At 54.9% G+C, this 65,438-nt stretch overlaps 17 protein-coding genes and 1 non-coding gene across 18 annotated transcripts in view; 12 read left to right on the forward strand and 6 right to left on the reverse strand.

The window, feature by feature from the left end:
• The first annotated feature begins 2,447 nt into the window (after positions 1-2,447).
• Positions 2,448-3,401, forward strand: LY79DRAFT_194051 (uncharacterized protein). Its single transcript, XM_060551413.1, has one exon. It carries the CDS (start codon positions 2,757-2,759, stop codon positions 3,303-3,305), a length of 549 nt encoding a protein of 182 aa, XP_060414356.1. The 5' UTR covers positions 2,448-2,756; the 3' UTR covers positions 3,306-3,401.
• A 592-nt stretch (positions 3,402-3,993) lies between these two features.
• On the forward strand, positions 3,994-4,942 carry LY79DRAFT_194053 (uncharacterized protein). Its single transcript, XM_060551414.1, has one exon. The coding sequence runs from the start codon at positions 4,181-4,183 to the stop codon at positions 4,661-4,663; it is 483 nt and encodes a 160-aa protein (XP_060414357.1). The 5' UTR covers positions 3,994-4,180; the 3' UTR covers positions 4,664-4,942.
• Positions 4,943-10,672: 5,730 nt separating this feature from the next.
• LY79DRAFT_553454 (P-loop containing nucleoside triphosphate hydrolase protein) lies at positions 10,673-13,228 on the reverse strand. The gene is made up of 4 exons (XM_060557779.1): positions 12,654-13,228; positions 11,672-12,082; positions 11,003-11,621; positions 10,673-10,951 (listed from the first exon to the last, which is right to left on the reverse strand). The coding sequence occupies exons 1-4, from the start codon at positions 12,877-12,879 to the stop codon at positions 10,903-10,905; spliced, it is 1,305 nt and encodes a 434-aa protein (XP_060414358.1). The 5' UTR covers positions 12,880-13,228; the 3' UTR covers positions 10,673-10,902.
• A 304-nt stretch (positions 13,229-13,532) lies between these two features.
• Positions 13,533-14,051, forward strand: LY79DRAFT_515022 (RNAse P Rpr2/Rpp21/SNM1 subunit domain-containing protein; the record flags this gene model as incomplete). Its single annotated transcript, XM_060554675.1, has 1 exon — positions 13,533-14,051. One exon carries the CDS (start codon positions 13,533-13,535, stop codon positions 14,049-14,051), a length of 519 nt encoding a protein of 172 aa, XP_060414359.1.
• Positions 14,052-14,653: 602 nt separating this feature from the next.
• LY79DRAFT_669612 (glutamate decarboxylase) lies at positions 14,654-16,531 on the reverse strand (the record flags this gene model as incomplete). Its single annotated transcript, XM_060563668.1, has 4 exons — positions 14,654-15,503; positions 15,556-16,158; positions 16,215-16,453; positions 16,514-16,531. The coding sequence occupies 4 exons, from the start codon at positions 16,529-16,531 to the stop codon at positions 14,654-14,656; spliced, it is 1,710 nt and encodes a 569-aa protein (XP_060414360.1).
• A 1,153-nt stretch (positions 16,532-17,684) lies between these two features.
• On the reverse strand, positions 17,685-19,128 carry LY79DRAFT_553466 (major facilitator superfamily domain-containing protein). The gene is made up of 2 exons (XM_060557780.1): positions 18,105-19,128; positions 17,685-18,032 (listed from the first exon to the last, which is right to left on the reverse strand). The coding sequence occupies exons 1-2, from the start codon at positions 18,921-18,923 to the stop codon at positions 17,820-17,822; spliced, it is 1,032 nt and encodes a 343-aa protein (XP_060414361.1). The 5' UTR covers positions 18,924-19,128; the 3' UTR covers positions 17,685-17,819.
• A 65-nt stretch (positions 19,129-19,193) lies between these two features.
• LY79DRAFT_590131 (multidrug resistance protein fnx1) lies at positions 19,194-21,342 on the reverse strand (the record flags this gene model as incomplete). Its single annotated transcript, XM_060561110.1, has 2 exons — positions 19,194-19,705; positions 21,330-21,342. The coding sequence occupies 2 exons, from the start codon at positions 21,340-21,342 to the stop codon at positions 19,194-19,196; spliced, it is 525 nt and encodes a 174-aa protein (XP_060414362.1).
• On the forward strand, positions 21,341-24,025 carry LY79DRAFT_515119 (OPT family small oligopeptide transporter; the record flags this gene model as incomplete). The annotated part of the gene is made up of 4 exons (XM_060554684.1): positions 21,341-21,592; positions 21,725-22,018; positions 22,122-23,019; positions 23,073-24,025. The coding sequence occupies 4 exons, from the start codon at positions 21,341-21,343 to the stop codon at positions 24,023-24,025; spliced, it is 2,397 nt and encodes a 798-aa protein (XP_060414363.1).
• A 737-nt stretch (positions 24,026-24,762) lies between these two features.
• On the forward strand, positions 24,763-25,410 carry LY79DRAFT_669615 (uncharacterized protein; the record flags this gene model as incomplete). The annotated part of the gene is made up of 1 exon (XM_060563669.1): positions 24,763-25,410. One exon carries the CDS (start codon positions 24,763-24,765, stop codon positions 25,408-25,410), a length of 648 nt encoding a protein of 215 aa, XP_060414364.1.
• A 3,031-nt stretch (positions 25,411-28,441) lies between these two features.
• LY79DRAFT_669616 (uncharacterized protein) lies at positions 28,442-29,270 on the reverse strand (the record flags this gene model as incomplete). Its single annotated transcript, XM_060563670.1, has 2 exons — positions 28,442-28,914; positions 29,006-29,270. 2 exons carry the CDS (start codon positions 29,268-29,270, stop codon positions 28,442-28,444), a joined length of 738 nt encoding a protein of 245 aa, XP_060414365.1.
• A 713-nt stretch (positions 29,271-29,983) lies between these two features.
• LY79DRAFT_579632 (uncharacterized protein) lies at positions 29,984-31,245 on the forward strand (the record flags this gene model as incomplete). Its single annotated transcript, XM_060560040.1, has 3 exons — positions 29,984-30,019; positions 30,680-30,954; positions 31,107-31,245. 3 exons carry the CDS (start codon positions 29,984-29,986, stop codon positions 31,243-31,245), a joined length of 450 nt encoding a protein of 149 aa, XP_060414366.1.
• A 2,057-nt stretch (positions 31,246-33,302) lies between these two features.
• On the forward strand, positions 33,303-34,775 carry LY79DRAFT_579633 (major facilitator superfamily transporter; the record flags this gene model as incomplete). The annotated part of the gene is made up of 2 exons (XM_060560041.1): positions 33,303-33,401; positions 33,471-34,775. 2 exons carry the CDS (start codon positions 33,303-33,305, stop codon positions 34,773-34,775), a joined length of 1,404 nt encoding a protein of 467 aa, XP_060414367.1.
• An 817-nt stretch (positions 34,776-35,592) lies between these two features.
• LY79DRAFT_t120 lies at positions 35,593-35,674 on the forward strand. The gene has a single exon. It is a non-coding gene; the product is annotated as a tRNA-Arg (tRNA).
• Positions 35,675-38,470: 2,796 nt separating this feature from the next.
• On the forward strand, positions 38,471-39,274 carry LY79DRAFT_659240 (uncharacterized protein; the record flags this gene model as incomplete). The annotated part of the gene is made up of 2 exons (XM_060562741.1): positions 38,471-38,873; positions 39,115-39,274. 2 exons carry the CDS (start codon positions 38,471-38,473, stop codon positions 39,168-39,170), a joined length of 459 nt encoding a protein of 152 aa, XP_060414368.1. The 3' UTR covers positions 39,171-39,274.
• Positions 39,275-41,034: 1,760 nt separating this feature from the next.
• On the forward strand, positions 41,035-41,725 carry LY79DRAFT_590137 (uncharacterized protein; the record flags this gene model as incomplete). The annotated part of the gene is made up of 3 exons (XM_060561111.1): positions 41,035-41,062; positions 41,373-41,494; positions 41,546-41,725. 3 exons carry the CDS (start codon positions 41,035-41,037, stop codon positions 41,723-41,725), a joined length of 330 nt encoding a protein of 109 aa, XP_060414369.1.
• A 5,357-nt stretch (positions 41,726-47,082) lies between these two features.
• Positions 47,083-48,762, forward strand: LY79DRAFT_515154 (uncharacterized protein; the record flags this gene model as incomplete). The annotated part of the gene is made up of 4 exons (XM_060554687.1): positions 47,083-47,296; positions 47,419-47,589; positions 47,654-47,887; positions 48,119-48,762. The coding sequence occupies 4 exons, from the start codon at positions 47,083-47,085 to the stop codon at positions 48,760-48,762; spliced, it is 1,263 nt and encodes a 420-aa protein (XP_060414370.1).
• A 3,248-nt stretch (positions 48,763-52,010) lies between these two features.
• Positions 52,011-53,404, reverse strand: LY79DRAFT_195550 (uncharacterized protein). The gene is made up of 2 exons (XM_060551416.1): positions 52,762-53,404; positions 52,011-52,665 (listed from the first exon to the last, which is right to left on the reverse strand). The coding sequence occupies exons 1-2, from the start codon at positions 53,096-53,098 to the stop codon at positions 52,112-52,114; spliced, it is 891 nt and encodes a 296-aa protein (XP_060414371.1). The 5' UTR covers positions 53,099-53,404; the 3' UTR covers positions 52,011-52,111.
• An 8,249-nt stretch (positions 53,405-61,653) lies between these two features.
• Positions 61,654-65,438, forward strand: part of LY79DRAFT_195602 (uncharacterized protein) — a 4,440-nt gene continuing 655 nt past the window's right edge. The window contains exons 1-4 of the mRNA XM_060551417.1: positions 61,654-62,914; positions 62,981-63,052; positions 63,108-63,326; positions 63,382-65,438. The exon at positions 63,382-65,438 is cut by the window's right edge and continues 655 nt beyond it. Coding sequence (XP_060414372.1) covers positions 61,921-62,914; positions 62,981-63,052; positions 63,108-63,326; positions 63,382-65,438 — 3,342 coding nt within the window. The 5' untranslated portion in view covers positions 61,654-61,920. The remainder of the gene's footprint in view (positions 62,915-62,980; positions 63,053-63,107; positions 63,327-63,381) is intronic.

Raw genomic sequence — 65,438 nt, forward strand, 5'->3', positions numbered from 1 at the left:
CAAGATTGCTATTGCTGCGCGCTTCTTGCTTGACTGCCTAGTCTCGCTCGTGTGGTGGATGCTGTGCTGCGCAGAGTGTCTTGTTACTTACCTAGCAGGCAGTGCCGAGTCCCTCCTCGGATGAGAAAGCTCTTGGCGGCTACAGAGGAGTGTGGCGAAGAGAGTGCAGGGTCAGCTGAGTTGACAGAGACACCAGGCTGGAAGATGAGTCGTAATCGTCGTGTGAGTTGTTGTTGTGGCTTTGCCGAGGCAAATGATTAAAAAAGAATGAGTATAAGGGTAAGAGCCGAAATATGGTTGCAGGGTATCGGGATTTTGCAAGACAAGAAGAAATAAGTAACTCTGGGAGATGGGGGTGCGTGGAAACGCTGGTGGGCAGTACAATGTCGATGAGAAAGGGCGGGTTGACTGAATTCAAGTCGGAGTCCGATCTCAAAATATCCCAGCGTGAAAGGAAGTCGAAAGCCTGCTTTGCCTGGCTGCTGGTGATGGTGGAGCTTGAAAACGGGAGTGTAGCCGCAGGCCAAGCCTTTGTTAGTCGCAAGGAACAAGTGAATGCCGCTGCGATGCAAACAAGGGGCCTAGGGATGGCGTGAGGGTTGAACGTGTGGTCGTCGTGTTTGGTGTTGATGGGTTTGTTGCGATGTTGGCGGGATGAGTAACGTGACCGCCCGAGGGAAGGGGGGTAGGCCGAGATGACTCTTTGAGGCGAGAGGGATCCGATGGAATTATGCCACGGGGAGTGGCTGTTGGATGGCGAGAGAGGCGAGGTGTTGCAACAGAACAAACCCCCAAGGTGACAAAGAAATAAGCGGAGGAGTTGGTCTAGAGTCTCGTCCCAGGTGTTCCCGAGATGAGGCACGTCTAGCAGACTTCGGAGAGTCGCTGTCGTACAAATTTAGACCTTGGAATCGAACATGGCGACGGCGATAGTTCGATAGAGCAAGAGGAAAGGGAAGGGGGGAGGACACAAGTGCACGGCAATGTGGGCGCGTCGATAGTTTTGAATGCCTGGAGGAAAGAAACACTCAGAGCAGCTTGACGGTACAGTAGACAGGTACACCACGTTGAACGGCAGGCGAAAAGGTACACGGACAAAAGTATCTCTGTACATTTGGCATTGTCGATTTGGGAAACTGCTGGGGGGGGCCACCAGCACCCACTCCACCTTTCTTCCACTGGACACTGCAGAGTACACGGCAGTATGTACCTACCGCCTTGCTCGGCTTGGCTGAAGGGAAGTAAAGGATGGGATGGGATGGGATGGGAAACTGAGAGGGGAGGGGGAAGAGGTGTGAGGGAGGGATGCTGGAAAGAGGATGCAGCCGGACACCCCAGTGAGTCTCAGCATCCGTCCACTGTCTTTTCTTCGCCTGCAACTTGATTGGTCTGCACTCTGGTGCATTGTGGATCTCCGTCGTCCTCCTTCCCAGGGTACGGGTGAGGGCGACATCGAAACCCAAAAAATAGTCGCGTCTCCACTTTTCCCTTACTCTCAGACTCTCACACGCACTCTCTTTCAGATTCTCAGTGTCCTCCTGCCTCCTCTCGCGCGCAGAATGACTCCTTCCCATGCTTCTCGTCCCTCTTACGGCTGCTGCTGTCGCCATCACTCAAGCTCATCATGTTCATGCTCATGCCCATCGTGGGTCTGCTGCTGCTCATACACTCCTCTCACACACAATTTGCTCTTTGCCTCTTGTCCCTGCCTACTTATCTCTCTTACATTTATATTAATTATATTTATTGTATGTACATCATACACCAAATACTTCGTACGGATGGATACTTCGTACACATCGTATACACATGCCTCGACCCCACCTCTGCTGCCCACCTTGTGTGCCCGTCCAGTGCTGGGTTTCCTTTATCGTGTGCTAATTGCTCGCTCATTCATCAAATGTGCGTCCTACGGCGTACAGATGCCTCATTCGTACCTGTCCTTCCGGGTTCAGTCAGGTGTCGCTGCTTCCATTCCTGCTGTGCCTAAGAGCCTGAGATCGTGCCCAAAATCTCCGACGTTGTCGTTGTCGTCGTCGTCGTCGTCGTCGTTGTCTCCAACCGAATCATATTTCCATTCCGTTCTATGCACCTGGGATCCGGGGGGGGTGGGAAGTCTGTCTGTCTGCCCAGTCTGATGAGTCTTTTCCCAACTTGCATCATCCTCTGCGTCGAGTTTCCACGCTCGCTCCTGCCCAACTTCCTGTCTTTTTTTGGCCATGGCATCTTCCGTGGCCACTTGGCCGCTCTCGTCAAAATTTCCATTCTTATTGGCCGTTTCCACTCGACGCCATTCCATATGAGGCTAGCTTCGCCAAGCCTAAATGACCTGCTCAACCACTCGTGTGCGCCAGCAGTACACCTTTTTGCCGTGGCCCATCCTCTGTAACTTCAGGCAACCTGCACTGCTGAATGGCTGTTTGCTGCTGCCCAGCCCCAAGCCGGCAAGGCAGGAAGGATGCTGCATCTCGAGGGAAGGAACGGTGCCTAGGGAAAGGAAGTGAGAAAAAAGAAGAGTCATCATCCTCTCCCCACCACCTTCCCTTCTGTACCTTGGTCGGGAAAGGGGTGGGGGGCCACGGAATCGCTCTTTTGATGCCAAACATCTGTTCCATCCTATCCAACCATCGTCTTACTGCACCAGCTATTATAGCGCCACTTGTTAAACCATTCTAGCAACCGCCAGGTATCGACACAGATTCAGCAACTGCTCTAGCCAAACCACACCGTGTTTGTTGTGCGAGGTCGAACATGCCATGGCCAAGCCGGTGAAGGGTATCACGAGCCCGGTTGTCGGCATATATCCATTTCCACCGAGACTCCACGCATCGGCGCTTGAAGGGATGGACGTACGACATATCTGGCAGGAATCGACTGACAACAGCTGTTGCCTCGCTCGTGGTCTCGCCACCTGTTGGTCAAGCTTCGCGCTGGAAATTTTCTGCACAACCTTGTGTTCCATCATGCCACCACACCCTCGGGGTTTTGGCGTCAGGAAATCAACCAACCGCGACGCTCCCGATTACCCTAGCTACCTACCTAGAGGTCTACAAGAGATGGCGACACACGCACCCGCCATGCTATTTCTCCTGCGCCAATCACCCCTGCGGCCGAATCTCGATGCTCTACCGTGCCAATTTTACTTGGACTTGACTTCTTGTAACCTTCTACTACGTAATGGCCCCCTTGGGTGTTATCGCTCCTTGAATGTGAACTTGATACCTAGTTGGTGCTCTGTCACCCTCTCTCTCTCCCCGTCTCCCTCGCGCTATTTTAACGCGTCGGCGGTCATGATATCACCCTAATTTCGCTGTTGGACTGGGTTCGTCACCCGGCGGCACTCTCTGCCGAGGTCCCATAGGGTATCCGCAGTTGCATCGATGGGGTCGCCGGACGGGGCCTGGCAATCTCAGAAACCCGTCTCCTGTGCACACCTAACATCGCGTGGCCTAAAAGCCCCTTTTTTTGCTAGCCTGCATACAAGAAGCTCGAGATGCTTACGGCGATTCTCCTATTGCGCGTCTCGGCGCTTCCTTAAACGACAAACGATTGCTCAGCCTCCTCACCCTCTTTGTCAGCCCTTGTCTGAACGTCTCGGAAACAACAGAAAAGTTGCATCCGGTTTGCTTAGCCACACCGTCGCTGTTGTCCAATTGATTTCTACGCATTGTCACTCGGGGTTTCCACACAGCGGCAAGCCTCACGTCGGTTCCTCGCACCACAGCGAGGGTCCGTCGTCGGATCGGTCCTCGCCTGGGGTGCTTCATCATTACCATCATTACCACATCACCATCATTACGCAGCATACGATATCATGCTTAGTGCATATTGCCATACCAACTGACTGCAAAATAGAAGAAGAAAAAGAAAGAAGAAAACACACTTTGATGTAGCGGAAAGGAGTCGATAAATGGGCCATCTCCGGCCTCAACCAGATGGGTCTTTTGGACGCCCAGAGACATTTTAACATGTTACAGGTGGCAGGTCTGGTACACATGTTAAGATCAGAACGCACTGTAAACCCCCCTACGATGCACATCTTCATCTCGCCGAGACGCACTACATACACAATTAATCCAAGCTCCGCGACAATACATCAAAACATGTACCCTGCATCGCGACAGCGCCGTGGTGAAAGCTCGCGGGAGCACAGGGAGTGCTGTGTTTGCCCCGAAGCACCATGCTGACAGACGATATGGGACTAAGAATCAGTGCCAAACTTCCCTTCAGGCGGCTCCTGTGCTCAGGTGAACGGCTCTCATTCGCCTGGCACATACTCTTAGCCTTGTCGAGTGTGATACACCGGATGCGTGTACTGGTTCATCTCGCCCGCCGGACGGTGCTGGGTGCGTCGGCACTCGCAAGACTGACACTGAACTGGTGGAGACGGGCTCACGGGAAACCGACCGCCAGTTTAGACCCTGGCAAGCAGCCGGATCCCTTTTCGATTCGTACTGAGCCTGGAAAGTTTGGCACCACTTACCAAGCAAATGTCGAGCATTCCCCCATGGCAAAAGAGCACAGGGCAGATTTGGCATGCTTCCAAGAGGCCTGTGTTCCCATCCCGATGAATTCTTCAAAGGGCGGGAGTTTCTGGGGGCTGGGGGCTGGGAATGGGAGGCGAAAGGGGGGAGAAGGACGGCCTGCGTGTGCTTGCTTATAAGAAGCTATGCCGTCATCTCTGGCCACTGCCCCCTTGTGCAGTTCGTGCAGGCGTCACTTGGTCTGGCTGCACGCTGCAGGCTGTCTGCAGCTTCACTGGCGTTGCCATGTCACCCACCTTCAGTCTCCTCCATCGCAATCCTTCCCCGCTCTGCCCCGCGGCACACCATCATTGGACACTATCTTTCGTGCAGCAGGCCAACGAAGTCTACGGAGTAGATTGCCATGCGGTGGCAGGGCAGTGACAATCAAGGCGAGATGGAGAGGAGAGGGGCAGACCAACAATGCCGTTAGCCGTCATTGGTCCCTCCCTCTCACCGTTGTCCATCTGAAGTGACATTCGCCCACGGAGGTTAATCCGAGGACGGACTCGTTCGCATACTCATGCGATTCCCACACGTTACCGGTGTAGCGCCTAGGTATGGTGTACACGTACCGGTACTGTGGTGAACATGGACGTCCCTCTTTCAGCGGGCAAGCCTCGCCCATAGCCTCCGCCCTGTTGCCGCTCGCGGCCAATGAACGCCGCTGTACGGATATGGCCGACCGATTTCCGCGATGACTCAACTTGGCCGGCCAGACCCTCAGCCCGTTTCCAGACAGCAATGCTCCATGGGACGGACACGCGCGGGTTGCGGTGCATACGAAGGCTCTGACGGTCCAAGTCTCAGCCGTGGTCACTCGGTGACACGGCAAGGGACTTGGCGAAAGCGCGGAGAGTCGCAAGAAGCCGCAGCCGTGATCTGCCGCGCGGCTGCTGTTCTGTGCGAGTAGGTACACGACTCGCGCAAACGAGCTACGAAAGAAAGTCGGAACCAGTGACGATGGCTCCAAGGCGCGGTGCTAGATATCGGTCGGATTCGCCTGAGTAGCTATTACACAGCAACTTAAAGAAATTTCTGGTGCTACTACGGCCTGGCTGCGACACACCAAAGGCGTCGCCGAGACAATCTCCGGGTTTCTATTGGGACAATCGGCCGGCCCAGACTCACCAGGGGGGCCTCAAGCGCTCCAAAGAGGCATGCTTCGAGAAGATCGCGGATTTCGAGCTGAACACTGAACTGGTAAACTAATACCTACTGCGTATGTCGCATCGGCCGATGATGCTCTTCACGGGAACTACACTCGGTTTCAGCACCGCCCGAGAGCTCAACCGAGCGAGGTGTGCGATACACGCCACCTCTCGCCTCCTCCGTTTAGTATGACTAAGACGCAGCCACTTGGATGCCCTTCCAATACCTTTTGTGACGCTCCGCGGCAAAGACATGGGCATATGAACAAGAGACGCGAATCGTCCCTGCGATGATATCTCGGCAATGTGGCACCATTGAACATTGGCTGCCAAATCAAACAATGGTCATTTGTCAAGGCTTATGTCAACAACAATCACATAGTGTAGTGTACATGGCATTACAATTCGCTCTTGGACCACAATCCGCGACGTGCTGGACTCCATCTCCGTCATCTTTGTTGACCGAGCGAGCCTAGCGGACAGGCTTCAGCCGCCGTTCCGCTAACCAAACTCATTGGGTGGCGCGAGCGAAACCCCTCACTTTGCCTCTCCCTCACGGATAATCTGCCGAGCAGAGCGGTATTCTCGGCGCTTGGGAGGAGGCAATCCCCCCCCCCCCCCCCCCCGAACGAAGCGAGGGTAGGCAGAAGCTGCCCGTCCGCTTGTTCGCTACAAGGGCTCCGGAAGCCTCGGTGATGGAGTAGCCATCGCTGGGGCTGGCGGCATAAACCAGCTAGCGTTCGTCGGTTCGTCGAGACCATCCTTCAGAAGAGCTTGGCGTCGGCGGCGTGAGCGTTGGACCAGACTCTACAGCTGACCGAGAGCTGGAACGTCGAGACATGACAATGGCGCTGCGTGTGACCTTTCAGCTCTCGAGGCCAGGTGTTGGCCGCTACTTACGACTCGGGCGTCCGTCTTCTAAGAATCCCACCCGGCTTCCATTGTCGTTATGCACCGAGGCTCGTGTTCAAAGGATGGGGTTTCGGAGGCCTTTCCGAACGGACCTCCAACTTTTTCGCAATCGTGCTGTGCCCACTCTGCTAGTTGGGCACGTCGATGAGACATGTCTACGGCAGGACATGGGCCGGCCGGATGGCATACAAATCACACCATCAGCAAAAGGGGTCATTCTCGATGACGGATCCCAAATCTATTCCTGCTGACCGCCTTCGCCCACTTGCCATAGTGCCGCAGGCGCACCAAACCCTGGGAGTCCCCAAGTGCAAATCCTGACCCAGGCAGCAGCATGGATTGGAAGTCATCCACGAATGACCCGCCCAAGGCAAATCACCAAGGGAACAGGGTGAAGTTTCATTGGTCCTCTAGTCCGGCGACGTCCTATAGAAACACTCCCGCAGGTCATCACAACCAGGCTACCGGTCCACTAACCTCCCCTCCCCCCCCCCCCCCCCCCCCATCCTGCCTCTCTCCCATTGTTCTGCTCTTCACGCGCAGGCAACTGAAGTGTAGCCTCGCATGAGCTTACGGCGTGAATCCGTGAATCCCATCTCAGATTAGATCTCGCCGGGGGGAGGAATCCCCCGGCTTACTGAGATACTTGGCCTTGAATCTTGGACGTCACAAACCCCTTGGACTGACCAGGTGGGGTAGGTCGTCCACACACGCTGAAGACGAAAGTCCCAAAAGCTTAACCGAGTGGCTGTTGAGGCCCAGCATCGTGACCCGAACATCAGTGTCAAGGCGTGCAGGTAGCAGCGCGCCTACGCAACGAAAGGTCTTCTGGCGGCCTCGGGCAGACATGCGTGGGCGATAACGAGACCGGTACCGGCGATTGATGCCGAGTCGTCAAGGTCTTTTAGTCACCGGTTCGACCACGATTGTCGGCTACTTTATCTGATCACTATCATCATGATAGGTAAATGACTCTTACCGATGCCATTGCGTCCTTATCACCTGCTGGCAGGCGGGGTTTGTGAAAGTCAAAGGGGCAAGGAAACTTGAACGAGCCGAGGACTACGATAGCCACTCTGAACTCTTTTTTATCTGGCTCTGCCCAAACTCGAGTAAGTGAAAACGGAGGGACAGGTGTCAGTCAGTCAGTGTGTAGCCGGTTCCCACTTTGCGCAATCCACGAACCGACCCACGCGACCCCTTTCCGCGCGTGACAGCGTTGGCCCCAGAGCTCATACAAACAACCCATCTTGAACTTTCCAGGGTCGTCCCGCAATTTAGAGTGTTGTATTGGCACCGGTTGGGGAAAGCACTGCCGCAGCGTCAAAAAAGTAAATCGGTCGCGGTATCGCAAAGGTGGCCGGCCGGCCTAGTAATGGGCTTCGGTCCGTCGGAGCGGGCGCACTAGCAGATCATTCTTATTATGGTTATTATTTTTATTCTATTCGTCAGCCTCCTCTATCGTTATAGCGGTGTGGCTGTGTCGGGCTGCGACGATTTGCATGGCCATCTTGGGGTGCCAACGTTATAGAATGACGAACGCAAATGCGGGTGGCTGACAGACATACCGGGCTTGGAACCGGGCAGACTTGGGAGGCTGAACTCCCGGCATTTCACGGCGACATGCCAAGACGTAAGGCTGCTTGGCCACTGGTATGCACCAACTTGGACGACGAGCTCGACCGGCCAAGAAGGAAGGCTGGGTGGCATGCCGGCAGGCATGAGGTAGGCAGTAGGTAGGCCACGAGGCGGATCCACCTCGGGGCGGGCTATGATGGTTGAGAACCCAGATAGATCAAGTTTGAGCGTGTGTGAATCATCGTGATGACGGAAGAGTGGTGTTTGTCTGCCTGGACTTGGCCATGTTGCCAGCCACAACTTGTATGTACTCAGCTGCCTCCCGCTCCCTATGTCGCACGTCACGCGTGTGAGAAGCTTTCCCACTCATCGGCGTGATTACCGATCATCTGGAGGCGAGGACAGATGGAATCAGCAAGGGGGAGTCGGACGCCAGGCACGTTCAGGCTTCGACGACGGCAACATGAATAATCGGGACGAGTTCCCGGCGGAGTCTCGAGACCAGAAGACATCCTTTTTTCCGTTGGATGGCTCATCGACGTGATGACTCCAAGATTCAAGTTCCTGCCTCGCTCGTGTCAGACTGTCACCGGGACATATGATGACTAGGGTTCTATCGACGGGGGCGAGTCTGAGGCCACCGTTGAAGTGTTCGTAGCGAGGACGGCCAGGATCGTAAGATGACGAGGAAGGCGACGGACGGCATGAGTCAGTGCCCGGGTATCGTTGGACCCCACTGCCTCATTTTAAAAGTGGTTTAATGTAAGCTTTTGGCCTGAGGGAGAAATTGACGGCATCGACACCCATAGTCGATGTAGTCAACATCTCTGTCACTTGATCAGCCCGTCCCTGTACAAGCGTCGTAACAGCGGTCACTGTGAACCCCGAGCAGGCCGGCTACACCAGTCTACAAGACCTCTGCTCGGCGAGACGCTCGACATCGACCATGACATGTTCGCCATGGTTGACGCATCATCTCCGGGGCGCGCGTCAGAGGAGGTCCTCCCGCTGCTTTCCGATGATGGGTTCGGCCTCCGGTCACTGCCTCACAGAGCCGTTTGATAACTGATGGCATCTACACACAACGTAAGTACAGTTCGGGCTCTATTTGTCAGGATGAAACGGGTTCGATGGTCAAGAGACAGGAGACCCTCAACACCGAATGACAGTGCCGGGTTCCAAACCCGGCCGACGATAACTCGGCGTCGAGACCTTAGCACCCTGAACGTGAGACGTAGGTCGTAACGAGCAAAGTCACCGTATGCCATTCCGACTTTCCGTTGAATTAGAAATGTACAACCACGTAGGGGAGCTTGCCACGCCACCATGGATTACTAACACGATTCAAATAGATCCGGCACAGAATGTGAATCTCTTCCCATGTTTTCTTCTGTCCAGTGATGTTCTAGTGCCAGGGGTTCATCAAAGTGCTACCCGGGGAGGGACACCAGCCAAGCTATTTCAAATATGCTTCTGCTTATCACTCATTGACAAGGAGAGGGCGTGGTTGGCAATGTCTTCAGCGCATTTTATTTTGGCTAACAAGAACATAGGAAGGGGGGGGCAGGAGGTGATGTCACACCTCCCATCCAAATTTTGTAAGCTACCGCTGAGCGCCAAGAATCCAGAGGACTTGACGAGGCCGTCCCAGGTCATGCCAATGGTCTCGTTATTGCAGGCCATGGACATCGGGCCGCGTTGAAGGTTGTTAGCTGTCGTACATGCCTGGACTCATGTTGTGGAAGAAGTGGCTGCTGTGTTGAAACATACTGCACCGGCATTGCAGTATCTCGCCTGCCATCTCGATGCTGTTAGACCAGACGGCCGTCCGCGACTGTGGTCATTCCATAACGTGGTTCTCAATATGTCACTCTATTTCAAAACGTCAAAACATGTGGTAGATACCCGAGGTAGGTCAATGTGTCATGAGGGCGCGCCGAGTGGTGGCAGCTCTCAAATTGTTTTCATCCTCGAAAACAGTCCCATATATGTCTCTCGAACTCGTCAAGCTCCAAGCGATGGACAGTAGCAGGAAATAGCATACGGTCAATAACGGCAGGGAACCAGAACACGTTGTACGTTGGCTACGATTCTCATAATGCAGAGACCCTCAACTACCAGCGGTCTATTTACATAGTTGGCATGAGTTTTTGCAAAACGTAATGAGACTCAAAGAGCGTGGCTTAATACAGGCCACATGAACTAGAACAACGATACCGGTGGCCCAGTGCTTACTTGCTAAGGCAGTGTCGTTGACATCAAATGAAAACAAGATCGGCATCCTGATGATAGTGGCGCGTATGACAAGTTGTGGCTAGAAGATGACGTGCATGCTTTGGCAAATAGTTAAGCAGCACTATCATGACGCAGACATTGCCGAAAGACTTGAAGCGCCGATATCTGCTACTGTGCGGCATCAGAATAAAGGGGTCAAGCTGTTTTAAGTTGCAATGTATTAAGAATCATCTTCAACAGGGGCACAACATGCGTGTCAATCGAGCCATTGAGCGTGGTGATTCAGTCTTGATTTCCCTGTATAACTACTCTGTACAGATAGCAGAAGGCCTCATTCGAGGCTGTCAAACTTTTCCTCTTTTGCTTGGAGCAGCTCTTATTTCGCTTTTCTGTGCACATGCTTTCCTTGCACATCACACGTCCAAAATTTTGCAATTCCGAGAACCCAAATCAGTGGAAGGACACCGGTAGCGGACGTTCTGCCGAACCGCGGCATAACCCGCTTAAGAGGCCATGTAGGTGCTGGCGTCGATACCCTCCTTGGGGAACTCACTGTCATGATGTTAGGGATGGTCTGGCACAAAAGTCAAGGGGACTACTTACGGAAGAGCGACCTCAAAGCGCTTCTCAATGGACTTAAGAACCTCCTGGTCCTGGTCAGTGCTCACAAAGGAGATGGCAAGACCCTTGGTACCGAAACGACCGGCACGACCGACTCTGTGCAGGTAGGAGTCGGCGTCGGCGGGCAGGTCGTAGTTGATGGCCAGGTTGATGCGCTCAATATCGATACCTCTACCGAAGACATCGGTGGCAACGCAGATGCGCTTGTTGAACTCCTTGAACTCCTTGTAACGGCGGATACGCTCCTCCTGGCTAACGCCGGAGTGGACGGCGATGGAGGGGAAGTTGCACTCTCTCAGCAACTTATCCAGCTCGGTCGCACGCAGAGTGCTCTTGACGAAAATGATGACCTGGTTGAACTGAAGGTCATCCAGGAGCTCGTTGAGCTTGCGGTTCTTCTCGCGCTCCTCGAGCTTGATGTAATACTGCTGAAGACCGTGCAGGGTGAGCTTGGTGTCCTCGTCGACGTAGTGCTCGGTAGGGTTCTGCATAAACTTTCGGCAAATGGGCTTGATCTCGTCGGACAAGGTGGCCGAGAACATCATGACCTGCTTCTGGGTGGGAGTGGCGCGGAAAATCTCCTGTACGTCGCGGCGCATGTCTGATTTCGGGTTAGGAATTGTTGCTGGTGGGAGTGACGCCGTAACTCACCAATCTGATCGAGCATCTTGTCACACTCGTCGAGGACGAAGATGCGGACGCTGCCAAGGCGAAGGACCTTATCGCGAACCAAGGCGTTAAGTCGGCCGGGGGTGCCCACGATGATGTGAGGGCAGGTCTCCTTGTTCTTGATGGTCTCGACATCCTTCTGGATGGGTGTGCCGCCGTAGAAGACGCCAGTCTTGATGTCGGGCATGTACTTGCTGAAGCGGTTGTACTCGTTACGAATCTGGAAGGCGAGCTCACGAGTGTGGCACATAACCAACACGGAAACCTCGCCTTGGACAGGCTCGACTTGTTGAAGGGTGGTCAGGACGAAGACAGCCGTCTTTCCGAGACCGGACTTGGCCTGGCAGATGATGTCTCCACCGAGGAGAGCCTGGGGAATGCAGGTTTGTTGGACTGTTCGATCGCGCCGATGTTAGATAATTGTTCCAAGAGCAGAAGAACGACGTAGAGGGCGTGCAAAGGGCCCGTCCATCTGCGCAAAGAAGCCATTTTGTCGAATCGAGTCGAGTTCCTCCCTCCACAGCAGACACGCCAATCGATCGATCGAAAGTAACAATCGCCGGGGCAGAGCACGAGTCGCGAACAAGCATGGGCGGCGCTATGCGCCCATTTTTGCAGCTCGCGACCGTGATACAAAAGCAGCCGGACCGCTAGGAGGCCAAGCTCTCGTCGCGCAAGTCCGGCTGAAGTGAGCTCGAGAACACGGCAGTGTTCGCGCAGTCGAGGGGCGCCATCACGCTTTCCCCTCAATAACCGCAATGTAATCCACCTGTTACCGGTGGATTCACGAGCAGTGCCCGTACATAGACTTTGGATGTCCAACTTGAACCCCGCCTTCTCGGCACTTTTTCGATAGCGAGTTCGATGGCTTTTGTGTTTTTGCGTGGCTTGCGAGATGGACGGACGCTTGCTGATGGGGGAGGGGATGATGTATGGGTTAGGGTATTATAAACTCAGGACTGACCCTCCGAAGGATGCTCGAAACCGCAATCGCCAATAGCGCGGAGAAGCTCGGGCTTCAAGAGAAAGTCGCGGAAACCGGTCGAGTGGATGCCGACATAGCTGCCCTTCTTGTCGACGTTGTTGCCAGCGGCGGCGGCGTCAGCCTTCTTTCCGTTGGAGGCGGCGGCCGTCTCGTTGGTCTGGAGCTCCTCGTCGGAGTAGTCGATGAGATCCTCCTCAGCAGACATGTTGTCGATGGTTGGGGGTGTCGTTTCTAAAGTGTCGAAGAGAAACCGGCCGCAAGGCTAATGCGCAACAAAGAATAGATCCCAAGACTGTCGATGCGAAGCTTGAGCGATCAGGATACGTCGACGATCAGCGAGTAAGCTGGCCGCGTATTGAAGAAAAGTCGAAGAACAACAATTCAATCGTGGAGGGAAAAAAGCGAAGTCGTGTTCAAAAAGTACACGACAGGCGGGGATTGAAGGAAGATGGCAGTAGTCGCTTGCAGGGTGGGAAGGCGGGATGGGAGGAGGCGCCGTGATTGATGTGGAAGTGGAAGATCCAAGGATGGCTGGCGTAGAACTGGAGGCGAAGGTAAGGCGGGCAGCGCAAGGTCAAAAGCTTTCGCGTGGAAGGCGGCTGAGTCTCCAGGCAACATCATGTGACCAGGACCCGCTTAGTTGAGTCAGTGTCCTCTGAGACCTGTCCGCACTGTGGGTCACGGATGCCGGCGCTAACCTTAATCTCTGTTCTGGAGAAAATAGTACCTGTTTAGACCGGGGACTGCCTTATCCACCACTGCAGAAGTTTGAAAAAACAAAAACCGTTGGCTCTCGTGTCAATACTGACTTCGATGCCTGTCAGTCGATGAAACGGTTCCAACTATAAGGTGGTCAAAATGGCAAAGCCCAAAAGCGAGAGTCTGTCAAATAGACATGCATACACGCGCGTCTCCTACCTGCATCAGGCCGCGGCGTACCTGGCGACTGTGCAGTCACCCACCTCCGACTCAACCACCAACTCATCGCAGCCCGGCCATGCTCCTCACGCCGTCGATCATGAGAGACGCTTGGAGACAAATGAGACAGTTGCCCGACGTTTCGTCTCCGACATTCGAGCCGTCTCGCTCAAGGCTCAGATCCGCCCGAGCCCCTCGCTCAAGCAGATGATGTGCAAGTACTGCGATTCTCTCCTCGTGGAGGGTAAGACGTGCTCTACGACGGTCGAGAACGCGAGCAAGGGCGGCAAGAAGCCCTGGGCCGACGTCATGGTCGCCAAATGCAAGACCTGCGGCAACGTCAAGCGGTTCCCAGTCAGCGCGCCCAGACAAAAGCGGCGACCGTTTCGTGCACAAAAGGCCGTTGAAGGGCAGGATACAACGCCTGCGGTTTCTGAAATGTCGACTGGAGGCGATTGAAGCGGTTGGGTTACAACCGTAGCTATTGCCACCTATTTCCAGTCGAAATCCCACATAATGGCTAACCCTGTACCATACTTGGGGTACTCAACCGCCAGCGGCAGGCCGGAGCCCCTTGTCGCGAGGTCCAGAGTCGAATCTACCAGTCAGCCTCAGACCAGGTGTATTCTCACCCCCTCCCCCTTTTCGAAAAACGAGAGAGCATGGAAATTAACAATGGGCCTAAAGTTCGGCATACAATACGGGGCTCTGGCTTCGAGCAACAGGTTGACGGCTTGTATCCGAAGCAGGTCATGAAGGCCCTTCGCTACCTAAATAGCTGCTTGACAACCGCGCCAAGATTCGTGATCGATGACTGGAGCAAGCCATACCAGTCAAATCAGCACACATGGAGGAGATACTTCTAAGAGCTTGCACTCTCAAAGATGACGGTAATGAACTGTTACATGAGGGAAGTTACAGGTGGCCCATGCAGGGATACCAACCCTCGCAGCTACATGCCAATAGTTTAACAAGGATCCTGAAATGAAACAAATCATAAATTTTCTCTCTTTTGCTATCATATCCCAGTTTTGTCTCTATCAAAACCACAGGTCTTGCACTTAACACACGGCACGGTGAATACCGTCCTCCATTGACCTGACTTCCTTTCCAATCTCCTTGGCTGCGCCCTCTTTCTTCTTGTTTTTCTCATCATCGCCCTTGGCACGCACCCGCCTGCGGCTGTGGTGCTTCTTCAAAGCTTGCAGATCAATCTCGTCATGCTCGATGAGCGTTTCCGTGACCTCGACGATGTCCGTGATCAGGTGTTCGAGCAAGTCAAAGGTCATGGTCTCGCGAACCACCACGCGGAGAATTTCAATCTTCTCCTCGTTGGGCGGAAGCGGGTAGTTGGGAATAATCCAGCCGCGGGCGCGGAGCATGAGTGAGATGGTCTCCTGCTTGATGTGCCGGTACTTGTTCTTAAACTCGTCCGTCAGACCAAAAGAGACGACGGGAAGACCAGCGACGTAATCGGCGGACGTCTCACTCGGACCAGCATTTTCGCCTCCGACAGTGCTAGCTGCCTGCTTGACGATCGACTTGGCGGCATGGCTGGCAGCCTTGTGGGGGGCAGGGTGGTGAATATCGGACATGACAGTGTACCAGCCCGTAGCTTCGAGGCTTTGAGAAAGGAGGCGAGCGTTGGAAAGACAGTTCTCCATGATTGAGCGATAGCCATCGAAGCCTAGGTGGATGAGGTTGTAGTACTGGACAATGACTTGGGCACCCGGGCGGGAAAAGTTTAGGGTGAAGGACTTTTCGGTGCCGCCGAGGTAGTGCAGCTCGAAGATAAGGTCCTCTGGCAGAAAGGACTGGTCACGCCAAATGATCCAGCCGAGGCCGGCGTAGACGAGGCCATACTTGTGGCCAGATACGTTGATCGACTTGACACGAGGAAGCTCGAAGTTCCTGGAATCGTTAACGGAATGAGCGTGACCAGGCTGGCAGAAAATGAGCTTACCACTTGGACCCGCCAACACCAGCATGCGTGAAAGGGGCAATAAAGCCGCCAGACGCAGCGTCGACATGGATGGGGATATCGATGCCCGTCTCTTCCTGATACTTGTCAAGAATCTGAGAGATCTCTTCGACGGGCTCGTAGTGGCCCGTATAAGTGCTGCCGAGGATTACGAAAACGCCAATAGTGTTCTCGTCAACGTTCTCCCTCACCAGGGCGGGGTCGAGACGGTAGTGACTCTTCTTACTGACGGGCAGGATCCGGGCCTCGACATCGAAGTAGCGAGCGAACTTCTCCAAGGCAACCTGCGCATTGGAGCCCATCAGGATGTTGGGCTTCGACGCGTCCTTGCCCTGCTCCTTGCGCTTGATCTGCCATCTCCGCTTCATGGCGAGCCCGCCGAGGTGAATGGCCTCTGACGAGCCGGTGGTTGCGGAGCCAATGGCCTTTTCGCCGGGTTGGACGCCCCAAAGATGCGAGATGATGCTGATACAGCGCTGATGCATATCCATCATGGCAGGGTACTCGTCTGCGTCGGACAAGTTCTTGGACAGGTTCTCCTGCATGAGCTGGGTGGCGTTAGGCTCCATCCAGGTGCCGACGAAACTTGCAAGGCGGGTGTAAGTAGATGTCAAACAACACGAGGATTCCAAGGTGCTTACCTCGCCAGGTTGAGGTTGGGCTTCCCGTCAAGGTCCAGTTCATCCCTGATCATCTGGAAAACGGTGTCTCCCGGGGCGCCTTGTTCGGGAATCTTGTACTTTGGGATGTTTGTTTGGCTGGTGTAGCGACTATCATAGGGTTGGATGTGTGTCGAGGTGGCTTGGCTGAGGGCGCCAGCGTGCCCAGCAGGTGTGATGTGAGCTGCCTGGAGCCGTTGGACGATGTCCTCTGGGTTGACCTGTCAAGATTGTAAGAATCGGGAGTTTGGTGTGTTGAGTGTTGACAGCGTGGGACTCACATGGCTTGAGAGAGGCATGGTGAATGAAAGTTTGATTTGCAAAGACTACCCAAGCAATTGGCACTGGAGAGCGGCTTTCGAACTGGATCCGTATGACTCGAGAATGGGGCAGGCAGGAACGAGACAATGAGAGGAAATGATATTCAAACCAAGGTTGCCAAGACTGGGGAACCGCCAGGTGAGGCTTATATACTCTAGGTAGCTCATGATGACAACAGTTGACATGTGGCGCGGCAGCTAAAGCCAAGATGAGGAATGAATGACGACATATGAGAGGTAAAGCGGAGTGCGGAGGGTTTCCTTTGGTCAAGTCGTTCAGAAACAGCTCCAACTGTAACCAATGCACTCGCTTTAGCCCCAACACGATGGGCGCCACGGGCCGGAGAGGAATCGCGATCGAGAATGACGATTCTAGGCTTCTAGCGCGTCACACTTTCCCGGGTTTCTGCCAAGGCCATGCCCATTGTGGTGCAGCACTTTTTGGTGGGGGAAGACTCGATGCCGACTTTGCCGGTGGAGCTACTCTCTCTTTCTCTCTCTGCGCTGACAAGACAGAGCAGCTGAATGATGAGCCCGAGGGCGATGACTGTACATGCCCGTGTTTCGATTCCCAGCTATGACTTGTCCGAAGCAGGGCTACATGAGCTCTGGCCAGGTGCCGATGTTCAGACGACGGCTCGGCCTTGCCATACATACCGGTAGGTTGATGGTAAGTGACGGCATTGGGGGAGCCGCGATTCTGTGCACTGGAGTCGGGACATGCAACTATAAGCCGGTGGACTCTTTCCGTTTCCCCTCCACTGACGGGCGGGTCCCGTTCCCGTCTTGGCGTACCTACTGTAAGGTACCTGCCTCCAGGCAATGTAACTTTTTATCTCATCTCTGGCGCTAACGTTCCAGTTCCTTCCGCCTCGAACAATAATACACTACTTCAGCTATAAGATAATAGACATACCGTATCCACTCGTTAGATTCGTACACTGCACTGACCATGGGCTGCTGGATAGGGCCTAGCGGGCTGGCAGAAACAGGGATCTAGAAGTGGCAAATGTAGGGGTTAGTCAGCGTCAGCAGCAAGTTTGGTGGAAAGGGTTAGGGTTAGATGGGTGGGTGTGTGGCTAGGCTGGCTGACCGCCTTTTGAAATAGGCCTAGTAGGTGGTCAGTGCAGTGTACGAATCTAACGAGTGGATACGGTAGTTGCCGTAGACAACAGGAGCTATTTTCAGTCCCATCATTAGATAAAATAAGCTCATGATGTCCTAGCTAGAAGATTTGCATCACGGATGTTGAATATTCTCACATCTCTCACGCCGCGCCCCTGTTCCGCAGCTTGTTCTGCTGCGTATCCTCTCTGCCTGACGACTCAAGCGGAATTTCCTCCCCTCCAACCAAAGGCTGCGGCGGTGAGTCCGCCTCCTTCCGGTCGATGCCCAGGACGGCGGCCTTCCTATCACTGCTTAAATGGTGTTCCGAGACGAAAAGGTTCAGCACCGACGCCAAGCCGGCAAACGCGACGTACTGCATTTTTGGATTCAATATATCAGCGCACGCAAACACAAGCGCGACAACGTCTTTTGTTTGGTGACCCACCATGATCCAAACGGTTCTCAGAGCTCTATAGTAAGCCTCCCGCACGGGCAGTTGCTGCTCTTCCGTAAGGAGACCGATGTCCTCGACGTGCGCCGATGCGTTTCCCCCGTCGAACTGGCTGGCCAACTCATGGCCAATCTCGGCAACCAAGCCAGGATTTTCGGCCTTCATCTGATTTTGGAAGACCACTCCACCGACAACAACAGAGGCAGCCGTCAGTATTGACCTCAGAAAGCCCATGGTGGCCACGACGGCAGCTGTGTCACGCACTGTGGTAGCGGCCTGGGCCGCCAGGACGGGCGCTTCTATGTTCAGACCGACACCAACGCCAGTCAGTATCTGGAACACAAAGAGCTTCGTCAGGCTTGTCTCGAACTCGAGGTTGACAAAGAGCCCCGTTCCAAGCGTCAGTAGCACCTGCGCAGCATACATGAGCACCCGGTATCGGCCCGTCCGCTGTATAAAGACGCCGGCGCAGGCCGCCGACAGCGAGCAAGAGACGATCAGGGGGAGCATGTACAGGCCTGAGGTGAGAGCATTTGCGCCAAGAACAGACTGCGAGTACAAAGGCAAGTAGTACGTGATTCCGATGAAGACGAATGAGTTGAAGGCAAAGACGCTATAGGCGGCTGCCTTGGACCAGGTCGAGAGCAGCCGCAGGGGGAGCACGGGGTTGGCGGCGAACTTCCACTCGTTGACGAGGAAGATGCCGATGGCTACGAGGCCAACGACAAGGAGGCAGATGACGGTGGCAGAGGACCAGGGGTAGGTTACATCTCCGAAGTCGAGGGAGAGAAGGACCATGAGAGAACCTCCCATGCACAAAGCGCTGCCAGTCCAGTCGATGGCCTTCAGGCCAGCCCACACCGATGTATCGGGTGATGGCAGATCAAGGAAAAAGAAAAGCACGATAAAGACTAATCCGCCAATAGGTACTTTTGTTTTCAAGTCAGTCAGGCGGTTCAGAAGGGTTTCGGCTACAAATAATTCTTTTGCTCACGATTAATCCAGAAACACCATCTCCAACTATACCAGGCACAAGACAAGTAAGCAAGGTAAACATCTCAAGTTGACAAGCAAAACGATGACTTACTCTAGTCGCGTGGTAAAAATACCACCCAGAATTGGGCCTATTGCACTGCCAATGGCCCAAATAATAGATGTAATGGCAAGGTACAGGCCGCGATCGCGAAGCGAGAACATGTCGCAGATGATGGTATTCACCATGACGCCCATGCCGGAGGCGCCAACACCCTGGATAGCGCGGCCGGCAATCAGAGCATCCATGTGTGGAGCGAGGGCACACAGGAGGCTGCCGACCAGGAAGATGGTCAGGGCCAGCAGGATGATGGGCTTGCGGCCCCATAGGTCCGCAACGGAGCCCCAGACGGGCGTCACGGCCGTGAAGCCGAGGATGAAGGCGGAGCCCACCCAGATGTACCCGGCGACCGACTGGAGAGAGGCCACGATGTTGGGGACGGCCGTGGTCACGATGGTCATGTCCAGCGCGGACAAGGTCGCCGATAAGCAAAGGGATGTCATGGTGAGGGTGATGGTAGTTCCCGAGAGTTTGGGGACCCCGGTGTCGGCACCGCCGCTGCCTGGTGGGAGGTCGGAAAGCCGTCGATGACTTGGACCCGGACCGGCGGCTTCGGTGGCAGATTGTGGTCTGATCTGGCCTTCCTCTGAACGGCAGCACGTTTCGCCTGCAGATTCCGACCACAGACGCGTTTGTGTCCCGAGCTTGTCGCGACCGTCTTCTGCGGGATAGACCGCCGCAAGCGCCGGGGCCATGATCCGATAGGCCTAGTCGGGGACAGGGTCACAAACGATAGAGCAGAACAAAGAGCGGCCAATGAGGGAGCGATGGTGGTGTTTCGTAGGTATTGTGTGTGCGCGTGCGACTATGGAGGGAATATCAGTGATCCAAAAGCAAGAGGAATAGGAGATTGAAGGTCGATTAGTTAATTATTCGACGTTTCTATCCTGCCCTCTCGAGAACTCAAGCAGAGCTGCCACTGCCGTCAGCTCAGTTCTGGCAGCCACTGATTATGGACATGGTACTCCGTAATTGCTGGGCTTACGTCAGCTGGACAGGGACGGACGGCAGACACGTCGCATTGGACGGAATATGTATGCTCAACGCTACGTGCATTTGACTCGCCAAGGGTCCCTTCGCCTCGTCCTGTTGTTTACAAAACTTGAGCGATCAGTGGCAAGCAACTCCCGGATCGGTGACAGGGCCAGACGTGGCCGCCTTTGATGTGCCGATTCCCACGTTTCTTTGGCAGGGAGTGGGAGGCAGCACATCTCAAAGAGGGAACAGCCGCGAATTGTATTATTGCCAGGAGCCAGATCAAGCATCGAGCCACAGAGGCGTCGGATATGAACCAACAGAGTTAGCTTCAGGTATTCCTCGGCCTCGAGCCGTGCTAGAACCGAGAGGTGTGGGCCAAGTTGCCATTGTCCTCCCTCCTCCCTCAGTCACCGTCCTCCCCGACGAACCATTCTTCTCCTCTTGCCTCCTCCACAGCCCCATCGGATATCGCTACCCCGATTTAGGAAGGTCGACAAACGACCGCTGGGCCGGTCCGGTCGCGTCGCTTCAGTGCTTATGTCGTGATAACACGCTAGAGGAGCTGACATCTCCTGCTCCCCTCGAGTCCCGCCCCGAATGACCCCAAGGGCGAACCCACACAAATGGATACGGAAAGTGAAGGTTGAGAGTCCTCGCCTTACACATTATGTTGTTTGTATGTACCATTGGAAACACACATGCTTGCGGATTCTGTGAATCTTGACTCAACTCGAGTTACACACACTCACCGCTGCAAATCTTCTTGGGCCCCAACGGATAGGTAGGGCACAAAAGCCGTCCAAGGGAAGTGGGATAGGTAGTTCTCTCTATCTCTCTCCTGGTCTGGCGGGCTAAGTCTGCCTTGTCACTTTGTCTCGGTAGCCTGCAGACTGCCGACCAGCACCAGCGTCGCCGCCGCCGCCATATTTTTTCGGTTGGTTTAATCCAAAAAGCCCTTGGCACCCGCTGTACCCCCCCAGTCGACCCCCCCCCCCCCGTTGTGGCCTTGGGGCCTTCTTTTGTTCATTTGCTTATCTCGTCGGTCGGTCGCTCTTCAGCCCAGTCGCAATCGGTGCCCCCAAACTCTCACCTTTCAATCTGCTCGGCTGACAGTAGAGCGAAGGAGAGAAGGGTCACCGAGTCCTCACCAGCCGTCATCATGCCGTCCATTTTTCGCAAGCGCGGCGAGCCCGAGGAGATCACGCCCTACCCCGCGCTCGACGACCATGCTGAAGCCACGGGCATCGAGCCGCTGAAGGCTTTGGCTCAGTTCGAGAAGGCGCACAAGCTCGACCCCAACATGCCAATTGACGAGCTCAACGATGTCGATGCAGCCCTCGCCACAGGTAACGCCGAGAAGGGCCTCGAGATCGAGCAGGCCCTTATGGAGGATAACTCGCCCTATCCAGAGGTACGTCGCGAAGGGCTCATCCAAGCATGCCCAACATGCCATGCAGAGAGGAAGGGCAGAAGGAAACACGCAGATGCCAAGTGAGAAAGAAACCCGTCCAGATCGCTGACACGATGCGACGCCGCAACAAAGGTTCGCGCTGTAGTACGCAATTACGACGTCGATCTGCCGGCAAACACGATTCGCGCCTGGGTCATTGGCATGCTGCTCTGCACCGTCGGCTCCGGTGTCAACATGCTCTTCTCACTGCGCAACCCTAGTGTTACCATCACGACCTACGTCGTCCAGCTCATCTCCTACCCCATGGGCTTGGGTTGGGATCTGATCATGCCGGATAAGGAGCAGAATTTGTTTGGCATCAAGTTCAACCTCAAGCCCGGCCGTTTCAACTACAAGGAGCACGTTATCATCGTTGCCATGTCCAATGTAAGTTCGATCCGGTGGGGTTCTACGAGCTCAGGCCAAGATGTCGAGGCCGCGGCGCCAAGGTGGCCCGGTGGTTCAAAGGCGGAACTAATTTTTTTCTAAGGCCGCGTATGGAGGTGGTGTTTTGTATGCGACGGATGTTCTACTTGCCCAGCAGCTCTTCTACAAGCAGCATTTTGGTTGGGCCTTCCAATTGCTTTTCGGCGTCACCACTCTCTGCACCGGATACGGCCTGGCCGGACTGGCACGACGCTTTCTCGTCTGGCCCTCGGCCATGATTTGGCCCTCGAACCTGGTCAACTGTGCGCTGTTCTATACCCTTCACGACCACTCCGGCTCGGACCCGACCAAGACCAACGGATGGAAGATTGGTCGCTACCGCTGGTTCCTCATCGTCAGCAGCGGTGCCTTCATCTGGTACTGGTTCCCTGGGTGGATCTTCCAGGGCCTCTCGTACTTCACCTGGATCTGCTGGATCGCGCCCAAGAACGAGGTTGTCAACAAGGTCTTTGGCGGCCTCTCGGGTTACGGACTCATGCCCATCTCATTCGACTGGACCGTCATCTCTGGCTATCTTACATCCCCACTCATCCCGCCCTTCCACGCCATCGCCAACGTCATTGCTGGCATCATCATCTTCTTCGTCATTGTCTCTTCCGGCATTCATTTCTCCGGCACGTGGTATTCTGATTATTTCCCCGTGCAGAGCTCCGACTCGTTCGACAACACCGGCGCTGTCTACAACGTCAGTCGCATCCTCGATGCCAATCTGCAGTTTAACGAAACTGCCTACAACGACTATTCGCCGCTCTATCTGCCGACGCAGTTTGCTCTCGCCTATGCTCTGTCTTTTGCCGCCGTCACCGCCGTTGTCGTTCACGTCGTTCTGTACCATGGCACGGAGATCTGGGGTCAGTTCAAGCTTGCCCGTCACCAGGAGGACGATGTGCACATGCGTTTGATGAAGAAGTACCGCGATGCTGAGGATTGGTGGTACCTCGGTAGGCAATCCCTGCAAAAAACGTCCCTTTTCTTGGCTAACATGGGCACATAGCGCTCTTCGTCGTCATGGTCGGTATCTCGTTTGGTGTTGTTGCCGGCTGGCCAACCGGATTCCCAGCCTGGGCCTACGTCGTCTGCATCCTGATTCCAATCGTCTGGCTCATCCCCATTGGCATCATCCAGGCCATTACCAACATTCAACTCGGCCTCAACGTTCTGACCGAGTTCATCATTGGTTACATGGTGCCTGGCCGACCCCTTGCCATGATGATGTTCAAGAACTACGGCTACATCTGCATGTCGCAGGCGCTCTATTTCGCCCAGGATCTCAAACTGGGCCACTACATGAAGGTGCCGCCGCGTACCATGTTCGCATCCCAGCTCGTCGCCTCGCTCTGGTCAGCCGTTGTCCAGATTGCCGTCATGAACTGGGCCCTTGGCCACATCCCCGATGTGTGCCAGCCCGACCAGCCCAACAGCTACACCTGCCCCGGCGGGCGAGTTTTCTTCACGGCGTCGATTATTTGGGGTGCCATTGGCCCGGCTCGCATCTTTTCCGGGCAGGCCCTGTACGCATCCCTACAGTGGTTCTGGCTCGTCGGCGCCGTCACCCCGGTCATCACCTGGTTCCTCGCTCGCAAGTGGCCCAAGAGCATTTGGCGCTATGTCAACACGCCGCTCCTCTACGGCGGTTCCGGCTGGTTGCCCCCTGCCAGCGTCTACATCTACCTGTGCTGGGCCCTTGTCGGCACCGTCTTCAACTTCTTCATCAAGCGTCGCTACACTGGCTGGTGGCTGCAGTACAACTACATTACTTCGGCGGCCCTGGACTGCGGACTCATCGTGGCCACGCTCATCATTTTCTTTACGCTGTACCTCACCTCGGCTAGGCCACCTCAGTGGTGGGGCAACGTTGACGTCTTCCAGACTATGGACTGGGAGGGCACCGCCATCAGGACGCATGTGGCATCCGGCGAGACCATCGGGCCCAGCCGTTGGCCATGAGGCTGGCGGAAATTAGAAGGACCAAGGAGCATTTTAATGATGATCAATTTGATAAGGTTATAGGAGTTGGGTGGCTTCTTCAATATGTACGTACCATGGTTTGACGGCCTATTGGTCGTGGGGAGTCTTTGGGTATTTAGCTCTGACGAGAGGCTTGTCTTCACTGCGGATGATACCTCGACGCGAATCCGACTGCAAATTTAATCGCGAGTAACAATCGACGATCGAAGAGGAGCTTTCGTTTGGGTTCCGTCTCCAGAAACCATGCGAGCCTGTGCAAACTCTTGCTAGATGACTGGCGCTTGCCTCAGTAGCTACTCCCCGGCGCTGCTAGTTCAAGTCACGAAGGTGCCTTCCTCGGAGCAGTGTCATACACGCTCCTGCCCGTATTGACCTTATGTACGTGACTGTATTTATGGGCAGGTCCGCAAAGTACCTTTCACTCAGAGATACAGGATCCTTCGTTGGTCGTCATTGATCTTCGCAACTTCGCAGACCCCAGCCTTGTAGTTCTTTTACTCACTCGTTCCATCATCCCATATCTTTCTGATCCAAAGCCCCAAAACCCCCTATATACATCTCCGTGTGCCGTACGATCCTCTTACAGGCGCTTCTCTTGCGTCAACACCCTGCAATTGAAGAAAGCCTCACACCGCCCTCAAGTGCTACCTGAAAGAGGGGGTGGGAGTAATCGCGACAAGAATAATACTGAGAGAGGCAATACGAAAGACGAGAAGATGTTTGACTCATACATCAGTGTGCCGACGCACATTTACGACGACGAGAAAGACCTAGGCGACATAGACGAACTGGCTGAGGACATACGCCACAGCAAAGAATCCCTGAGGAGGCTGGTATCTCGCCAAGCCTCGCGCGCAACACGGGCATCGCGGGCATCAATCGAGTCTCGAGGGCCCCTCTCGTCCAACGAAGACCTCGACCTACATGTTGACCTCCCCCCGGGAATACTGGCGGACGAATCGGCTGCCTCGTCGCGACCACCTGGGCATCCATCCGGCAAGGCGACTCGGAAGAAGAAACGTAGCTCAACGACCCCCCGGTCTGAACTCAAGGCGGAACGTGATGCCGGAGTTCAACCGGCGAAGCGGAGGCGAGGCTTCCGTGCAGCAGTTCGACGATTCTTCGGCCTGGGCGATAAACCCGAGGCTCTTACCGACGCGCCGTACGGAAAACCTGAGATTCGCGTACCTCGAAAACGCGACCATCGGGACAGGGGAAAGAAACGTGACCATCGGGACAATGGCCTGCGGAAATCCACCAAGAAGAAAGCCGCGCCAGAGCGGAGTACTGATCATGCCGAAACTGAGTCGTCTTCCTCAAAGGAGCCCGCGCTTCCCCCTGGCACCGATTTCCCCCAAAAATGATACTGCTACTTGATGGTGTCATGATTGGCCTTCATAAGGAAATTCGCAGTGGGGTAGGCTTTCTTAATCCCCATCCCTTTATGGCATGTTTGCTGACCGTCTTCAATAGCGATCAATGTGACTGGAGTGGAGGGGGTAAGAGTGAATCGGCCTAGGAATTGAGACGGCTTGATACTCTTACGAAGTACCTATGGGTCCACGTGGCGTGGCAGGGCAAAGCCGGCTTGACTTGTTCGTAAAATCCTGCACTCAAGAGCATTCTAGAGGAGGCGTTGACAGGCGTACAAGGTCCTCAGTCATTTTCAGCAGCTCAGGTTTGAGAAGGGCTGGTCCAGCAACAGCATCGGTTGAATGACCTCTCTTGATACACCTTACTCGAATCCTAATACAGATCCTCATTCCATTCCTACTTATTGCTATGGGACGCTATGCGATTAAAATTCATGCTTGCTCAACTTCCGCCACACTCGCCAAATGATTGTTCGCATCCATGTAGTGCTGAAAACCACGGAAATATGTCGCCAATGAGAAGGTCTCGCATTGCGAGACACGCGCCGCCGACGTTCCCAAAGCCGAGATCACACCCATAGTGAGGCTGCGTCTCCGCCTCCATGACAAAGACTACGGGAGGCCTCGGTCGCCGATTGCAATTTCGATATTCGAAGTGAAAGATGCCGAAGACTCCCTTCCATGACTGATCAAGACACCATCCTAACCGCGGCGGCTCCAGGCCCAGTGGAGACCGGAAGCTTCTGTATAAAGATTTTGCCCCTTTCGAACCATTGCCGGTCATCCTACTGACTCGTTGGGGGCGTCCCTCATCTATCAAGGGAACGAGGACGTCTGACCTGAGCCGCCGAACGTCATCCCAGGAAAGGGGCCCAGGTCAGTCCAGTCCCAGCCAGCTGGCCAGGAGGTTTCACCTCTCACCTCTGCAGTCTCCCAGATCCAATGCCCATAAGGATCTCATTGTTTGGACTGACGCAAAAGTTCCGCAAGACAATGGGGGGGGGGGTATCTGAGTCGTCCCAGTCAAGACTTGCCAGCTCCCTTGCTCAACAAATACCAGCGATGGCATAATAGCACGTGTCTTACTTTTTATTTTCCAAATCTTTCCAAAGCGGGTACGATCGTATGACAACATAGCAGTCGCAAAAATGAACTGTCAAAGCGGGAAGGGGCAAGAAGAAAAAGGACTAAGAAAGGGGGGAAAAGCAACAATGAAAGGAGAGATGCCGTTCTTCGCCTCTGCATCGCTCTCGGCACCCCCTTTGGTCTCCCCTTGGGGTGAGAAAAGTAACACAAAAAAAGGCACTGAGACAGGGTTGAGTCAGTTATGGGCAAATGGAAAAAAAAAAAAAAAAGTCTAGGACAATCTCGCAATCTTTGACTCTTTTCGGGGGCAAGCATAATGATAAGGTCTGAGAGTGCTGTCCTTTTTTCTTCGTATAAAGCCGAGGGCGAAGAAGCACAAGAAGAAAAAAAAAGTTGAGTAAAGGGTAGGCTCCCAAAGCGAAGCTCCTCTGACTCTGCCTTCACACCCACACCCACATACGTATACTTGTTCGCCCGTGTCATTTCGGGGAAGGGGAAAGAAAGCGTGCCATCGTCGGAAGAGAGAGAAGTCTGCGAAGGGAAGAAAAAAAAAACCAAGAAATTCTAACCACTTCAGACCATGTCATTCAGAAGAAGACCCGGCAACAACACAAGACACTTTGACGCGGTTTCTAGTCACGGGCCAGCTTATCTACCGCCGCGACCGCGCTGAAAAAGGGGGAGCCCATCTTGCTGCCCTCGCCCCCCCCCCCCCCCCCCGGGGAGCAATAACAAGAAAGCGAAACAAAACCTACATCGCCATCACCAGACTACTGCGGTTGTTGTACCGACGATCGGAATCGAAAAACCATAAACCCACCCCCAGGAGGAGTCGCCAGACGGCCAACCTGCCACACAACCGTCCCGGCGTCCGCCCCTAACCCGGAGGTCGGGGCACAATGGGCCGAAGCGGCTACGACACGACGGGCCTGGGGGGCTTCGTACGGCGTAACCCGCGCCCTGCCGGCTGCAGTAAGGCCGAGGAAGGGGGCCAGAAGGGCGGGACGAGCGCCGTGGTCGGACAGGAGCGGACGTTGCAGACGCAGAAGTCTCACGCGGCGGCGGCGGGATCGGCCTCAGCTTCGGTCAAGAACAGGGGTGGAGGTGCGGCACCGCCGAAGAAGTGAACGGCGGGAGCCCCGGGCCTGTCTGGGAACTGGTCTGTAAGTGCATTCTCGATCGGTAAGGTATGTTTCGTTGCCTGTGAGGGCCGGAGGGAAAAGCCGGAACACGAGTGCGCAGCAGCCGGGCTGACCGTTCGCAGCGGTAGACGGTACCGGTCGAATGGGCCCCTTCCAAGTGAGGAGAGCGCCCGAGATGTGGCGCCTTGGTGTGGGGGGGTTTTTTTTCTTTCTTTCTTTCTGGGAGAGAACCGAACGAATTGTGTGAGCTGACGATGTGCTGGATAGGCCACTGCGAGCGAATCAACGTTCTGCCGGTCGTAACGAAGAAAGGGTGGGGGGGCTTGGTTCGAGCCTTTAGCTCAGCGATGGTGCCAGTGTCCCTTTGGTCAGCCCGCCTGTTCAGGTACACGATATAACCGATGTGTTGGACAACCCGGGCCGAAGACCTCGCGGCGCCAGTTAGGTCCTTCTGGATCCATATAAGGGATTTGAGGTCGCGGTTTGGCGGGTCTCTACACGGCGAAGAGGAGCACCAGCATGTACACACCCCGCCGAATCGTCACAAGAACGGTCGGCAAGCGGAAATGGGGTCGGAGAAGATGCCATCGGCACAAGCCGTGTTGAGGCACGTGGGTCCTGATCATAATAATCAAATAGAATAAAAAGTCTATACAAAGTCTCTTTACATACAAAATCGCTACGTGTCGACCTCAAAGGTACGGACGCTCGGTCGGAAAACGGGGGTATCGCACTAGGTAAGAGGAAAAAACGCAAAATAAAATATCATGGCATCATCCAGCCCCGGATCGTCCTCAGCTGTACTGGGGCGGGTGCTGCGGGGGCGCGGTGTTGGAAGGCGGCTGCGGCAGGTAGTATTCCGCCGCGGCGCCGGCCTGCCCCGTTGCCGGAGCCGGGGCTGGAGCTGGAGCAGTGGTCGAGCCGGACGCCGCCGAAGGGGCGCTCGGCGGCACAGGTGACTGCGAGCGGTAGGGCGCGTAGCCCATGGGCTCGTACTTGCTTTCCGAGGGGTTGCTGTTGGTGTTGCCTGCTGCGGCGCCGGCGTACCAGGAGTCCCTGTTGCTGCCGTCGTCGGCCCTGCCCTCTTCAATCTTGGCGTAGACGCCCCCGCGGGCACCGGACTCATTCTTTCCGGACTTGCTCTTCCTGTGGGCGGCGAATTTCTTGTAGAGGAAAACGGGTACCCAGAGACCCGTCGAAACGAGGAGGGCATGACCGACGACGTGGCCGAAACGGAATTTCTGGCCTTGCTTTTTGCGTTTGAGCTCTGGGTGGCATGTTAGTTGGTCGTGCTGGGTACCCACCTTGGCAGAACCATCGCGGCAGATGCCAGAGGCTAACAAACAAGGGAAACTCACCCTGAACCAAGTAGTATACGAAAGCAATGAGGAACAGAATGAACCAGACAATCAGGACGATGATGAGTACCCGGGCCCAGACGGGGAGCGTGCCGAGGCCGCCTCCACCACCGCTTCCACCACCGCCGGCGACAATGTGACCGCCCTTGGACTTGTTTTTGCTTGTTTTGGATTTTGATTTTGATTTTGAGGATTTGCCGCTACTGCTGCTACCCCGGCCGCCGCCGCCGCCTTTAGGGACGCGGGATTCGAGGATGAAGTCCATCAATTGTTATGCGCGGGTGTGTAAGGGTTGAAGGAGGCAATGGGTAGTTTAGTGATCAACGGGGTTCTTGAAATGAAACTGCGATGGGTTTAAATCGTTGTTACTCCAGAGCACCAGATGAGAGATATATGAGATGGTGGATCGAGCAGGTCTCCAGGGTCGAGGAGGGGGAAGGCAGGCTGCCAAGTGCTTAAGTATCAAAAGAACGATGGGCCGGTAGGTAAGACGGCGTTCTGCTAGGGTAGTCTCTTGCAGGCCTGACGAGAGACACCCAGAGGGCCCAGTTCGTCGACCTTGACCCGTTGGTTTCTTTTCGTCGGCAGCCAGAGAAAGGCATCAGGGGCGGGAGCAAAACTGCATACTGACTTCACTTGCGCAAATCAGCCCTTCAAAAAAGGTGAGAAATCGCCCCGGATGCAGCTTGGCGACACAAGGCACCACGCCAAGAACGCTGGGGGGACGAGCTCATCAGTTCCTATTCCGGTAGGATGAGGTAGACAAAGTGCTCACCTAGAGAGCACAGAATAGGCTGAAGGATCCTGCGGGCTGATGATGGGGTCAGAGAAATGGTCGAGGACCCTGTAGGGTTGTCTTGGCATACCTCAGCCATCTAAGATGTTATTCGTCCGTTTGCGCCGCAGCAGAGGGGATAGCAATCCTACTCCTAGTCCGAGATATTATGAGATGTCGAAGAAGGGGGGACCGTTGGAGAGATGGGCCACATTGGTTCGGGGGAAGAGTGTCGTGTTGTAAGTTTACCGCCTTCCATATTTCCGTTTTCTCAGACTTGGCGCTGTTGACGTTGTGAAGAAGGAAAAATCGAAGAACATCATGCATAGATGCGGCGCTAATTGCTCCTCAAGGATTGAAGCTGGGGTGATGTTGCAGCTGGCTGGGCAGTGCTTGTTAGTGCATGTTGGTGAGGATGATGGGCCCTGTGATGACCCAGTGGGGCTTCTCTAGGCAGCTTCGGACCTGGTCCCAGCAGACAGGTTCCCCGCTATGCAGGCCTGCTGCCTCCCAGAAGCTTAATTTTTCCTCTGCTTGATTGATTGTCCAAACAGTATCTTTGTTATTCGACAACTACCTATTTCCACTTCCAGGCAGCCATAATCTTCATCCTCGGCACCGGAGTGCTCGACAGAGCGGTGTCCATCGCGATTCGGACTTTGCAACTTCTTCGGGCTTCTGGGCAGGATGTGGCCGGCTGTTTGCTCGCCCCACGAACGCTGACCGACGACGATCCAGGCACTTTGCCATCCACTCAGAGTATCGAAGAGGGAAGGTGAAGGCGATGTGATCATTGCGACCGGCAGTGTTACTGTCAGCCCTCTTCTGCTCGATGCCGTCATCACCCTCATTTCTGGCCCAAGACATGTTCCGTCGAGCTTCCCTTTCGACAGACGTAGCTTGGCAGACATCAAGCTCGCCATCGACTGCACACCCTCCTGGAATCGGTGACAGGAAACAGGCACTGCGACAAGGACCCTGCATTACGTCCGGTGCACACCCGTCCCCGTGCAGCCTGGTTCAACGTCGCGCTCAACATTGAGATGGAACCATGTTACGGCGGTACCAATTTCGACCTCGCATGCTTTACCGGTCAGCGATGCTGCGCGGTTGGAACTGTGGCAGTGCTGCTTCTTGGCGAGGCATTCACCTCCAGCGTTGGTCTTAGACGCCGGTAAGCGTCGGCGTTTCCGATGAAATTGTTCCAGATCCACCGCCTCGACCTGTCTGTCTCCATGCAATGGTATTTTCGTCTGGTTCTTGCCACGTGCGGCGTGTCAACACGATTGAAATTTGCTAACTAAGTTTGGTTGTGGTGCTGGATAGCCCAGAGATGACGGAAACGGTTTCCATCAAACGCAGCATGCCCTCGTCTATCCGTGAGCTCGTCTCAATTGAGGCTCAACGGGTCGATTCGGGATCCTTGTTGAACAAAAGTCACAATGGAGGCAGCGAACAAAAGTAACCCAAGAAGACATGGATGGCCGGCAGACAAATGCAACCACGCTCCCCGCAGGGCCATGCTTGACCTGTTGGCTTTCTGAAATACATCACCTTCGGCTCGTTTGTTTCAAATCGTTGTCATAAAGACACTATGATAGAGGGCGCCGATTCTCATGGGCACATTCAGGCTTGTGACTGACGCAAACATAGAGTTGTGTACGATATTATCCTGGAGTCCAGTACTTGTTCGAGATTATCGAGATATACCGGGAGTACGGGCCTGTCGTGGAGGGTCGAAGCCCTTCATACCGTAGCTGTATACCGAGCCCAATCGACCTCGGAAGAGTTTCACGCTCAGCACGCAGTAGATTGCTGAACTCTTCTGAAAATATGCTGATGATTGATCAAGCTGGCAGCCGGCAAGCTTTCGTAGGCTCGGTGTCAATCTACTGGGCAGGCGCGCGGAAGAAAGCTCATAAACAGCCATCAATGCGTACGCCTTGCTCGGATGAAGCTCCAGTGCGGCATATAGCCTGCATCGGCCAGTAAGCTTACAAGACTTGCAGTCGAGGACGATACTCTTGGGAAGCATATCATTGACAATATTCTCACGAGCACCTCCCCAGGCCTGATGATCAGCACATGATATGAACCCTCAAGCTGGCCAAAACATTCCTCGACACGTTCTCGGACCGTCTCGGGATGATGCCCACGCAGGCGGAGCTGTGTCCCATGTTCACGAGACTGCTTCAATCATGGGTTGGAGCGGTATCGTGGACAGCAGCGGCAATGTTGTTTAATGGCATGGGGATGTTGGGGTATCAAAATTTTCGAGACGTCAGTCAGACTGTGAGATGGCGGCGGATTGCTTCATCTCCATCCTATACAAGGCGTATTCCGGACAACGGGGTTTGTTCTGTTGTCTAAGGCTCGCGTGGCTAATGACATTTAATAATCCAACATCATCCCACCTCGCCTTTGACAATCTTGATGATGCGGCTGACGGACTGCGGGCGTCCCATTTGTGATTCGTCCCGTTGGTGGTGGCAGACCCAAGTTGGGCTGTACTGGCTTTGTTCATAGTCTACTATACGCAGTAGAGTTTTGGCGTCGGTTGGGTAGGACAAAGGTCTTGGCTGGCTGCTCACCTTCTCCGGCGTCCGGACCTGGAAGTGGTCCGAAATGCTGACGGTACATCCCCCCCAATCTGATGTGAGGTGAGACGACACAGCAGCAGCGAGTCAATCGGATGTCACCAAATTGGAATCCCTCATCAGCCAAAAAAAAAAAAAAACGAATGCAAAGTTCGGATGATTTCTAGTGGGCTATTCAAAGAAAATGAGGATCGAAGCACGACTCGGCTTATTCAAGCCTTGTCGTCCAATGGAAAGGCCAAGTATACCTACTATGCAGGTAGACTCCGAAGGCCCGGTCCCGCGTAAGATATTGGAGCGGGCGGGGCGGACGGACGGCGTTGGGCGTCGTCCGTCCGATGTTAGTGTCACCAATACAGTGCTCTGAGTGGCCGGGCATTGGCTTTTAGTGTACCCCAGTGGACTGCCCGTGGTGGGGCCTCCCCTCGGCGCGAGCCCCTGGGCCTGAAACAATCGGACTGGACATCGCATTTCAAGGAACAAGGGGACTTGATTTGGGAAGAGCACGTTTCTGCAAGTGACGGCTATGACAGCGGAGCTTGGACGTTCCACGTAGCCTATTTCGTTTCTTGTTGCACTTGTTCCCTGGCTGAGTATACCTTTACACATTTGCCTCCTTGTTGTCTCTCGGACGATTTCTTTACCCTTTCACTCGCATTTCTTTCTCTCTCTCTCTCTCTCTCTCTCTCTTCCTCATCTACTGCTATCTTGCTTGCGGATGCTGTCGTGGTAGCTGTACTTTTCTTTTCTCCTTCTCCAATATCTCTTATCATCCCACCCCACGTTCATTTTCAAGATCTATTATTATACCACAACTATTATCCCCGCGCCTCACATTTGTGGTTCCCCATCTGGACCTTCCTCGCGGACCGACCTTTCTTCTCTCTCCATAAACCACTCGATACCCCAGCGCAAGTCCGCAACCATGGCAGCAGCAGTGGCGGCGCCGGCCTCGCCGGCAGTCGACCCCTCGACGCGCAAACGCGTCCTCAGAGTCATCGCTATCTCCCTCCTCCTTGACCTGGTATAGTTTGACCTCTCCGCCACCCGCCCAGCGCCTCATGGCTTCAACACTGACAATGCTCTTCGCCAGATATCCTTCACCTTCATCCTCCCCCTGTTCCCGAAGCTCCTCGAGTTCTACCGTGATCGCGAAGTCGGCCCCGCCATTGCCGATGCGACCGGCCCCGCGACCCTCCTGCAGTCCGTCTTCTCGGGCCTGAACCGCTACAAGGCCGCCTTCGCCCGCCCCATTGACTCGCGCTACGACATCGTCCTCCTCGGCGGCGCCCTCGGCTCTCTCTTCAGCTTGCTGCAGGCCGTCGCCTCCCCGCTTATCGGCCACCTCTCGGACCGCCACGGCCGCCGCACTGCCCTGCTGGCCTCCATGTGTGGCAACATTCTCTCCGTGCTCCTGTGGGTAGTTGCCGTCGACTTCCGCACCTTTGTCGCCTCGCGCGTTGTCGGCGGCCTGTCCGAGGGCAACGTTCAACTTGCGACGGCCATGGCGACCGATATCTCGGACGAGCAGAGTAGGGGATCGACCATGGCCCTCATCGGCGCGTGCTTCTCCATCGCCTTCACCTTTGGCCCCGGCCTGGGCGCCTGGCTGAGCACAATCACCACCGTCAAGGAGAACCCCTTCGCCACCGCTGCCGGCTTCAGCCTGTTCCTCATCCTGACCGAGACCATCTACCTGTACTTCTGCCTTCCTGAGACCCTCCCCGCGTTGACCGGCAAGGGCCGCGCCGCCACCGCCGCCTCCAAGGAGGAGGAGAAGAAGAAGCCGACAACAGCTTCGACCCCGCTGCTGCGAACCAACTCCCACTTCCTTCTCAACGCTGTCCACTTCGTCTTCCTGCTCTTCTTCTCCGGCATGGAGTCCTCGCTGTCCTTCATGACCTACGAGCTCTTCGCCTTCGGCTCGGCCAAAAACGGCCGCCTCCTCGGCTTCGTTGGCCTCGTCGCCTCGATCCTGCAGGGCGGCGTCACACGCCGCCTCCCGCCCCTGCTCTCCGTGCGCGTCGGCGTCGTGGCGTGCCTAATGTCCTTCGTCCTCCTGGGCCGCATCACAACCACCTCGGGCCTGTACGCCGCGGCGACGTGCCTGGCCATCACCTCGGCGACCGTTGTCACGGGCCTGAACGCGCTCAGCAGCTTCGAGGCCGCCGAGGGCGAGCGTGGCGGCAAGCTCGGCATCCTCCGCAGCTGGGGCCAGCTCGGTCGTGGACTGGGGCCTATCCTCTTCACCAGCGTCTACTGGTGGGCCGGCCGCGAGGTCGCCTACACCATGGGCGCCACGGGTATGGCTGTCGTGGCCGCCGCGGTGTTCGCCGGCCTGAAGTCGCCGCCCGCCTCGTTAAAGAAGAAGGTTCCCACCGAAAAGAAGGCCGCGTAAAAGAGGTGTGTGACTTGTACAGGGAGAGGGTTTGGTTGTAAAATACAATGTTGGAGAGGCGGTTCCTTGTGTATCGATAACTCCATATACTGTACATGTACTCGGTGGAAGGAACGCATATACTCAGGAGTATGGTGCAGGATGATGTATTACACTCCTAGAGTTTTGCATGGCATTACTGTTTACATTGACTCGAGATGTGCCTTGTGTGACCGCCATCCACCGCCTGTTTCGATATGTTCTCGACCATAACCATTGACCTATACTAGTCTTCCATGGTCCACCCGTAAGTAAGTCTCTTGCATTGTTACGCCTTGGCTAGAAAGAACCAACACAAATGTGTATTTCTATTCACTTGCCCTGAACGTGATAGCAGATTGGTGGAGTGGAACTGGGTCTCTGAGTATAACTCCTGGCGCTCTCATGGCAGAGCATCATCCCATGCATGGACATGCTAGTTTGCAGCTAGGTAGTTTCGGACACCAGAGATTACTCTGCCTTTTCTCAACCACGTCGACAGTGCTTGCCTGGCTTGGCCTGATAAAAGGCGTATATAAACACCCTTTATGTCTTGTTGCGGAGTTTGCCTAGGTCCAGGCTTGCAACGCTTGTTCCTAGCTGGTTGGAGAGCTGGTATATGTAGGAGTGGTGTTAGGGGGGATGATTGTCGGCCAGCGAACCAGATACGCCGCCCGCATCATACTCACCTGCTCCTGCCCACCCAACCTCACATCTTCCATTCCGTCTTAACACAGTCTTGCCGTCCCTCCCGTCCAACAAACAAAGCCAGCAGATCACATGGTCTAACGGTTCAGCAGCCGGCGTGGAGCAATAGTAGCTTATTGGCCTCCTATTCTGGGTTCAGCCAAAGGTTGCGGGTGCAAGTCCCGTCGTCGGTATACTTTTTTTTCTTCTTCTTTCTTCCTTTCCTTTATTTTCTTCTTCTTATTTTCACTCCCTTTCTTTTGTTCCAGCCATCTTGGTTCTAATATTTGTTTGGAGTACAACAAAGCCCTTCAACATGACTGTCTTTAGGGGGCTCTGAGGCGGACTGGTTTCTTGTTGCTCTCGGTCCAACAGGGCAGGAGTAAGGCAGAAGGAGGGATGGGCAAACGGCAACCGAGATGCAGGTACCCGAGCACCTGCCTTGGCTTGGTTTAACAGAAATGCCACAGCAAACTATGCCAGCTTCTGGGTCTCTTCCCTAGTACGGTTGTCCCCACGTCGTCTTTTCCACTGGTCAAATTTGTTTGCCAGAAGGTGACGCCATCACTACCTTCAACAGTGACGACGAGCCTCTTGCTGGCCGTATACTTCACCTGCCATCACAGTTCAAACCCCCGAGGGTGTTTCGCAAGAAGCCAAGTAGTACGTTGACGGTCACAAGACTGGCAAATATTGATGGATCATCTACTAACATCAATGAGTCTAGTTTACGAAGGAATGCTCGGGAGGCGGAAGATATGTCCCGTTTGTAGTACCTTGCACCCGGCACCCGAGCGAAAGCTATCAAAACGACCAGCTACCCGGGGTTCTTGCTTCTTGCTTAGGGCTAGGCATCGTGCCCGTCATTGCCAGCCGCAGATTTCTTTTTCAGTGTGAAAGCCTTCCTCGACCTCACAGCACCACTTCCTTCAAGTGGGCAAGGATGAGGGGTTTGACACTATCCCTCCGGCTCTTGTCTCTGGGAAAAGCTGTGGACAGCCAGTTCGTCCTGTCCTTTGGTTTTGATCTACTCTCGCCGCCCTGTCGCACACGCTTTACAAGTCATGCCGTCTGGCAGAAGCATCTGGGATTGCACCACAAGTTACCGACTGACATCTGCCTATCTGACTCTATACCATCACCGTGAACGTTCGGGTGACACTGAACCTCCGTAATGGAAGCGAAGGTATTGCAGTGACTCCCGTAACACCAGCTCGGTGTACTCGTCCCACCTCATCCCCCCCCGGATCGCGGTCACAGCCATCGCGCTCTGGGTTATGTTGATGCAAATGCTATCGACAGAAGGGCTACCTCCTACTACGAAACTTTCTAATTGAGTGGATCGAGCATAACTCAACCTCGTCCCATGGTTCAACTCCCCTACTTCCCTTAGGGTTTCTGTGTTTTGCATCTTGTGCCCGCAACGAGAGTCGGGGCGGAAGAGAAGGGAGTCTTCTGAGCTGCCATTGGAACTTGGATACCAGACAAAGGGTCGCTGAAGGAGCGGGGATCAAAAGCACGACGACTGCAGTCCCAGAGCTAGAGGAGGCCATTCAACCTGTGTCAGTTCTTCCACAACATGGCATCCTGTAACGTTCAGGTGTCGCCGCAATTTGATACAACCTGCGGCCGTTCCGCCCTTCTCGGAGGAGGCCAGGCACAACCGGCATCCCGTTACCCGACGTCATGGAAATAGCTTCAAGCCAATGAGAGCCGAGCACCAAACTCTATGTTATAAGATAAAGGTACCTAGGCGCGGGCGTTTTGGGTTGTCCGTTGAATATCTCCTGACCAAACTCTCACGGATATTGAATCCTTCGTCGACGATATACGGCGGCAATATCACATAATGGCTTCGCCAAACAGAAAGGCACAAAGCTTGCTGTCAGCCGTACTCCTTTCTGGTATACATGCAACTTGAGACAAGTTTCATGCCCCAAAGAGGGGGCATCGAAAGAGTACACGTCATCCAAAAGCACCAGCGGGAAATCCAGACGGGAAGTTGAGCTACCCACTGGATCAAGGTTGGTCCGAGGCCCCCAAGATCATATTGTATATGGTCATGGATGGGCGGGTCAACCTTCAAGTATGAGCAGACCCGAGGTATGGAGGAATTGGGTGAGGCGAGCTTTCCACAGCACCGCTGCGAAGGCCATGGGAACCTCCGGTCTAGGATGTCCAACTATACGAAGACCATGGAAACCATGTTCAGACCATGCCCGGCCCTGGAAAGCAAACGAACTCGACATGGCCTTCCCTCACAATCACTAGCCACACGTCAAGTTCGCCTCTGTTGCGGTTTCTGGGTGTGCCGTATGCATGAACCAAGCGACTGCCCAACCACAGCACGACGGCGGGCTGAATGACGGGTGTTGCTGGCGTGCGAAATGGTTGGCTTTGGGGCTCTGGACCGGAGCTTGGCCTCCTTGTCAGGTCCCGAGAAGCCCTTGCGCAGTGGCAGAAAGCGTATCATCACGGTGCTCGCAGGTCAAGCAGTCCGGGCCGAAGGCCCCGAGTTTTTCGCGCCGGTTGATGCTGTACTGACCGGCCTATGGAAGCTGGCGTCTCCCCGGCATAATTGTTTAACAGCGTGTGGACTCGACGTAACCGACTGTTCAGGCAATAATCTCGATGAGGAAGTATGTCATCGACCGGGTTCGTCCGAAGTCGAGACACATACACACACACACTCTCTCTCTCCCCCCCTCTCTCACTCACACACACACACACACACACACACACACACAGGGGGAGAGAGTGTGTGTATGAGCTGGCAGCACCCCACCTTTCGACCTCTCTACAGACAGCATTCTCGGCAGGCTTTTGTTTCGGAGTTGAGCCGTTGTGGACAGAAGGGAATTTCTCTCATCAGGCTTGATGTTAATGTGTCAACATACGTGGGAACGCTTTTTTTTTAAAGCAGTGCTGCATTCGTGCCAACTTGGCCGAGCTCGCATGTCTCCACAAGCGCTGGATATGGAAAGGACGCCATGTGCCACCCCTGGTCCGTTCTGAGTGGTCGTCTGAATGTGACGCCAGAGCACCGTGGTGAGAGAACCTGCATATGGGGCGCATGCGTGGTTTACAACCTTGTGAGCTGCTCGTCAGTCGCTGCGGGGGATATGACTTGGGCCAAGCTGACAGACAGCAAGCGCGGACCAGTGACATCCTTGGCAATTGAATCTGCCAACTTGCCGTTCAATAGCCTGTCCTGGGGGTACGAGTTGAAGGGCCTCGAGCACGAGGGCAGACCCTACACATGCTCTGTTCTTGGGTGCGGCGTTGCAGGGCAACCTGGGGTTATCCATCGTGCCCATATCACTCGCAAAGGCCTCACCCACTTGCCCGGTCGGATTTGGAGGCTCTCATTCCGGATTAGTGTGCAGCCGAAAGGTAAGATCGAACCATGTCAATCACTTGTACAAAACCAAGGCCGCGAGAGGCGTCGTCGGTAGCATAGGCCGCGGGTCATTTTCGATATAGGTGCCAGAGGGGGCTCCAAGCCTGACGATTGCGCCCGGTCATCTCGATCAGCGTGTCGTACGAGTCGCGTCCTACCCCCTATGTACAACGCCGCAGCACGGCGGCGCTGCCAGAGTGTAGCCCCAGTGCAATTGGTGACATGCAGCATTAGTGCTTCGTTTGGGTTGTCTCGAGGCGGCCAGTCCAAGAACAGCCAAGCGGCATTAGACCCATTCACACACCATTCCATGTATGCCGCCGCTCAGCACCAGGATCCCCTCCCCAATGGGCCGTTGTAGCGTTGCATCGGGATTCATCCCAGATTCGGTTTGGTGTTTGTCATCCCTCCTGGGCCGTTGCTCTCTGCTTTTGGGCTTCGAGGCTGAGGCGATGCCGTCCAACTACTTTCGATGAAGTCCAGCGGCAGTTAGCGGCGGCGGCGGGGGGGTTTCAGCGACCGGTGTTGGCCGCCTGGAAAGTTGGATTGGGATCTGTTCAACGATTACTGCAAAAAGGTAGGGCGTGATCATTGTGGACAAGTGGCCAAGTGGTAACGGCGTGAACTCGGGCATATACTCGCTACTTACACTACGGCACCCCGCGTGCCACCCATTTGGGTTCCGTCTTTTCGTATTTAGTGTACATTAGGTGTGCGCGCTTCTACATATGACCGGATGTGGAAGCTGAGAAGGAAGGAAGGAGCTGTCGATTACGTGTGAAGAAGCAGGCCGGATTGCGGGAGCCCGGTTGGGTTACCTTTGCCCGTGAAAGCTGCATACGCGCCACCAACGGCGCAGTTTGTTTCGCCCGGCTTTTTCGGGACAATAATCTTTCGAAAAAGCCAGATGATGCTCCCTTCCACAATCCTTCGTCAACTCCCCAAGTAGGCCAGCCTAGCCAGGATCTGGATTGCTGGCGGGCCTGTTTGTAATCGCCCAACTTCTACAAGGTGGGTGGTGCACGCGGCAAAAAAAAAAAAAAAAAAAAAAAAGGCGCCTGTGGCGCCGGCCCTACTATGTAGAAAAGTAGGGTCCCCGCGTGCGAGGAACCGTAGTTGACACAGTAGAAGGACTCCCTGTAAACTCCCTTCCTTCTACTGTACTCCGTAGTGTGTCGGTCAACTTGTCGCAGTGGCGGCACCAGCCAAAATCATCATTACCCCAAGCACTAGCTAGCATCCAACCTGGCGAGCCTATCATCGTTTCCCCGGAAGGACGCATAAGAAACTCGGCAAGTCGGCAAGTCGGCATGAAGACACGGCTGGTAGAGCGACGGGCCGTCATCCATATCCTCGGGTTGGGCTGCTTGCTGTATGAGATGGGAGCAAACTTTTTCTTTTGTGCAAAACAACAAAGTACAGGGTGATGCCACAACGTTCGGTATCATCTACCCTGATGGGCGTGGTGCCGTCGTATTTCACCCTGATTGTCCTCGCTGGCCAAGAGGAACTCTCGGCTGAGGAAAAGTCGCACCAGACCATCAGCCAAAGGGTCCAATCCGCAAGGAGCCAAGATAGATTATTGGCAAGGGGAGCAGGTTCAGGGATGTTTCCCGAGGTCCCGTTCCCGACTCGACTATGGGACAGAATTGGAAACTGTTCCATTGAAGTTTCAAGAACCAGCGACGCGTCTTCTAGTTCATTCCCATAACGAAATTCCTAATTAGCCGACGGATCGCTGAATGACATCGGCAAGCTTCCATCATCCGTTCGCGGCGTCCTTGGACGCCGACGGTTACCGCCAGCAAGGTGGGCAGGTCTCACCCGCCGGGCCCATCCAAGAAGCTGAGCCAGCAAGCAGCCTTGCAGATGCGACCCGACGTAGTAGGCGTGGGATGGTCTGCTGCAGGCGGCTGCACAGGCTGCAGATATGACGGCACGGCAGCACTTTGCTGCGGCAACAATAAATAGCAACGTCGATAGTGACTTCACACGGCCATCTCTGCAGCTTAGCCCCTGGCAGCTTGCTCCAAAGCCGCCCCAGACCGCGTCCGATATCCATTCACCCGGCGACTACCTATTGCGTCTCTTTGACCTCATTCAAGTGAATAGTCGTCTGCTGGCTCGCAACGTTTGTTCGGATCGACATCATTCATGGCCAAGGGAGTTACGGGGCTGAGCTGTAGGACAACCGAGCGAGACCAGAGACGGGCAGACTCGGCGGACCTAGGCATCTCGCCTCGGCGATGATGATCTGATCGCAGCGTGCAGTTTTTTTGTGATTCGTTGGCAGTTTGACGGTGCAGCTGCCAGTGTCAGTTGACTTGAATCGCACATCGTACAAGCTTCAGGAACCCAGGATCAGGGTTGAGCAAGTGTGGATCATGTAGAAATTGGGGGCCTGGCCTCAGCCCCTCCAGAGCTCGGGACACTGAGGAGGGTGCGGCAGCGCGAACTTGAAAGAGAGGATGGAGTCCGAACAAAACGTGTAGTGTCCGGCGGCCGCTACCGGGACATTGGAGGAACAATTGTCCGCACTTCTAGAACACTGGCGATTCGCGTTGTGGAGCGCGTGGCCAAGCCAGCCACCGGCGCAGATCGGAATCCGTGCTACGTTGCCGATATCCAAGATAAGCCGTGAGGTATTGGCCACCTATTGACTGAGATTGCGGCTGCTTTGGGGAAGCGTTTCGGCCCTGCCTCGTCAGTTGGACAGTTTGTGGATGAAATTGTTTTCGCGTCCATTTACCGACGGAATCCCGCCGTCCATGAAGTCCTGTGCGTAGCCTGCGGGGAAACGGGGGAGCGCGGCGGATGTGTTCGGCCCAATGACCGGCGGTATTAAATTATCCGGGATTATCCAATAGCTTTCGATGATGAGGGGGGTATGGTGAGCACTGTGCGGGGTAGTCTTCCAGGAAAGACGTCAATATCTAGAGAGCACGGCATCGCAACATGAAGGCAGCTGAGAGGGCGGTTGAACTTGGCACGGGTGATTGTCGCAACCCCGTGTCGCGGCCTAGGTTCAGGACCGCATGATCGCGACGTGTAAAGTGTGCGCTGGCGGCTGCCGAAAAGGTTGCCAAAAGCAAAGCATCCCTGCCAACCAGCTTCGGCTGGTAGGTAGGTAGTTGGTTGTTAATTATGAGACTTGGAGACTCGATGGTGAAGCCGGAAACTCGGTACCTGGTGAGCGTGTAGGGCAAGTCGGACTAAGGCGGGCGGCCCCTAGTGACAGAAAAAAATCAACCACGTTAAGAAGATGAAGGGCGGCCATCCGAGACGTTAACCGACCAAATCGCATCAACAGAAGCGGGTCGCTACCTTAGCTGACGTAACTACTGGCCCAGAAGCTGTGTGTAGCCGCTGGGGCTAGATGCGTCCAAGGAGAAAGCGACACGGGGTCCAGCTACCGACACGATGCTTCTTCCTCTCTGGGGCTTCGCAGCCGTGGTACGTACGTACGTACTTGGCCGCCTCGGACACGAGTGTCGTTGTGATCTGCGATAGTCGGGAAAAGGGGGTTTGTCTGGAAGCTCGAAGGAGTTAGCGGTGCAAGATTGCCATCCGTAGTGGGATGTGCAAAGAGCAGATCCGTGGCCCACTTCGTACACCCAGGTACAATCCAGTGTAGGAGAAGGGCCGTGGCCCTGCCCTTGAGATTCGGGTTTGCTCTTTGAGATGGAGATAGGAGTGTAGGGGTATAAATGTGGAGTTGGTAAAGACGGTCAGCGGCTCGATGGTTGGGAGTGTGCGACATCTATCAAGGTAGAACAATATATAGACTAAGACGAGATACATGGAATTCCGTAGTCTAAAGAAGAAAGATAAATTCGGAGTGCTCTGTATAGGAAGCAATGATTCGGCCGAGGGCTTGGGCGTGACTGATCAAAGTAAGCTTAACCTTTTGCAACCCGTCGTGGAGAGAAGCAACCGGCGATTAGAGGGGTCTGATGGTGTGGCCGATGAGTATGTGTCAATAACAGAGAGAGAGAGATTGTATTCTATACCTTGTCTTTGAGAGTATCGACGACGTATTGCCCAGCACCCCGACCTGCGAGTGCCTACCTTGTTGTCTCATCACATGGTGTGTCACTGATAGACGGGGAACTAGAGGTGTTGTATTTCGCCAGAAATATATATGGATTGGTTTGAAAATTGAACCAAAAAAAAGACTGGGCCACCTATCCACCGCCAGCCTAGCTGACTTTGTGAGATGCAGGCTTGGTTCACTGGATGGCGCTGGGCCTCGCTTTGTGATACCTCGTGTGCCAAGTTCACAGTGCTGCTGGGAGGGCAAGCAAGTTGTCGGAAAGTGGAAGGGACGAGGAGGGTTGGGTACGTATCTTGTCTCCGGCCTCCTGATAGGTATCTGTAATGGTAATAGGAACCGTGGAAAGGGCAAGGTACATGGATGTCTCCTCTTAGCTCTTAGGCATTAGCGTGGGTGGATTACAGGAGGTTTAAGTGGTTGACAGGGATGCTCTCCACGTACTGGTCCACGAACGAACGGCCCGGTCGTTATTTCGGGTTGCCAATATTCTTCCTTCCTCCTTTTGTTTGACTTGCGAATTCAGTGACGAGTGCTATAAGCTAAAGAGGGTACTGTATTATCGAAGGCGCACGATAGAGCGCAAAGGGGATGATGTCACAATAGGTCTTGATCAGATACAGTGCATCTATCGGATGGTCTCCCACGGGGAAGTGAAATAAATAAATAAAAGATAAATAAGAAGGGGAGAAAAGTCTGAGACGAGCCAAGGAGGAGGAGGAAAGGGACGACGGGGAATGAAAGTTGCAGATGGAAATGCCCGGGAAGAAGAACAGCGCAGGCGGCAACCCAAGACACGCAGAGGTACCGACACAGTGAAGTCGAAACAGCGCTAGTGCAGAGATGGAGATTTCGATGGGGGGGGGGTTTGTCTTGGGGGTACGTACACTACTGGCCAATTCTTTTCATCGGGCAGAGGTTGGGATTTCTCATTCTGGAGCGCGTCTGTCTCTGTCATGACATTATCCTCCACGTCTATCCGTAGGGCGCCTTGAAGCTTGGCTTGGCGACATGAGGATTAACCGACGACGGCAATCGGCACCGGGGTATCCGTACAGGTATTGTATACATAATCCGTGTACGAATACCTGAGTAGGTAGGTCGGTCGGTAGGTAGGTACACAACAATGGAGATAGGGCTGGGGCAGCTGCTGCGGCGAGGCAACGCCTACCTAGGTTGATACCGGTACATGTTCCTCTCTGTTCATCTCCAATTGCTAATCTCATTCTCGAGCTTCTCCGACGTAGGGTGGGTCGCTCGTCGATATTGAACTCGACCCCGGTTCAAAAACAAAAAAAAAGTACATGTGTCCACTCGCAAGAAGTTTGCTCAAGGATCGTGGAGCCATCTGAGATTATGTTGGACTGACTGCGTCTCTGTCCACGCGCGATATCGAATTCTGAATCACCAAGACGGCGTGCGACAGTCGACAACGGGCACCATTCACGAGTGGCCGTCCACAAGCTCCCTCGGCTTTCCCCCTTAGCGACACATCCCCGCGTCTCGACTGTTTCCTTTCACTCCACCGAGGTACATATTCTGAGGTGTAATGTATCCGTGCCATACCGCACGTAATTACCTTGGTTGCATGGAGCTTCCACGCAGTCGCGTCCTTGTTGCAAGATACGGCGGGTCAACAGCCGTGGTGTCATGGGCGTCGACATTGTATGGTTGGGTAAGCAGGGCCAAATGCTTACACGGGCGAGATGGTAGACATTGGTGCTACCTGGCTGGGATAGCACTCGACCAAGATGGCAGAGACCAGCGAGCTGCGACTGGGATTCGCGGGCGTGGCGGCGTCCAGCTCCGGTACGTGCCTTTGCAGTGCAGTGTCTCGTCTCATGCCGTCTCGCCTTGCCCGTGTTACGGCAGCCTCCCTCACACGGTATTGGGCGTCGGCGAGTAATCACCAAGCACTTGCGGGGGCTTCAGGACACGGAAGGAAAGGGAAACAAAGCGACGGACGATAGGAAGCCTAAGCAGATGCGACTGTAGTCCTGAAGGAACCGTCCGTTTCCGTACGGATACTTAGCCCGTACGAATGGATGGATACCTTGCCTACCATGACTGACTGCACTGCACCTTCCTCGACTTCGGCCACCCCCATCAATGTGCAATGTCGGGCGTCGAGTGTCGTCCCTGCCCCCGCTTCGTCCCGGATTCCCAGTTGATGTCCCAGTGGTAGTCGTATGAGTTGCAGCTGCAGTTTCCAATTCAAGTTCGAGTGAGCCCTCTCCCAAGCCCAGGTCTCTCTTTTCTCACACGTGACAGCCTTGAACGTAACTGACAAGTTCATTCCCTTCCGGTATTGTTGCCAGGTATGTCTTGCTTGTGCACCTACCTAGGTAATTAGTACACTTCGCAAGTTATCTAAGAGTGTAAGGTACCTACCTACCTACCTACCTACCTACCTACCTGTTTGGCACACGTTAAAGGGGATGGTGTCATGCTGAATTAAGGTATCTAGATGTACACGTTCATATTAAACAATGTGAACTACGGCGTATGTACTATACGTAGGCGGATGGGCAAGCTGGGACACAGATATGCGTGCACGCCGACGTGGGCGTGGGCGTGGGTGGACGTGGATGCGGACGGGCATGGGCTTGAGCCTGGGTCCACGGGGGCATTGCATATCTGCCCCAGCGTTCTTTCCTTCCCACGGTGCTAGGTAGTTGCTCGCTCTTCACCTTCACTCGACCTTCCCGGTCGGCACCTTCCTTACCTCTCTCTCTCTCTTGCCCCCTTCCCCTCACCCTCCCTACCTTCCCCTTCTCCTGCTGCCCCCTACTGAGGTACCTGAGGTACCTGAGGGCACCTTGCCTTGGGTACGGATACCTTTACCTCACATTGGCATTTTCCTCCCCCCTCCACTCCACTTCTTTTCCTTGGCTGGACACTTTGCTACCAAACTCCCCCAATTAGTTCAGTCCCAGTAGGTGTACAGTGTATTTGTAGTGTACCTGTAGGCACCCAGCTCTAAGCTACCTAGGTACCTAGGTAGTCTCCATCTACAGTGGTTGTCCCCCACGTCGTAACTGTATGTACATTGCCTTTCCCACTCGACTGATTGGCCTTGTCGAATTTGGCTGGCTGCCGCTGGCACGGTCTTCCCTCTCACGTCCGTGTTCGCCCACTCTTTTTTTCGGGCGGTTCCTATCTCCGCCTCTTTTTATTTTTTATTTTTTGTGCTCCTGCCGTACCGTGGCCGGTTGGTTGCACTGCTACGTAGCAAACACGCCCAAGACAAGTCATCATCATCACTCTCTTTGTGGCTTCTTCCCTGCCCTGCCCTGATCGCTGCTTCTCTTGCCACGGTCTGAAGTCGACTCCTTGATTGAGTTACGGCCTCCCTCTCGCGAAGCTTCGCAGACTCCAGCCAACATCACTCAGCCCACCTGGCTCCAACGTCGTAAGACCTAGCCGATCTGCATATACATCCATCCGATTCGACCCGCCAGTTCCCCCGTCGTCTCGTTTTCCGCATACTCTCTCGAGCCAACCCGGCTTCGTTTCCACCATTCAAAACGCACACGTCGGCACCCGCCACTTCCCATCAACGTTACCCTTTCGACGACTGCAAATAGCCCTTTCTTCGCGCTTTCAGCTCCGAAGCCCTTTCTTGTCTTTCCCGCCCGCGACGAAAAAAATAAAACCCAAAAAATAAATAAAAATAAAAATAAAAGATTACTACCGTTGGCCGTTGACTTGAGCCTGCGTAACGGTTTGGAGAAAAAGAATCACCCCCGTTCTTCTTTTCCCCTTTGGTGAGTGGTTTCCCTGTCCAGCCCGCTGCAACCCCTGCGCAAAAAAAGCCGCGAGACATTTAACCGCGCCGCCGCCCATTACCCAAATTTTTATTTTCCCTGTCTCTCCCGTTGGCCTCTCTCTCCCCTGACACCACGGCGCCTGCTCTCAACCCATTCCTTTGCGACACTGTCTCCCTCCCCCCCCCGAAGGCTACTCAACCGCGCCTTTGGTCCCGAGTCTGTCGCCTTGACAAGTAAACGTCAACTAATTACTCGACTCGCGTTGTAAAGCCAAACGACGACGCCTTCTCCGATCTATTCGCGGCCTTCCCGAAGTCGCCTCTCGGACAACACCCGTGACCCTCACGATTTTCGACACTGTCAAAACATCGACTCATCATCATGTCCTACTACGAGAACAACCCGCAGTGGTCCAATCCCGGCCAGAACAACTGGGAACACCAAGCGCCTCCTGCCCGTGCTGGTGAGTCGGCCCAGTTGTCGCAACAGCACCAAATCGCAAAGCCAGACACCGGAATTGACTCGAGGTTCTCGCCAACAGGTGCCAGCGGTCCCACGCCTCAGGACGACTTCGCATTCTTCTACCAGTTCGAAGGTAGGCCATCTCGAATCTTCAGCGCGTGGCAGACAGAAAACCGGCGCCGGCCTCTCGCTCGAGGATCCGCGTTCGGCGTGCGTCGCGCGCAGGAAGACCCGGCTGACAATGTGATGATCTAGATGTGGTACGGACACTGACTGCTAGGCCTACAGAGGTTGATCGTGCATACGATAATCTCGCCAAGGGCGGGAAGTCGTACGGAATGGGCGGTCGACGTGAGTACCCAACCCCCGGTGGTCCCAAGATGGGTCCCGCCGGCCATGGCCCCGCCAGAAAATCCCTCGACTTCAGTAAGTCTGCTCGCATTTGGCGGGCATCACCGCAGCCATCCCGTCGCTAACCCGCTTTGTGCAGCCGGACGCATGGGAGCCGGAGCCGGTCCCGGCCCCCGACCGCACTCGGTCAACCAGTTCGATGATGCCCGAGGCCACCCCAACTCGAACCTCCAGAGCTTTTACGCCTCCCAGCGCCACCAGCCCTCCCGTGGCTCCAACGATGCGGAACAGATGATGCAGGCCAAGAGAAGGATGGCCGCCCAACGGGAGCGGGAGCTGCGAAACCTGCACACTGAGCAGCAATACCAACGAAGTAGGCCGCCCTCTTCTGTATAGCACACACAAACTCCATATGCCAGGGGGGAAAACCAGCAATGCAGAAAAATAGATAATTCAGGCCGAGGGGTTTCACCGTCATGCACATCCTGCTGCCCCGTCATGTTACTGTCGAAAGATGTTTTCCTGAACAGATCACCGTCCATCCCCTTTCCCCGTAGTATCTCGAGGTTGCGGAGGAAGTCATGCTAATCAACTGTGCGCGCAGCTCTTGTTTCTGACATCCCCTACGGCGCCAAGGCCATGTCCGAGGAGGAGACACGTGAGCTGATCGCTCGTCAGCGCAGCGCCTTGTACGGCGAGGGCCAGTTTGCCGAGAAGGGAGGCTACGTCGATGAGAACGGAGTCGTGCGCACCGGCGTCCCCACCCATAGTGGCCCATCCAGCCTGCGTGGACAGTCCCCCTTGACCTACGACGCCACTCGCGGTCCGCCCCCTCAAGGTGACGCTCACACGCCCGTCTCCGCTACTGATGTCGGCCCCGGTCCCATCGCCGGGCCCCCGGGTGACCAGGGCTCTCGCGGCGGCAGCACCGCCAGCCCTCAGCCCAATACGACCAACAGCAACAAGAGCGCATTCGAGTCTGCCGTGAGCCAGGCTGCGGCCCGCACCAACAACTCGTCGCCCGGCGGCTCTCCGCCACGCCAGGAGCTTCCGGCCGGGTCCAAGCCGGCGCAGGCGGTTGCTCCCATCGGCACGCGACCTACGGGAACTCCGAGCGGAGCTTCGACTTCGTCCTCAAAGAGATCTACTACCCCGCTGGCCTCTCCCGGCGGTTGGGGTCGCGGAAACGGTGTTTGGGGTCCTCAGTCTTCGAACCTGAGCCAGCCCCCTGCTAGCGTCTGGGGCTAGACGTTCATGATATGATGCCTGACCCGATATGATCCCTTTCGAATTTGTAACGCGGCGCAACTACGGAATGAACAAGGGGTTTGATGAACAGGCGGTTTGCGTGGGTGGTTTCTCAGTTTGATTTCCGTCTCGATTGATTTTTCCTCGGTCACGGAAAATTTGATATATACCTCGGGCTCAACACATGGTATTCGGAGTGAAGGGTGTCTTTCGGCATCTCTGAGGAGTTTTCCTTTCCCCCATCAGCAGGGACCGCATTCTGCAGCCTTGGAGTCGAACAGTATCGCTATGGGAGGCGAAAGAGCAGCATGGCAAAAAAGGGCGTGGAAGGGTAAACAGTTGCTTTGAGGGCTTGGTCGCAAGCTGCGATGGGACATCAGAGGCCTGGGTTTTGCTTCGTAACCCTTTATATCGCGGCGAGGGTGAACACAGAGCAGGGCGACATTTCTTTTCTAGTTTTTTATTTTCTTTGGTTGTTTGGGGTCAGTTGTCTCTTCGGGGCTGGACATGGAATGTTTCGGGTGCCAAAAGCGTCGGAGGGAAACCTATGATTCGAATTGCGAGCATACAATCGGCGTGGGCGTGGCTTCCGACAATCTGGTTTGACTCTCGAATGGATTGGGACTGGGCAACGCACATCCGGGGAGTTGACACAAGCACACGCATGACTCTTCTTTACATGGCGACAAAATCACAAAAACAGGGGTTTGGGCTACGGGGTGTTTCTGGTCTTTGAGAGGGGGGGGGTGGGGGGGGGCGCTTTTCCTTGGTTGCTTTAGGGGAGGTTGCGTCGAAGGAGTTTTATCGTTTTCTCTCCCCAGCTCTCGATGGTTTTGGGGGGTAGGAACGCATTAAGCTTTAATGGGTTCTCTTGCCTTTTTTGTTTTTTGACCCGGGAATGGAAGGGAGCTTGGCTACATCGAGAAAGGGGTTTGATGGGAAGATGCGGAATAGATCATTACATGAAACTGCGTAGGAGATGGAACGGACGGGATGCTTTCTTGTCTTTGGCACGCTCTGCTCGGGATGGAGCAGCACCTTAATGAAAAAAACACATGCTTTTTGGTCCCCCCAAGTTCGTCTGGTTTCCTTGCCCATCGCGTGCCCATCGCGTAATTATCGCATGTGTTCCGATGCCGATAACGGATGGACACGAACACGTAATTGATTGGACTACCATTCCAACTGGCCAAATGTTCCGTGTCTGAGGAGGTCCGAACCTTGAGTCTGTCCTGAACTTACGGCATTTCGTTGCATACCTTGACGGAGAGACAATCCGATGGGTGTGCAATGACTCCTCGTGTGGATCGCCAGGCAAGAAAGAGGGAGGGGGAGAGGGTTCCGTAGGACCTACATTTAGATTTCGAACCGATAATTGTCAATGGACAAAGCCACCAAGATAGAAACAGCCTTTAGCGCGGGTGCAGGGTTTTAAGAAATCAGAATCTACACTGTAAAAATAAACATAGAGTGGAAAGTATAAAGTCATCATCAACCAGGTTTTTCCCCTCTCTTCCCTGTGGCTCAACCGCTCGGACAGCCATCTGACGGTGGCACACGGACCGTGGAACGAGGCACGCCATAGACACACTGGCCTGGATGCGATCCGGGCACGGCGATCCCGGGCGGCGCGGCGGCGGAAACGGGTGTAGTGGTGTGGCTTACCGCGGGAGGTTCCGTGGGGGGCCCGCCCAACCCCTGAACCGGCGGCAAAAAAAAAGTCCACCTCACACCCCCCACCGTTTTTTCCGTTTTGGCAGCCCTCCGTCCGTCTACACGGTTCACGCTATTCTGGGGAAGTGGGAGAGGGGGGTTCGGTTTGGGAATAGATTTTATTGTACATGTGTGGTCGATATGCCAAACTAAAGAAGACTCGTCTAACGTCCTGGGCGTGACGGAGCTTGGTTCATTTTTGGCAACACTTCCTTGGGGCTTGGTGTTCTCCTCTGTGCCTCCCTCACCCTTTTTCCCTTTTTCTTGTTGCCCCGTCTACTCGTCACCGTCCCGTAGGGCCTAGCTTGTTGGTATGATGCAAGAAGCGCTCCACCTCGTTGGATCGCAGCGTTCGTCTCAGCCGACCAACATCGTTCGTCGGCATTTGACCAGGGTGGGAAAACGCCAGCCAACCCCCCCGTCGGAGGACCCTCTCCTCTTTGCCAGTCTTTTTCTCCATCGTGAACAACGTTCGTCTTGCGGAGGGGTATCATGCGTCATGCTCCTAGAGGAAGTCCCCAACACTCCCCAAACTAAGCACGAGGCCACGAGCCAACTGTGGGCGAGAGCACGGCAAAGGACACTTCGTTGGGACGGCCCAGCGCTGACCCGGCCCCTCCGCCTCCTGGCTGCATGAACCTCTCGTCCGCCTTACATGCATGCAGAGGCAAGATGGCGTAGTAACCGGGTAAGTGGGACCGGGCCGCCCCGGGAAGGAGAGAGGGAGGGAGGGCCTTGAGATGCAGGCCGGTCCAACGACCAACGAGACGGCCAACGGCCAACCGACTCCTGCTGGGGCCAAGATACCCGCTTCAATATTGCCTGCGCCAGGCGTCTCGCGTCGCCTCTCAGGCTTTTAAGACCAACAGCCTAGATTGTATAGCATATATCCAGATCTCGAGAGTGGAGGGAGGAGGGGCCCCCGGGAAGTCAGCCTTGGATCAGGCCCGCCGGTCTGCCGCTCAAGCGGACCAAGACACGTTACAGGTTAGCGACCCTCCCTCTCTCGGACTGGACCTACCGGATGGTGTCGACGGGCATCCAACAGGACCTCCGTCACTTGCCCCTCCCCTCTCTTTGTTGATGTCGGTGTGAACAATGGGGATTGGTGGGGGTAAGGGGCTAGTCAATCACAGCAAAGCCAACTTCACTTTGTGACGACGTTAGAACTTCTCCGCGTTGGGCGCTGCCCACGCGGAAGGGCCGGCAGCGTCCCGCTTCCTTATTCCACCTGCAGCTTTGTGACGTCTCCGCTGGGGTACAGGAAGAAGAAGAAAAAAAAGAGAAAAAGTAAGGAGCCGAGCCCCGGTATGCACATTCGCCCATGGAACGTCGACCCATGAACCCTCCATGGATGCCAGCAATTCGCCGAGCTCGCGCCATCGGATGTGACCTCGCTGTGACTACGCAACATCGCCTGCCTCGCAAGAACATATCCAACAGAGAACCACGCACGAGACTCAGAAACTCGGAAGGCCAGCATGCCGGTCACATTTTGAAATATGATATTCATCGAGGCCCCTCTTCCAACCTAAGGTGCCGATCCCGAATCCAGGCTTCGCCAACGCCACTCTGTCCAACCCAGTTCCCGTAGATGATCAAGTGTGACAATTTTCCATCACATGGCAGCCGGCATCTACAAGCCCAGGATCTGGGCCCCGGTCTCCAAGTCCATCGGATCGTCAGCCCGTAACGCCTTGCCGCCCCAAACGACCGTCCCCCTCCCATCGACGGCGAATGCGCCCGCCGTCTGCCACTTGTTTCCCAAGACCGTGCTAGGTCCCTCGATCTCTTCCCCTGCCGCTGCGCCGCCCGCCGGTGTGATGCTGCCCTTCTGGTTGGTGCTCCCTGTCCCCCGTCTCTGGACAGGTGCAGGACTCGGCGACGCGGCCCCCGTCCCGGTCCGTTGGATCGCGCCCGCGACCTTCTCTCCAAGCCATCCCTTCTCCTTCCACCCCTGCACCTGGCTCGTCGGGTTGAATACGTACCATACGGACCCCAGCCCTAGGCCCCAGGCGGCGTAGATGGCGCGGTCCTCGTCGATGACGATCTGGACGTTCCACGCGCCGCCCAACATGTCGATCCACTTCTGCGTGGCGGCGGACGACGAGTGCGATACGGCGATGCATGTGAGCTTGTTGGCGTGCTTGTTCGCCAGCGCCCGCAGTGCAAGAAAGGTCTTTTGGGCGACTGTTGGTGAGAAGAAATGTTAGTCATGCGTCTTCGGCAGGTGTGACACGACGACAGGTCGGGATGGGGTGACAAAGAATGATGGCAAGAACGTACAGGCACAGCCGACGCAGCGGAGGAAGACGACGAGAACGGGCCGGCCCCGTCCGAACTCGAGTTTCCTGTCGCGGTCCAAGGGGGCCAGGTCGCCGATCTTCGGGACCTCGGCGACGGGCACCGGCGGCGGCGGCGGGGTGAACCACGGCGCCACGGTGATGGGGAGAGATTTCATCGACATCCACGCCGGCCAGCTACCCTGGCGGTCGTCCACGGTGTCGTCATTGCCCGGGCCGCTCTTGCCCTTGGTGTCTGAAGAGCCCCCGCTGAAGTCGAAGCTCTTACTGTTCAGCCCGACCTTCTTGAGGGCGATCTTGGTCGTCAGGCTCGACAGCATGATGGTGATCCCGTCGAGAAAGAAGCAGATCTGTGTGGGTAACGACAATGCGTCAAGGTCGTCTGTATACAGCCCCCAAGACCAGAGGCGTCTCAAAAGCAGAGCAGAATAATTCGTAGGAACGAGCAGCGCGATAGGCGAAGCAATGGGCGGGCAAGGATCAAGTGGGCTTAGGCGGTGTTCAGATGTAATGCAAACGCAAGATTACCACGGTGAATTCAGCAGGTGGCAGCGCGAGGATGAGGAGGAACAGTAACAAAAGAAAGTGAAATGTGGCCCAACATGCTTATGGCGGCGGCGGCGGCATCCTGCGAACTCTTGAGGTGATGAACCGTGAAGGGGAAAGGGGCCGGCGAGAAGCTCCGGCGAGCTCCTGAAACTTTCGATACAGGGGACGTCGCATGTTTTGTTAGCGGAGACCCTGAACTCCTGGCCAGACGCCAGGAGAGTCATGCCGCGCAAGACTTGGAGCTCACTGGCCGATGTAGTCAAATCTCCTGCCTCGATGCTTCGCCCCTGAACTCTAGATTCATCTCCCCCGACAAGATGACATATGCGGAGGTTGGACCGGCGCGGATGTCAGCCGGGTGGGTGTGATGCCGACGCCAGTTCCTAATTCCAGGGTGCCGGTACGGTGCCCAGAGCCTCCTGACATGCGAAGAGGCTTGAATAACGAAAATGGGCAAAGAAAAAAAAAAAAAGGGGGGGGGGGGGGGGGGAGAAAAGGAACGGCCAACTGTCTCGCTTACAATCAGTAATGCGGAAGCTTGCCTTAAACAGGATGAAGAAAGCAGATCTAACGGCCTCAAACATCTGGCAATGTTGAGGGGAATACAATAAGGGACACCGCTCCCCTTGGTCGTCATATGCGCATACCCAGAAGCCAGGGCAATGGCCCGTAATTAAATCGGAACTTGAGTCAAATGTCAGTAGACAAAGATAGGAAGGAAGACGAGGACAATGGGTGTCCTGGAAGCGTGCTCGATTCGAAGATTCGATTATGGGATTCGGAGCATGCTTGCGCGCGCGTTGTGGAACGCACTCTAACATCCTTCGGACGGGCGGTCTCCGCCGAAACACCTGAATGTTTATACCTACAGGCACGACTCACTTGAGCACCTGGACTCCCGGGATGAGCCACTTAACTTTAAAAAGATGAAGGCGTCGTCCGCAATCCCTACTGCGCTTGGCCGTCGCTCGGATTACGGGCGTCGCGAGTACTCAGACTGTGCGCTGGTGATCAGGGCGGAATGCGGGCAGATGCTTGTGCACAGAGTGCCGTCAATACCCGCGTCATCGAAGATGTCATGAACAACCACTGGATCGTCGATGTTGCCCTTGGTCGAGTCGAGGGAGTGTGGGTGTGTTTAACCCAGAGACACAAAAACCCGCTGATTGAAACATGGAAATGTCCAGTCGTAACGGTCCACTTGTACCACAAGTATGCCCCATGCATGGACCAGGGATCTTACCATACTTCTCTGCCTTTGCCTGATCGGACCGGCTAAAGTAGCATGCGCTCTTGAGCTCCGTTCTGCTATGCTGGTGGTCACTTCATTTCGAGTAAATGGTGGCGGGCCACTGGAGGGCTGATGTCAGGGACAATATACCAAGTTCTGAAAGCTGATTTGTCTGGGAGACATCAGAGCTTTCAGAACTAGCACCAACCGAATGTGGTGCTTGGGTCCGTCCCATCAGCAGATTGGCGGAACTGACGTTGATTCGGGCACCCTACCCTAGAATTAAGGGAGACTGAAGGCGAGAATGTGGAGAACGGGAAGCGTTCACGGATCATCTTCCGCCGTACGTGTGATTGCGGAGGTACATCGTTCAGTTGAAGAGAACGGGGTCTCAGCCGACAACTCCAATGATGAACGGCATCGTGGTAAGGGCGACTGAGGTCTGTGGATTGCAGAGCGTGTCTTCTGAGTGGTGTTGGTCTTTGGCCGAGTCCAGATGCAGCACTTTTCGCCCATCACCACATGTCAGATGCCTCTGCAAAAACGTGGCCGTCCCTGCTGCTACACTGGAAGGGGGAATACAGGACTAACTTGTCAATTGGGCCGTGCAAGATTGAGGGAGGCGGCTAATGTATCAGACCAGCTTCGCAAAATGACTCGCTCCAGAGGTCGTACGCCTTCCACGCTGCATACTGGGAGGCATCTTATTGAGGGTTGCATCCCTTTTTTCTTTTCTTTTTCTTCTTCTTCTTTTCCTGGGCGATTTACGGATACTCTGAGCGCAACTGGCCCGTCCCTTTCGGACTTAAGAATAGCCTAATAGGATACAAAACGCATAACTTGGGTCGGATGACATGGCCGTCATACTGGGTTGTATCGAAGTGCATCTCTCGCAAACCCACAGCCAGTGGCAAGCGCAGATGTAGCCTGCCCGGGCTCCGTTGGTGACCGGAAGGAAGCGTTCGAGAAGCAATATCAATGCGTGCGTTGGAGGCCATTCGACGTGAAGCTATGACGTCGATGATGACATCTCATCAGGTACCCTTGCGGGCTATGCAACAACCATTTCACAGGAAGCAGCTCGGCTCTATAGTGTTTGTACGCTAATTCGTAGAGAGATCGTCAGATGGAGGATGAACTCTAGCTCCGAACAGGTGGCACTGTATGAAATCGAGCTAGAGCAGCATTCCAACACTCATCGCCGCTTAGAGCGGGCTTTTACCGGTACACTTGAAAATACCGTTGAGTCTATGAATGGAAACGTGTGACTTGCTGACGATAATCCCATCGGCCTGTTAACTTCGATCAAAAAGTCCTGTTCATTTGGATGCGATTTAACCCCTCCTTGATCAAGTCAGCAGTATGGGTGGTATGCGAACCCAGATGGTTGCCTTGGCGGTTGGCGATGTTATGTGTTGGCTAAAATAAGCTACCACATGCTGTGCTCTCGTGTACGTAAGAAGTGTGACTTCAGGTCCCAACGAAAGATCGGTCGAAAGTCTCTGTTGTACGATGAAAGGAGGAATGTCTGAGTTGGGAGACGAAATGAGGATTAGCAGCTCAGCTGCCAAGGCTTAGTAGCTTCTCGATTGCTTTTCTGGACGTTTCGCCATTCCTGCTTGGCTGGTCGCGGAGGATCGCACCTCGTCCGTCCTACTCAGCACAAGAACCCACGATTACTATTATACGTGCACAGAGGATGCTGCCGGCCAGTCACCGCAACGTTGAAGGTTCGTCCCGAACAGAGTCCAGGGGCTGTCATCGATATGTTGCTCTGGGCAGAGTCAGGGTTGACAACAGGTCGGCTTCATAGGCATGCATCGTGATATACATACCTCCGGTGATCATCTGTAGATGTTCCCCCCCCTTGCTTGGCAATCGCAGTAAATGGCGAAAGTGCGGATACTTGACTTACCACTTCCCAGCTGAGGGGAATGTCTAGCATTGACAGCCCAGTACCAAAGGGGCAATGTTGTTGAACTATCTGAGTAGCTGGACACATGCAATGTGGCACATCTCGCAGTTCTTACCCATAGCTCGTAGATTGGTAAATCTATACTAAGGGAAAGGTAGGTAGTTTTGTCAGCCGCCGCGACTGAGCAATATGACGATCCTCCCGAGGCGCTTAGGCAACTGTGCCCGATCCCTGGAGAGGGGGAAGTAAACGAGCGAATAGGTGGTTATCATGCCGGCCAAATGGGGAAATAAGAATGACTGTAGCTCCGAATCCTGGCCACTGGATGATGCGTAAGAAGGGGGCGATTGCTCCTCAATGGGGCATCTTGGGCTGTCAGCTATTGAGCGTGCTTACAATTGGCGATGCTTTGCCGCTGCGACGTTTGTGGTTGTTACTGGTGTGTGAACGGTGCTGTGGCGGCGTCTTCGGCATAGCAGGACGGGCTTGGGCTGACCGACCCACAAGCGTACATGAGAGGGAGGAACGCTGAAGAAGCTGATGTGGGCCACTGGGCTTATGGCGGCGTAGTCCTTCGAGGGCATCGGTGTACGACCGGATCGACACGGGTATCGGAAAGGGTATGCCTCTACGAAGTACTCCTATTGAACCTTTGGCTCATAATAGCGATGGCAGGCCATGGGCAAGACGCACGGAGAAGGGGTGACCGGGGATGGTGAACGCCCATGCCCCCCGAAAGGTAACACTACGAGAAGGCGGTCGAGAAAATCGGGGTGACTGCGGAGAGAGGCAATGTGCGAACACGACCGGGCTTACTTTGGGGACTTCAGGGGGCAGCGGGTTGGATCCTCGTCCATTGTTGGCCCGGCTTGGAACAGGTTTGGGACGTTGTCGTCGGGGGGGTTGTCGAAGTGCCTTGTCGGACAGGGCCCTTGTGATATCCGTACGCAGTCTCGGTAGGCATTATCGTGTGTCCTTTCTGGCTGACCGGGATGTTCATGGCCGTTCTCCACTGCCAGCTGGGTCTCTGGAAGGACATTCAGGTAGCCATAGTATCGGGACCCTGATAATCTTACGGTGGTGCAATTAGATGGTGCTGGCAGGGGGCAGGGGAAGGGCGATAGGAAATAGAACATCCGTAGAAATAAAATAAGAGGGAGAAGTGACAGGCCGCGAGACAAGACGAGACGAGACAGGATAGGACAAGACAGCACGAGGCGTTGACTACCTGGGTTGTAGATAGGTGGGTGGATGATGCAATGCAATAGGAGGAGTACGAGATAGGAGGGGGAAAAAAACAAAAACAAACAGGAATAATAAATCGACCTCAGAAGGCGTATGTCCTATGCGGATAACCGGTGTGCATTGCAATCGAAGAAGTTCTGGCTGTCGTTCTTCATCGCGTGCCAGAGACTCCCCTTCCCACCCTTCCCCGTCGAAGAAGGCAACTGCTACGTAGTATGTATTCGCAGTCGCGCGATACTAATGTATCTGTGTACATGGTACGTGCATGGCAGGGCGAGATGCAGGTGCACCGTGCAGGTGGAAAAGACAGGCGAAGCAGGTACGGGATATCCGTACCCCACCACAGGCTCCGGTTCTCGTCCTTCCTTCTTCCTTCTATGGGGCATGGGGAGGCAGGGGAGAAAGGGAAAGACCATAACACTGGACATGAGGAAGGCAGGGCCCATTCCACGTTCCGAGGGAATATGGCAAATGCCTCACGCTGGAATATTGGCTTAAGTGCATGGAAGCTGGTGCAACAAGCTTACTAACGAAGAGGTACATGACCCCTCCTTACTGAGGTGGCACGCCCATCCCAGCACGTTGGTGAACTGTTGATGACCATGGAGTTCAAATGTGAGAGTAATCCCCCACTGGGGGATAACCCTGCTGGGCCATAGAGGGGAGAGCGGGAGAGGGATAGTGACAGCACGCACACGCATAGACCTAGTTTCTTTTCAAGTTTCCTCTCTAGCATCTAGTAAATGCCTCGGTTCGGAGGACCACAAACAATCATTGTTTGAAGGGGACCCGTTCCAACAAAATAGATAACTAGCAAGCCAGTGGCAGCCGGCCCTCCGACGTCATATCCCGACACACAGGAGCTGGCAAGACCCAGCAGCAATGGTCGGAGGGACGTAGCGCCTGTCTGTCTGTCTGTCTGTCTCCCCCTTACCCCCTGTATTTGTACGTAGCCAGAATTAGGTAGCTGCCTATGGTATGTACAGGTACACTACGCGAACTGGGAGTTGGTACCAAAACGCGGTCTCCTTAAAGATTCCTACCGTACGCACTCGTGAGATTCGTCGACCACTAGTGAGCCGGCTAACGGCAATAGGTATCGCGGCCACTGTAAGAGGTATAGTGTGCTGGCAGAAACAGGGATCTATACATACCTATTTTCTTACGCAACGGTTGTGTACGTACTAAGAGCAGGCTGGCTAGTTGGCAACGAAGGGTAGATAGTCTGACCGCCTTCTATAGTAAGATTAGCGCCATGGAAATCCACTAGCTGCTTTCAGTAAGACGCTAGCTATATACAGCTAGCCGGCTCACTAGTGGTCGACGAATCTCACGAGTGCGTACGGTACTACTACACTACCCTAGGTAGGCTGCATTGCTCTGGATGTCTGGGCAGGAAACCACTAAAAATCCTGAGGGGTCGCACCTGTGGACAGCGGCAAGGCGCAGTCAGGAAGAGAGTGTTGACTGTCGAGCGACCAGACTCCGCCAGGACTGCGACGGAACATGGATGGGGCACTTTGGTGAAATGGCCCCTCCCCTCTCTTTCCCTCTCTTCCAAATGGCCCCAAATTGCGTCCGGAGCGTGTCGTCTTCTCCACTTCGACTGCTGCCCCTGCCCGCGCGCTCCGTGTACGCACTGTGGATATCGGCATGACATAACATATGACCCTACTCTCCGCTTCCTCGCTGCAGAGGGATACAGGGCTGGCAGGCAGTGTACCTCCTTACTCGGGTCGGTAGTGTGATTCCCTTATTTTCAAGATTGCCTACCGATGGGCGGGGGGCAGACGCGTCGACACGGAGACCTCTTGAGCAGGAGGTAAGCGAGCGAGGGAAAGAGAGGAGACCAGGGTTAAGGATGACGATGAGAAGGCAGGTAGGTAGTCATGTAGCGAATAGGACAAGAGAAGCAACAGCAATGGGGAAGGAGAGATCCAGAGATCCAACCTAGCACTATCACCACACAGGTGCCTACGTACCTACCTACTACCTACCTAGGTACCTAACGTCCAGCGAAGAAGGAAGGTGCGAGGGTGAGGGTGAGGGTGGTGAGTGCCTTCCTTTCCTTGGCTTATTCACAGCGAGCGTCGTTGGGAGATGCCATGGTACCAACAGCCCAACTGATGCTGCCTCGAATGCACTTGGTTCTGTTCGTATCTGGGAGACCTTCTCCGTCTCAAGGCTCTTCATTGGGCTTACTGAGATGGGGTCCAATCTGCATCCCCGGGGCCGTCCGAAAGATACCGTAGTTAGCTGGGTTGGTTTGGCGATCCACGTACCTAGCTAGGTAGGTATGTATGTTGGTGCTGTTGCTAGCTTTCTCCTATTTGCCCTTGCCATCGAATCCCGATTGTACATCGTACGCAGGCGCCTTGCTGCGGTATATTAATTACCTACATTGAATATGTACCTGCTTTATTTCAGATATCCTCCCTTCTCTTAAAGCGCGTAAAGGCCACATCAGACTGAGTTGGCTACCTACCTCAGTTGAGCTGACCAGCAATCAATTAGACAGGATATCTACTCCACCTATCCCGACAACAATTTGTGCCGCCTCGCCGAACTGCGCTGTGCTGAATCACGTCGGATAGCACCGTGTCCGACTCTTCAAATCACTTTACTTGTTACTTTATTTTTATTCTTTACATCGTCCATCTCATCGGTCGTGTCAAACACTCTACTTTCTAACTGACCCTGCAGTGTCTGTCGCTGCCGCTGCTGCTACCACGGCATTTCCCTCCCGTCTGCCGAACCCCTCACTTTATTTCCCTCAAGGAAAGGCGCTACCTTCTGTCCTTACGGTGCTAGTCTCTAATTTCTCACAGTGTGTAACTCGTAGTGTACCTAGCGATCTGGGCGGCGAACGTGTACCCGGCACATACATACCACACACGCATCACACGCATGCCCAGCACAACTGGCCAGCAATCCATACCACCTACCTTCCTTTCTTTACATCCGGCTTTACCTCCGCTGGCCTGGCCTCGCCTTGATTTGCTTTCCCGACTTCGCCCTCTTTGCTCGCTCCTTGGGTACCTACTTAGGTACTTTACCTACTTCGCCTTTGCCCCTGCTTGCTATTATCCATCCCCGCCAAAATACCCAAAATACCTATTACCTCTCTCCCCAATACCGCGCTCTTTTCGCGTAAAGGGGTACATGTACATGCACTACGACCGTACTCAGATACGTCCTTCATCCACACACGCACCCTTGCCTTCCTTGGACTCAGGTACCTACCTTCCTTGCACCCCCAAACGAAACGCTGCCCTTTACACTTCACTTTCATTCCCTCACTTCTGGAACGTCATTTTGTTCTCTCACTTTTTCTGAATAATCACCTGCTAGACCTCTTGTCGGCCTTGCTTCGTTTCCACTCGGCTTTTGGCCAGTAAGTGGCAGGATAAAACAAGAGCGCAGAGTCCGGCATCACAATTCCTCACAGATAAACCCGTGGCGGCAACTACGTGTGGTGCACTTTACCTACTACCTACCATCTACCCTACCCCCTTAGACCCTTTCCACATTCTGTGTGTCTGCCCCCCATCGTTATTTCACGGTCCACAGCCCGAGGACACCCCCCAGCCCACTCCTGTCGCTTTTGGGTCAATGTCCCCAATCTAAACTCCACACCCATTCTTTCGCCTCCTGCCGTGGACGACATTCTCTCCCTCTTCCCCAGAGCACAACGACGCAGGCTGCAAAGAGGAAGGAGAGTGCTCTCTGCCACAACAACTCGCTGCACCCGACCACACCAGACCGTGTCTGGACCTAGATGATTATTTCAGTCCATTCGCACGTCTCTAGTAGCACTTTACTTGTGTCAGCAACGGCTCAACAACTCCCCAACTTGCCCGACTCCCTCTTCCACCCAAACCTCACCTCGTCCGTACACGCATTTGCCGACACAGAAACAGACTCGGTGCCAGGGAGAGAAAGAGAAAGAGATTCGACCTCCTCGAACAGTGACCACTTCTCCCAATCGTGTTCTAGCAACCGACTCGTTTTATTTTTCTTATATTCCCTCGATACCCTCGGATTCCCTCGTCATTGCCAGCTCTGCTCCACCTGAGAAGACCCGGTTGGCTGTTCCTAGATCTCGCTCTCGATTTCTCTCCTCCGCCGCCGCTGTTGCTCTGCGCCCGCATCTGCCTCCTCCCGTCCACCCTCCTTACGGAAGTTGAGCCAGGTCTCACTCCATGGAAAGTCGGGCCACTACAACAGAATCGAAGCATACCTATCCAACGTCTCCTTGGATCCAAACCCCCACGATAGTATCGGCGACTTCGGCTTCCTACTTCTCCGACGCCTCCCGCGCCCCGGCCCAGCTAGACTTCTGGCCCCTTCTCTTTCCCCAGCAAGCCTCCGTATACCAGGCGCAGTTGCTACACTACACCAATCTCGTCTCTCCCGGACGAGGAGGCGGCTTGCAACAATCTCAAGCGCTTCCTCAGACGACGGTGGCCACCCCTCAGATCCAGGCGGCCCCTCGGTCCCGATCCTCCTCCAAGGTGTCGAACAAGGACAACCCCGCGACTAAGGGCACCCAAGGAGGCCATGGGCATAGAGCCGTGCAGAACAAAGAGAAAGGCGATCGCGCTGTCATAACAGGCAAGGACGCTCCGCCCAAGATGCAGCAGCAGTCATCCCGACAACCGGAGCTTTCACATCCCCTCCCCGCCCGTCCTGCAGCCCGGGCCGGCAATGGACAGTCTCACTCCAACTCGATGCCCTCTACTCCTCAGCAGCATGCTAGAAACTTCTCATTCGAGTCCCGAGAGCCATCGCCCACGGCAACGAACAACCATTCCCCTCGCTCTGCCTACTCGGAGACAAATAGCAACCTCCCCTCCTTACGACCTTTGCCTCCGCGACTCATGGGCGGTTGCCAGTATGAGACGTCACAAATGAACTCGAAAAGGAGAATGCCTTATAGCATAGGGAGCGACAAGTTGGAGCGGACGAGTCTGGACAGGGTCAAGAGCAAGCTGTCAGAAGACGAGGAGCGAAAGTTGACCACAGATATGCGCAAATTGTACGACCGTTTAACACCGACCGCGAAAGTCGAGGAGAACCGTCAAAAGCTCGTCGTTAAGTTGGAGAGGATATTCAACGAGGAATGGCCTGGAAATGACATCCGCGTGAACCTCTTCGGTTCATCTGGCAACTTGCTGTGTTCGGACGACTCGGACGGTTCGTGGCCATCTCACTTTCTTTTTGTCCGCCTTCCACTGTGCTCAACACTAACGCTCCAAACAGTCGACATCTGTATTACAACGCCGTGGAAGGAATTGGAGGGAGTTTGCATAATTGCAGATCTGCTGGCGCGAAGTATGTCGTATGCTCCTGGTTTCCCAACATTCGCTAATCAACCAAACCTGAACAGAGGGCATGAAGAAGGTCGTCTGTATCTCCGCCGCGAAAGTGCCCATTGTCAAGATTTGGGACCCCGAACTCGGCCTCGCCTGCGACATGAATGTGAACAACACCTTGGCGTTAGAGAACACAAGGATGGTCCGAACATACGTAGAGATTGACCCGCGTGTGCGGCCGTTGGCTATGATCGTCAAGTACTGGACGCGGCAGAGGATCGTCAACGACGCTGGTATGGCTTCCCGCGTGCTGGCTTCTTATGTGTCAGTGTTTGCTAACCGAACCAGCCTTTGGCGGCACCCTCAGTTCGTACACGTGGATCTGCCTGATTATCGGATTCCTGCAGCTTCGTGACCCCCCGGTTCTCCCTTCGCTTCACCAGCGACAGCATCAGCGGTTACCTAAGAGAGGCGGACCAGAAAGTGCATTTGCGGACGATTTGGACAAGTTACGTGGGTTCGGCGACAGGAATAAGGCCTCGCTTGGGGAGCTCCTTTTCCAGTTCTTTCGTTTTTACGCGCATGAGTTCGATTACGACAATAACGCCATTTCGATCCGTCTCGGACGAAAAGTGACGAAGCAGGAGAAGGGATGGCACATCGGCATTAATAACCATTTGTGTGTGGAGGAGCCATTCAACACCATCCGCAACCTGGGCAATACTGCAGACGAGTATTCTTTCCGCGGACTTCATCTGGAGTTGCGGCGAGCTTTCGACCTCATCTCGGAAGGGAAGCTGGATGAGTGCTGCGAGAAGTATGTCTACCCCAAGGAAGAAACACCGACATTCCAACGGCCGCCAACACAAGCGCGACCCGTCATGATTCGCAGTTCTTCTCAGCAAAATTCTGGAAGAGGTGGGCGTGGGAACTACCGCGGACGGCACCCCAACAACTTCCACCGGAACACGAACTCGAACCGAAGAGCCTCTTCAAGCGTAGCCTATGATACTAACACCATGTACATGCCTTCGGTGGCAATGACTCCCCAGGAGCTTGCGTGGTACGCGCAGCAGGCCCAGTCACATCAACAATACCCCGCGCTTGTGAGTGCAGCCATGGCCGCCCAGTTACAGCAAGAGAATAACATCCGGTTCCAGCTCTACACCCAATCCCAGGTTTATCAGCAAGTCCAGGCCCAGATGGCTGCCCAAATGCATGCTGCCCAAAGGATGCAAGGCTCGTCCTCGACCTCGCAGCAAGGCTCAGAACGCCCTAGGACCAACTCGTTCGACAACCCTCCACTCAGTGCTCCCATCGCCGGCCCTCAGGATTGGTACAGCATGTACGGCGTTCCGATGGCTGCCGCCTACTATGGCCAGTCCGGGCTTGCCTACGCTTCCTCGCCGGCTACTGCTGCAACGGCCACCACTCCAGAGTATCGCAGAGGGCTCCAGAGATCTTCGGCGACAACAGAGTCTGGCGCTTCGACCTCTGGAAGTTCGTTGAGGTCGCAATCGCAACCTGCTTCACGTTCCGCCCCTGCGACACAGCAGGGTCAAGGCTTTCCCGGGACCAGCACCCCGACAAACGGCAGCGCGAATCCTGCACGACAGGTGAATGGAGTTCCGATCCCAAGCTTCATTCCTGGCGATGCTGTTTACGACGAGGCCCCCCAGCACCCTGCGAGCAAGTCGCCAGCCTCGGACGAAGGAGCTTACTTGGGATACTACGTTTCAGACACATCTAGCCCGGCACGCTCGCAAGGTCCTCCCAATGCTATTGCCTTTGGCGACTCGACACAGCCAGCCCAGGGACGTCGAAGACTGTCAACCGAAGTCCCGCAGACTATTTTGGATCGCAGAATGCGAAGAACATCGCGGTCGCCCTCTCCTCTAGGGCATGCTCGAGCTTTTTCCACGGGCGGAACCGCAGCCGCACCGGGTCAAGCAACAACTGCGGTCAATCCCAACGGACCTCGGACAGCCTCACGACCTTTGGTAGTCAATGGCACCGGGTCATCCTTGCGGACAAGTTCCACGCCATTACAGCGTCACGACCCAACAGGACTTGCTGCTGATCCCAACACTGATGGGTCAAGGCGGCTATCTCAGGAACAGTCACTACAGGTTCAAGGGCTTGGTATCAGTGGCCATGCTGTTGACCAGGGAGATGTCCAGTCTTCCACCAGGCCTGAACCAGCCCAGACTCCGGTTTCCGAGCGGACTCCGCTGATTGTCAACGGTACCACTACCCCGACCGCGACCAACGCAGCAGCGGCAGCAGCATTGACCTCGCCTTCTGCGCCTCGGCCTGTCGATGATCCCTCTTTCCGCGACAGAATCGCTCTCATGTCAATGAACCAGTATGCGTGGGCCTCGCAAACGCAGGTGCAACCGGAAGTT

Source organism: Colletotrichum navitas, assembly GCF_030913465.1.
Source record: "Colletotrichum navitas strain CBS 125086 chromosome Unknown LY79scaffold_28, whole genome shotgun sequence".
NCBI classification, from domain to species: Eukaryota; Fungi; Ascomycota; class Sordariomycetes; order Glomerellales; family Glomerellaceae; genus Colletotrichum; species Colletotrichum navitas.

Bases quoted from the DNA above. Each gene is read 5' to 3' on its own strand.
- LY79DRAFT_194053 (XM_060551414.1), top strand. From the start codon at position 4,181: ATGCTGACAGACGATATGGGACTAAGAATCAGTGCCAAACTTCCCTTC.
- LY79DRAFT_194051 (XM_060551413.1), top strand. From the start codon at position 2,757: ATGGCCAAGCCGGTGAAGGGTATCACGAGCCCGGTTGTCGGCATATAT.
- LY79DRAFT_553466 (XM_060557780.1), bottom strand. From the start codon at position 18,923: ATGGGAGGTTCTCTCATGGTCCTTCTCTCCCTCGACTTCGGAGATGTA. The intron at 18,033-18,104 runs GTGGGTCACCAA...CCAAAAATGCAG, and splicing joins TGAGAACCGTTTGGATCATG to TACGTCGCGTTTGCCGGCTT.
- LY79DRAFT_195550 (XM_060551416.1), bottom strand. From the start codon at position 53,098: ATGCTGTCGAGCCTGACGACCAAGATCGCCCTCAAGAAGGTCGGGCTG. The intron at 52,666-52,761 runs GTACGTTCTTGC...TCTCACCAACAG, and splicing joins CCGCTGCGTCGGCTGTGCCT to TCGCCCAAAAGACCTTTCTT.
- LY79DRAFT_553454 (XM_060557779.1), bottom strand. From the start codon at position 12,879: ATGTCTGCTGAGGAGGATCTCATCGACTACTCCGACGAGGAGCTCCAG. The intron at 12,083-12,653 runs GTCAGTCCTGAG...GCGATCGAACAG, and splicing joins TTTCGAGCATCCTTCGGAGG to TCCAACAAACCTGCATTCCC. The intron at 10,952-11,002 runs GTAAGTAGTCCC...ACATCATGACAG, and splicing joins CGCTTTGAGGTCGCTCTTCC to TGAGTTCCCCAAGGAGGGTA.